Genomic DNA, 72,089 nt, shown 5'->3' on the forward strand with positions numbered 1-72,089 from the left:
GGTGCCCGGGATCTGAACCAGCAAACCCCAGGCCACTGGAGCAGAGCAGGCAAACTTAACCGCTACACCACCCGGCCAGCCCCTACACTTCAATTTTTAAAAAGTCAAGGGGATAGGATAATGGAAGTGAATAATTCATCTTCTGAACCATGACTGTTTCTTACACAGGCTGTCCTGACTGCAATTTCACCCCGTATTGCTGATATTGGTTTACATGCATATTTTCAATTCTTGATTATTCACCACATGAGAACAGAGCATCAGATCCCAAGATCCTATTTATTATTGCATCCTCAATATCTAACCCATTGCCTGACATGTAATACACACACAACAATAAACATAAAAGGTGATTGTGAGGAATAAATGTTACAACACTTATTATGAACATGGAACTTAGTTCAGTACCAGGAAATAGCATGTTTTAAAAAATACTATTTTCCTTCCCTTCCCAGCAACGTAGGCTAGTTTTATGCTTAACTTGCAGGATTTACAGCAAACTGCTTCTTTCATTCCATAGCAAAATTCTCTCTGTGAAATGCACTGTGGTGTGTACTACTCCCTTTTAATAATATGGATCTCTTACGAAGTATGATTCAAAGGATATAACCAAATTACTGTGTTAACAGTCAAAGAGCAAAAGCTTGAACAATGTTGAGCTTCCGTTAAAGGTGAACCAGGGTGATTTGTTTTAATCTCTGCAATGCTAACATCTTGGGTACAACACTTGATTTCTCACCTTGTTTTTAAGTAGATATGGTAAAACAACAAGAGCTGAAATATATAATAGAAAATATTTCCAAACAGCTCAGGAGTGATAGAAGTCTAATTCGATTAGACAACTCAATCATTGTAAGCGAATTTGTAAGAGACTGATCTTCTCAAGCTATTGCTAAGATTCTATCTGTTTCTATTGTAATTATTTCTAGGCTATGAAGCATAAACAACGTCTTCTTTGCATGGATCCGGGGCAAGGGAGGGTTACATCTAAAAAACACAGGCAATTAGCATTAAAAGTAGCTGAAACTAAGGAATATGAGAGGCCCTTGCATTTCCCGACCAGAAGTAAATGGTATGATTCCAATATGAGACTTAAATTGTAATTCACAGGGACAGACACAAAATTACTAGCATTGATTTGCGATTAATCTGCTGCTCACATGAGCAACTCTATGAAGTATATTCCTCGGTGAGTAGCATCAGGAATAGATTCATTTTATGGTGGGAAATTATTTTCCTCGGGAATGACTAGAGAGGTCAGCTTATCAAATGTAAATGCACGTGGCTGATAAAAGGACTGAGGGGCTTATAATTATGCTATAGGACAAATAACTATTCCCAAGGGTTTAACCATCTACAAACACAATACTGTGTTGTTGAGTCACTTTTTAATACTACACAATGACTGCTTTTTAAAAAAAAAAAATTTTAAGTAGACTTTAAAAAATATCTAGCAAAGAAATCTTATGACAACCACAATAACTTACCTAGACTATCCACATAATTTCACTAACTCTTCAGTTTACTTTGAGCAAATATCCTGTGTGTGTGTGTGATTCTGCGTGTGTGTGTATCTTCCAGTCAAAGACATTTACTTTATCTATGTCATAAAAGAATACAGAGGGGGTCCCCCTGTTTTGACGTATCTTCCCATATTTCCCTTCTATTGAGATTTTTTTACAAAAACATATTTTATTTATTTTACAAATAAAGCAAAGATAAACTTAGCCAAAAAATAACCTGGAAAAGTTCTTGCTACTGCAGAAAGAAAGAAAATAGTAATATATTTCCACAAGATAACAACTAATTGCTAAATTTTTTAAAAAGAATTTTCACGCTGTCATAAATAGATGTTTCCTCCGTTGGAATGGTCAGAAAATCCTACCTGTTGTAGAATCTCTGGGGACAGTAAATACCTTAAAAGCATTGTCAATAGGTATACAGCCTCTCTAGCCAGCTACAATTCAAAGGCAGAAGGAGTGGAACCTTTTCAGCAGATGGGATGGTGTAAGTGTCTGGGGCTGGGGATTTGCATGAATATGAATTACAAATAGCACAGATAACATGGTGTTCAAAAGCTGTTACGAATCTTGAATGTCAAAGTCATCTAGCTGACATTTGGAGGGACATAATTACCTTAAGAACATGAAAATGGGTTGGTCTAAATTGCATGGGCAGAGAATCACAGGACACACAATGGCATTGCTTTGGCAATAATTGTGACAAGTGGGCTTGGCCAAGGAAGCCAAGAATGGCACACATTAATGCAATGACATTTTTTCAATGTGTGCTGCCCTTTCAGAAATATGCATATGAGGCCTAAATAACCTCTGACCCATTATGAAATAACAGGAGACCAAAAAAAATCTACCATAAACCCTATCACTGGCAGTCGAAAGAAAAGAGTTCATTCACATTTCATACACAGTTTTACATATTTTAAATATTTAAAATGCATTTAACGTTACTAGACTTCAACGTTTCATCATTCGTAGTAGGTTTACTTGCAAGTCACTAATGATACCTAAGTTATTTGCATTGAAAAGACTGACAGTTCTTGATGATAGAATATGATGCTAGCTAAAATAATTTTCTATGTTAACATAAATTATCAGTCAAAAATTAAATACGCAATTCTAAAGGAAAAAAATGTTTTCCAACAGTTTCTCGTTTAGTCAGGTATATAAAAAAAGATTTTTGAAATGTGAGGCACTGTGAGATCCCAAGGAAGTGTACCAGACAGAGTATACACAATACCAGCTCAGTTCACGGTTCCCCGGAGCAGGTAATTTACCACCTGTGGTGGGGACCTACAAGAGGGCCTGTTTCACTTCCTTAATTTTTGTCATTGATGCTGGACCTTCAGTATCAACTATGATATTAGAGGACACCATAGGAGAGTAATGCTCCATTAACATTTCATCAGATAATTCTCATATCATTCCGAAATATTGATTAAAATTCAACATTAGTGATGCAATGAACACTTTAATATCTACCCACTAAAAGGAAATTTGTGAACCCTAATTAATATTTCATTTTCAAAAGTGAATGAGATACTTGATTTCTTTAGCAGATCAATATCCCAGGTTTTAGTAAGATTTGGAGCTCCAGGAAGCAGACTTCAATTTACACTTCTATTTGCCTCCATGCTGATGCCAGCCCTGCTGAATCTCAGCCTCATTGGTAATCATTTCCTCTTATGTTCACTGGCACTCGTGGTCTGTTCCACACTGTTTAACAGTTTAACAGTTACTCCTGTATTGTTTGCTAGTCTTTCATGTACATCAGTCTGTCCTCTTTTATAAATTTTTATTAAAATTAATAATTTTTATAAATTATTTATGGAATGATTAATATTATATTAAGGATATAATAGTTACTGATAGAATTTGTTGATAGACTAGAAAAACACCAATTTCTGTGTGCTGATGAAAATAACAAATATGGATTGCCTACTGTATGCTAGGAGCTGTGTTAAAATATGGAATAAAACTTTTGAAAGAATGTTGAAAAGAAACTTTTTCACAGGCTGTGGAAAAGTCGAAAGTAGATAGATACATACATACATACTCAGAAGTCAAAGTGATTGACAGACAGACAGGATGATAACTGCTACAATAGAAAAACATTGTTATAGCAGGCAATATAATGGACCTAAGGAGTTCCTGCTCTTGAAAGGAATAAAACTACTCAGCATAGAGAAGCTTATTTGTTAACTGTAAAATATTTCAAAGTCAAATTTCAAGAATAATTCAAGATCACGCAAAATTAAATTGACATAACATTGGAAAAGTAATGGAAATAAAATCAATGTTAAGTTATCTCTAATTTATCTGGAATTGAACGAAACAGTGAAGTCGCTATAAGATATTTGTAAAGGTATTCTGTCCTAAAGAACTTGACTCTGAAATACAGTCATCAGAATCAAAACTGGCTCATTCATTCAGTGGATGAATACTGAGCCCGTGCTTTGAGCCAAACAACATGATAAAGTGCTGAGAGAGAAAAGTGAGCAAGACAGACCCAGTGCTCTCCTTATAGCACTCACAGTATTTCCCTTTGAACAGAGGCATGTTTATTTTGTTTGGCTCAATGTGAATCTAAAATTTCAAAAGATTATGGTCACATTTTCCTTATAGTAATAATTAAATATGTGCATATTGCAGGAAAATTAAAAATAGAGAAAAGTGTAAAAAAACTGTAAAACCATTAATAAATTAAAAAAACTGTAAAACCATCACTTTAATACTTAATACTTTTATTTTTTCCAGATATCTTTTATTTAAATGTAAACAACATGTTTTAAAACTTGAGATCTCGTTGACATAATCTTTATCATGTTTTCGTATAGCTTTATGTTTTAATTATTCTCCCTATAAATCTTCACAGGCATGATTATTAATGTTTTCATATCACTCCAGTTCATTCATTCTGCAGATAATGACTCAGGGCATTGACACCTTCATGACATGCTCATGACACCATTCTAGATGGTGTCACAAAGGAACTAGGTAGATGAGGGACGTTCTCAGGGATCTTTCAGTAGTTCATATGACTTTACCATAATTAATTCTTTAATTCACTATTTTTGAACACCTATTTCTTATCACTAGAATAAGGAAGTGCAACGAAAGCCTTCTATAAATATGTCATCTTATATTTGATCATTACCTAATGATAGAGTCCTTGAAACAAGGCCTAAGCAGGCATAGGTAAAATTTTTGATACACACTGCAAATTTCTTTAAAGAATAATTTCATAAATATCCACATGCCTGTCTGTTGCGTATGAACGTGGGCAGCATTATACACTCAAAGCTATAAAGGTTTTTAAAATCTTTGCTGATTTAGTCGTCGAAAAACATCTGAAATTGTCTTTATTGATTATAAGATTGCATAGATTATCTTAAACTCATTAGTAATATGTATTTCTATTATTTATACTGCATGTGCAAAACATTTGCCCGTTAGTCAATTGATGGTATCTTTAATGGATTTGTAAGTGCAATTTGTGTGTTTTAGTCTGTAATTATTACATTTGGCTTTTAGTAAAATGGCTTTGTGCTGGAAAATTCCTTTCCTATTTATGTCAATTATTCACCTCTTTTTTATAGAGATTTATATTTTACATTAACTAATCTATTTAATCTATTTTTCTTATTGAGATAATGTATAAGATAAATATCTAACTTGATTTTCTCCCCTGTTGTCACTATCAGCACAACAGCAGCATCATGAGCTCATCTCTTTATTTTCAGCAGGTATATATTCTTTTCTATTTCATGTCTCATTCTATTAGGTAGAACTTCTAAAACAATATTCATAATAGTGGTGACATAACGAAAATATATGCAATCTGTTCCTATGATAGATATTAAACAATTGGGACTAGGATTATCCTAAATTTTCTTACAAGTTTCTAATAATCATGAAGGTTAGGTTTATCACGGTGCCTAAATCTCTCATCAAATATTGAGGAACACATTTGGACTCTAAAGAAATCCTCAGGGCCGGCCCAGTGGCGAAGTGGTTAAGTGCGCAGGTTCCGCTTCAGCGGCCGCCCGGGGTTCGCTGTTTCGGATCCCGGGTGCAGACACGGCACTGCTTGGCAAAGCCATGCTGTGGTAGGCATCCCACATATAAAGTAGAGGAAGATGGGCATAGATGTTAGCTCAGGGCCAGTCTTCCTCAGCAAAAAGAGGAGGATTGGCAGCAGTTAGCTCAGGGCTACTCTTCCTCAAAAAAAAAAAAAAAAAAAAAAGAAGAAAAGAAAAGAAATCCCATGCCTAGGAAAACAAGAATTGCTGTTATTTAAAAATACGTGAAATACTATTTTACACGATACAGATTAGTCTAAGGAAACCAACAACCATTAATACAGTCATATATTTATTAAAAAAATTTATTTACATTGAGTCAGAAGGTTTCTCTTTAATGTAGACCCAAACAGACATCAACTAAGACCTAGCTAACACACAACACAGATTTTGCACCTGCCTTTCCATACCAACATGATATTTGGTTTTGGTTTCTTTTGTGTGCGTGTGTGTGTGTGTGTATTAATCACTGTACTCACTAGTGTAACGCTTCCAGTCTAGAGTTAGACGAATTTATTTTTCAGCTTAAAAAGGAATCGTTTTACCATATTCCTTTTAAATAACTAATGTGATCTGCACATCTTACAGTTGTTCCTTGGCAGTAATTATTCCCCAGAAGGTAATTGCTGTGGATGTATAATTAATGAACTAATATGAAGGTGAGGTGTCACTTAAGGAGCTGGCAGATTGTCTTTAAAAATGTTAATGTGTTTCTCCAACTCTTTGCACTTAGTGCAAGGTGCTGCTTTCTTTTCAATGCCTTTAAATCTCAGGTACCCACACACAGAATAAGCCTTCAAATCTCAGATACCTACACATAGAATGGGTGCTTGACTTGGGCTTGAAAAAACTTAATTTGAAAGAAGAAACATGGTGCTGTTGAACTTATGAGAACACAAGATTTTCCAAGTTTAAACTGGTGACTTTCAAACTTGTGAGGGAAACACAATATTGCATTCTTTGTCTCGGGAGTCACGGGTTACTGGTACATATGCGTGCGTACACAACTGTCGTCACTTGGCTCAATGAACAATGCCAAGTTATCAAAGCACCCATGAGAACTGCATTTATGGAATTCATTCAGTTGTTTCCTTTCACACGTATTCCCTTGGCATTTCCTTCTATTTTAAAAAAGTAGAATGGTTTTAATTTTCTTTCTTTGGAATTTCTCCAATTTGACTTGGTCAATGTGATTAATTTCTTTCATGCCTTTTGAGTCTCAGTTTCCTCAGATTAAATAGGCTCCATAGGATTCAATGATTTCTAAAATCTGATTCCCGTGTAACACATACTGTCATTTGCAGTTGATAAAAAGCATTGGTATTGCAGATCACATTAATGACCTGAAGGTGCATGCAGGTTTCTTTTTACTTACTTGCACTTATTCATAGCTTATTTATTTAAATAACTCTGAGTATCTTGATATGAAAAATAATGATAGCAATAGACCCCACCTCATTGGATTGTGGGAAAATTTAAAAAGATACGTCTGTAAATGTTTTTATAGTACCTAGCATACGGTGGGTGCTCAATAACTGTCATTACAATGATTATTATTCTACCTTCTCATTGATGGGGATGTTTTAAATCAAGTACTAATGTCAATGAGGGCACCCTATCTTATAAAATAGCTTTTTAAAAAAAGAAGCTACAAACATAATCTGTATCATTATTTTTTAGTTAAATTTGATTCAACTGTCATAAAATTTCTCATGTGCACAATTTTTGGAAACATTTAACAATTTCTTATTTCAATCTCCACATCATTATTTTAAGATTACGAGAATGTTATAGGCATAGTGTGGTTGATTTTGAATAGGCCATTTTGATAGTCATTCTGATTTCACATTGCAAAAGCAAAAATAATGAGTGCTGAATTAATGTTAAGTGGCTTTTCAGTGGGATGAATGATTATTCATGTGGTCATTACTAACCAAGTAAAGTCTACATGGAAGGACAACTCTGTAAAATACTGGGTATAACTTTAGCTACTAAAATGTGCCAAGTTTTTAAATAAAGAGATAGTAAACGTGAGTCAAATTCACAAGTGATACAGAACTGGATATAAAAATCAGGAAGGGAATAGGTTAGAATTATAAAGGATCTTATCAGGCTATAAAAATTGGCAAAGTGAGCAAGTGAAATATAACAAACAATCAAACACCAAAAGCAGCAGTAGAAGGTAAAACAAATTTGAGAGAAGTGATTTCCCTATCAGCTGCGTATGTAAAAAGTTCAGGTTTCTATTGACTAGAAGCTCAATGGATGATGAGGCTGCCAAAAAATACAACACAATCTTAGGATTTATTTTTAATTAAAGAATAGGATATAGAAAACTGGTGTTGGAAGTCTCATATTATTCCATGGTAAGAAGAAAACATTAAAGACCTGGATACAATTCTGGGTACAGTAATTTAAGTGTTACATTGACCAGTAGGAGAATGTTGGATGGATACCAATAGAATAGGCATAGGCCTGGGAAACGAAATAGGTGAAAAATTATATATATCCATAAATCACAGAATAATCATGGAGAAGATAGAACAGCCGGATTAGTTCGGGAAAGGTGACAGCCACAATGTCATCCCAGTTCAAGCAGGTCTTATCTTTTGTGATGCTGTCCGTGATACAATGGAGCAGGAGTTACTGAGAGATTAAATCTGTTTATATGGCTGAACTTTAAACGCTGCACCTAGAATAAGGAAAAAAATCCCTTCTTCATTGTCTGTATTTGATGAGCTCAAGCACTGGGTGGATAACTATTTAAGAAACCAGTTTTTTAAGAATGCCTCCAGAATATTTTTGAGCACATTTTAAAAGACACTGTTTTTGTCCCAGTATGAAGTCCCATCAGAGAAATTTCTTCATTATTATTGATAGAAAAACTCTGATCCCTAATCAGGAGAACTTTTTTTTACTGGACAATGAAACATCTGGAACTGATCATTCTCCCCGTTTCCCTTCTACTGGTTGGAAACTCAGAATTCACTCACTTATTTATTCAATGTTTATCTATTATATATGTCCATTGTATTTCAGAAACTATTCTGTTCTAGATACTGAGAATATAACAGTGAAAATGACAGGCAAGGAACTTTCTCTCATAGAACATCCATTCTCGTAGGCTTGGAGGGTAGAAAGAAAGACATGAAACAAACAAGTAAAGAAATACCTGAGCAAAATAATTTCAATAGAGACAACTCTATGAAGGAAATTAAATAAGCTGATATGATTGTGAGAGTTTGGCTTTTAGATAAGGCATCAGAGTTGAGTCCTGACTAATTCAGGACAACTGCCAAAGCTCTGGGATTGAAGCATCTAAACAAAGGGAACAGGAAGAACAAAAGCCCCAAGGAAGTCAAAAACCTGGACTACTGACGGAAAACAGAGGAGGAGGAGGATGCAAAAGTGGCTGCACTCAGAGTGAGATCAGGGAGGTGAGAGAAAGGGGCAGGAATAGATAGTGCTGGTGCTGTAGTATTGAGAAGTAATTCAAATTTTATTCCACATGTGAGGGGAAGTCAGTCAAGGGTCTTAAATTTGGAGCAGCATGGTCTGTTTCTTGTTTTGAAGACAATCAACCAATCTATAAAGCTGTCAACTCTTTAGAAATCTATGATACACATATATGAGCATATGCATTCTTAGTTTCTCCCATCTTGATCTTCCATTCTGTTTTCTTTGCTCTCCAGTCTCGTCAATTTATTATTTAAATACCAGTATTTTATATATATACATATTCTCACAAGCTGATTCAAATCCCATGAAAAAAGGTGAAACATGTATTTAAAAATTAAATGAATTATGACTTGTTGGAGACATTTTTGAAAAGGATTAATTTCAAAGACATAAGTTTAGACTCTAAAAGCTCTATCAAGTCTGAGATTCTAAAAGCCTATTGTGTTTTTGTCAACAGGAGACATTGGGAGAAAAAGTGAATTTCAGGCCAGATAGGAAGGGGTGAGACATTGAGGAAAGAGGGCTAGGGAATGTGGCAAGAGCAAGCTTGGCCTAAGGACACCTGCATTCACTTTTTTCCTAATACTGTGCTAGTCAAACAAGACTGGTTTACCCCTCATAATTTGGTGCTTCCCGTGATGTCTGTTAAATATCTTGACCCACAAACTCAGGTGTGAGAGAAACAGTATTCTATTTTCTTTAAGTCAGCCCCTTCTACACATAGGTGTGAGAAAGTCCAATGAATAATGGGGATCTGTCTCACCCAGGCCTATGAGAATCTGAAACTTTAAATGATGCCAAGACATTGAAGAAGGAATGCTAATTTTCAGTATATCCTGGTCACTGCTGGCATCCTCATTTTCCAAGCTCAGAGTGACCACTCAAAATCCAGTGGCTCTTCACTTCTTGCCACACATTGGCTATAGGAGTGTTACTCTGGTTAGGATTCTGTGATTCAAGTCCTACCTCCCTAGATACACCATGCTACCAACCCCTGTGAGGACTGGCCACTTCCTAGTTTCTCTGCCAGGGAGAATTTCCTGGGTCCCCATTACTCCCTACATGCTCCCAATATATCCCCACTCACCCCCACCCTACCTCACTCCATTACCTAATACAGCTTTTCCATCAGCTTCTAAAAGATACCCTCCCTTTCCTCTCTTGCCAGTAAACCAAACAGAATCTCTTCAATTAGCTTTCACTTTCTGAAAGACAGCCTTTTTCAGATTATTCTTACTATTTAGGCAAAGATTCCCAAAACCTGGCTGACTTGGATGAGAGGGAAGAGAGAAATCAATAAAGAACAAATAAAAACTATTTTCTCCATAGCATATCATATCTTTTAAAAGCTATTTCTGTCTGAAAGTATGGTCTTATTCTTAAAATCATATGAAAATTCCGGCAGCAAGTCACTGACAAATCACAAATATTGCTTTCTGAATTTCTTAATATCAAATTCATTTTTATGATAAATCTGATTTAGTTAAGAAAAAATGTAAAACTATGTATTATGGCAAATTAATGAAGAATGTGAAAAGGATACAGACTGTTTTTAGGACCAAGCAGCAGAAGAAATAAAACAATTAATAGCTAAGGTAGTGAGTGTAAAATCCTAATGTTCATGAGCTTCAGAAGAAACTAATTGCAAATTGCAATTTCTGCCTTCAGTCTCTGATTATACGATTATATCGGTTAGATAACCAATATCTGTGGCTCTCTGAATGTTCTTCATCTTGGAACCTTCCAGGGCCTTCTATAAATGTGTCAAACACATATCCTATTATAGATCAATTATTTTTGGTAAGGATTAGATGAAACCAAGGGTAATGTCCAAAATATTTAACAACAGTAAGAAAGATGAACTGATCAGTCAGCCAGATACAAAGAGCAGGGTCCTGTGGCTCCCGGCTTTAACCCCATTGTTGGATCACAGGAGGTACAAGGGGTCCTGAGAAAGGAGCTTTAGTGGGACTGGGCTCTGGGAAGCTACTTGCCTATTGATGGCAAAATGTTTCAATGTTTTGGCCACTTATAACAACTCTACTGGTGTTTGGCAGCTGACTATCAGCCCTGCATGTAACCATACAAATACCACTCCGTGAGCTAGGGAAATTGGGTCAGGCAAATTCAAGTATTTCTTCTCCCTATAGTGGAAATAGAAAAATGAAAAGAAATTTATTACCTACTCTACAGATGACATATGGAGGATACAATTTTAAATTCAGTGTAAGCAGTATTTTCACACTTTTTATATTAAATGCCACCTCTTCATGGAAGCCTCCCTGATCTCCTCGTTAAAAATGAAATAGGTTTCCCAACCCTCCCATTAGCCTCTTCTCCATTCCTCTGTCTGTTTCCTTCATAACGCATACCACAACTTGCAATGTTTTTAATTTGTATATCTGTTTGTTTGTTTAACTGTCAGCGTTTGGGATTTAATTTTACTTTTCTGTGTGTGTGCGTGTGTGTGTATACTGGTTCTTTGATCTAGAATACAAGCTCCTTGAGATCAGGACCCCTTTTTCATTGCATGTATTTGTATCCCCTTTGTATTCACAGTGCCTGGCACATAGATCAGTAATTTGTTGAATAAAATAAAGATCCTACATCATTAACCAAAATTAATCACTCCATATTGTATATTTCCATTTCTTTAGTCATTTACCTCTGTTTTAGCAATTAATATTGTGTGCCATTTTTTAATGATTTGAGCTCCTTGAGGACAGAGGGGCACATCTCATTTTTTTGTGTGCCATTCCACTGCTCAGTGCCACGCCCATAGCCAGAGTTACTAAATAGTAGCTGAAACGAGAATGGAAAACAGAGAAAGCTGCTTCTATTACTTCTCCGCAACAAAGATGTGATTATTTGGCCAGACTCTGAGATGCTTATCCACGCAAAGGCTGGATCTCAGTCTCAAAACATAAGGTTTATGCCAGGATCATATGAGTTACACTGAAAAAAAAAGAAAGGAATGCAAACTATTTCTGCCTGAAAGCATGGTCTTATTCTAAAAGTCATATGAAAAATCCAGCAACAAGTCACTGACAAATCACAAGCATTGCTGTACGAGTTTTTCTAACTATATATCTCAAATACTCTGTATTAGGAAACAAAGAAATAATCATATGACCTAATTCTGAAGTCTCTTCCAACTTCCAGAAAGCTGGGTCATCAATTAGTCTGAGGAACTTACAGATAGCTTAAATCTTTCTCCACTTCAGAGAACCAAAAAGGAAACTTGAATTTCTCCTTTAAGCCTTTAGATTTGGGACACAGAGGAGGATTCATTTGTTTAACAATTTGACACAATACAGCATCCACAAGAATGAATGTGATAAATTGGTGCAAGTCCTACACTGAGGTGAATGCTGACAGGGTGAGGGGCCCTGTGGTTTGTCTACTGCTGTTGTCACACGCTGGCTTAGAGCAAGTGGTGGCAGCTGGTTCTTTGCACTTCAGTTGAGGAGCAATGAGTATATCAGTTTTATTCATATCAAATTATCCACATTCTTTGAGAATAATCAGGAAGGGTAACGAGCAATACTTTTTTTACCTTTTGATTTTAAAAAATTACGTTACTCTTCTGAATATAGAATATACTGTGATTATGGAATCGTGGACACAGTTTGTGCCTTGAAGACTGTAAATTAGGGTTGTCAGATTTAGGAAATAAGATTATAGGATTTCCAGGTAAATTTGAGTATCAATAAACAACAATTATTTTTAGTGTATGTCCCACGTAACATACTTATACTAAAAGAATTAATTGTTGTTTATCTAAAATTCAAATTTATCTGGAAGTTCTGTATTTCATCTGGCAACCCTACCTTAAGTTCAAATTCCAATTTTTCTACCAAATACCTTTTATTGGTTATTTAACCCGTCTGAGCCTTACTTTTCTATCTGGAAAATTAGAGGGAATATATCTATCCTCTGTGGTTTGTGAGATAATTAAATGAGACGTTGTGTTTCCTGGCATGTATGCCAGATCAGAAATACACTTAAGCATACATTTCAATGTAAAGGCATGCTATTAGTCAAGATAAAGTCAAGCATACATTGTGCTAACATGTTCAAATCTCACTCTCCTAACATAAAAAGAGTTCATTTCCCACACCTGCAGTATCCCTTTGGATTCCATGTTGCCTCTCAGCAGTCCAGACTGCCTGGGTCTTGTAGCCCCGCCATTTCAGCATGGGGCCTCCTTCATAAGTGTCAGGTACGAGAGAGAAAGACAAAAGAATTGTGCCAGCAATTAAAAGCTTCAGCCTGGAAGTGATACACTTCACTTTTGCACACAATCCACAGACAAAAATTCATCAACAGCCCCGCCTAGCTACAAGGGGGCAGCAAAGTAAATCCCCGTATGCCCGGAACAAGAACGGAACCAGCGTGGGTGAGCACTACAAGGCTTTACCACAATATTTATCATGGTGTTAGAAGCAATAATAGAACCTGCGAGTTAGAAAAGCACTCAGTGGTCCAAACTTCTTCCCAACGTGAAAAATCTCTTCCAGGATGTCACCAGCATTTCATCTACCCTTTGCTTGAATGCCTCCAGTGACGTGGGGCTCACGGCTCATTATTAAAAATTTTCTTCTTTGTTGAACTTGTTGAACTAAAATCTTCTTCCTTACTAAAATTTGCTCCATCCTGTAGCTGTCACCGCCAATGATTGTACTTTATTAAAAAAAGAAAAACAACTATAGGAAATAAGGTCAAAATTGAGAAGGCATAATTATTTTAAGAATGAAGAATAAACAAATCCTTTAAAAAAGAATAGATCACTTTTAAAAGCTAGGAATGCTTGCAGAAAATTACAATATATAATCAGTTAATTGGAGTTTACTTAGAAGTTACTCTTCAGAAGATGAAGATCAAGGTGGAGTGGACAAGGGGTGTTTATTGCTTATAGTTTTGCTATTTTTCTGGTTGCTGTGTGTATGTACCACTTTTATCCTGAAAGAATAATTCTTATGCAGAAAACTTATGATATTTAAAAAAGAAAGCTTAATAGCTTTGGCCAATTTTAGGCTAAATTTCTTAATCTATTAGCCAGGTAAAAGTATTTAGTGTACTACATTATGTTTTAAAAAAAAATAATAAACTGCAATGATGGCAATGCCTAATGTTTTAAGGATCTGACTTGTTTCTTTTTAAATTCAGGGGTTAAAATAATGATGGAAATACTTAATATATGCATTCTACAAACAGAGAACATAAATTATTTTGTAACTGGCTTACTAAGCTTCACCTTCTCAAAAGAAAAGTTTCATTTGCTTCCCACCTGATCTTTCCTACTAATTAGTATCTGGGCTTAATTTTCTTTCTCATCAGGTTTCTATTTTGTTTGTTTAAACTTTTCATGCATGTGGGAAGAAAATCATTGAGCATTTCAGAAAGAATATAGAGCTCTATTTTTACTGACCTACTTATAATTCCACCTAAGAAAATAACTTACTGGAAGAGCTCATTTCAAATTACGGGAGAAGATTTAATAATGACCACTGACTACAAGAACACTCAAATAGCACCTGGAACTTTACAGCAACGTTAGACGAGGAGTTCGATATTAAAAGGTTATAGCCTATAATTGTTAATACAACTTATTAATACAGCTTATAAATGAAGCATGTCTTCTATCAACCAATTTCTCAGTCCCTTAGACATCAGTGGACTGTTTTTTATAATTCCCTCTCTGCTCCCCATCCCCATACCTGTTACAATTATTCTGTTTATTTCAAACTACATAATAACACAACTACAATCAGCTGTAATGTTGTGGAAATATTGCTGGAAATGGGACTAAGAAAACTCATTCAACCTCAGTTTGCTTATTTACTGGTACACAAACTTGAGCAAATCATTTAAGTTTGATGAACCTCTGGGAGTAAGGATATGTACCGACCTCACGGAGGTGGTATGAGGATTAAACGTAAGATGTGCTGCAAATTTGCCCCCAGTACTGTAAGCACCCCTCCAGTGTGAATTCCCTTCTCTTACGGATGGCCACAGAGACAAAAGGGTTGATAATAGGCACATGTTTATTATCAACAGACTAGACAAAGAGTTCAGTTGTGAAACAAGTAAAAAGCAAATATAAAAATTGAAAAATAGAAATTAATGAGCCCTTGAAAGATATAAAATAAGCACTTCTAACAGGCCTTTCCCTAATAAACAAAAGGGAAAATATAGAATCCATATGAGCACTTTTCTTAAAATCAGACTTAGGAGTTTTTATAAAATTTTTAAAAAGGTAAGAAGCCACTGTTGACATTAACAAAACCTTTTCGAAGATATCAAGAATTTCTAGATACTGAGAGCAATAGATGTCAATAAATAGGCATGACACTTGTAAGCAGCAGTGTACCCTCAGGCTACTACCAATAGCCTCACTTTCTCAATGTGACTCATAAGAAAACCAATGCACTTTTTTCTTTCACTTTTCTCTATACGTGTGCATTTCTGCCTGAGGATTACTGTTCCTACCCGCCCCCTTCATATCAACATTCCAGGAGAACATCCAGCGCAGAAATTCTTTTGTATTACTGGTAGCATGCGTAACCCTCCGCTGTGACTCTAATGAGAAAGGGCAGGGTGGTAGAGCTCCCCTAAATAAAAGCCTTAGCTGATAAAACTCACTCAAAGACAGAACTTATTTTAATCAGCTGCTTAGTTTAAATTAATTTTTCTCAACCATGCAGAATCCAGGAGGCACCACTGATCGCGAGAACCTTCCCTAGTCTACCACATGCGCCTGAGTGCCATCACTGTACGTGAACACTCACCCTCCTGACTTACTCCTCCATGGTCACCTTAACAGGACCCTGCACACCCTCCCCCTGCTGGCCTCTGTCCCTCCCCCAGCACTTCAGTGCTGCCGACTTCTTCATTCTCTCCCCTTGTGGTGCAACTTCTGATGTCCAGTCTCCTAAGTGGATTATCAGATGGAGTAGAGAAGAAGGAGAGGCTAAATTTTGTTTCTGGAGAATAAGTGGAAAGGGCAGAGGGGTCTCCACCATTGCATGACTTCCGGAAGGTTATCTAAAAACTAAGGAGATTCTTTAATGTGAGGATTAACCAAATGTTAGTTGTCTCTTCAAACTTATTATGATTAAAAAAAATAAAATGAAAAAGATCTCTGTCTTTTTACCTAAATTTGATTTACATTACTCAAGTCCCCTCAGGCCTTACAGGTTTCAGGATAAGGAAGACAGGTGTGTATGTCTCTGTGTGTGTGTGTGTAGAGAAAGGGAGAAAATGGACAGTGACAATCCTTTTAAATATATCAACACTTCTTGTACAAAACAATAGCAGTAATCATACATATACACAAAATCCCTCAGTGTTGATAATGCTTTTCATTGATGTCTCTGGATCCCCTAATTTTAACTTTTTTTTTTAAAGATTATTTTTCCTTTTTCTCCCAAAGCCCCCTGGTACATAGTTGTATATTTTTAGTTGTGGGTCCTTCTAGTTGTGGCATATGAGATGCCGCCTCAGCATGGCCTGATGAGTGGTGCCATGTCCTTGCCCAGGATTTGAACTGTTGAAACCCTGGGCCAACTAAACGGAGTGCACGAACTTAACCACTCGGCCACGGGGCCAGCCCCTAATTTTAACTTCTTAAATGTCTCACTTTCCCACTCTGTAAATAGGGAAGTTATAATATTAATTCAATGAAGAAACTGACTAGAAATGCATATAAAGTAGTTTGATCTTCCTCAAACTCATTACTGCATATGGTTTTCATCCTATTTTATTAGTAAATTTGACACTGATTATGACAAATCTTTCCAGGGCCTCACTTCTCCATTTGCATATTTCAAGGTTTAAGTTTAATTTTTAAGGGAATAACTTTTTCAAAAATTTCAACCTGTTATACATTTTCAAAGAGTTTTCAAGATGTTTTAATATGAACATTCTTGTACATGAGATTTTCATATTTCTCTATCAGATGTAAACAATTAAATATAACTTGGCTGAAAAAAAGATTTAAGTTATTTAGCCTTTGAGTTATGTTTAGCCTTCTCTTATACATGATGCTACTCTTGTGACCAAATGACAAGTCACAGAGGTCCCTGGGGGGCTGTCTTCTGGATGACAGGCAGTAAATGCTCCTAAAGGCAGTGAATGGCCCCCTCTGAGCTTCTCTCATCATCTGCTCTTGAATATACTGTTTCTACTTGATCAGTAAGTTCGCTTGGTGGGCTCCCTCTCTGTCTGAATGTTTCTCTGATACTATCCAAAGCTAATAGCTTTTTCTGGTCTCAGAATTATCTGATATCTTTTGGTAGTGACAGCAGTTTTTACAAAAACCCAGTAAAAAAAATTGCCAATTGTCCTTCAAATGAGCCAATAAGGAGGAAGAGTTGAATCCAAAACTTGGAAGTCCTTCAATTAGCAGTATTTAATTTCTGGTAGATTCATTTTATCACATTTTACTGAAGACTCTTCTAAAAATCAATGGAGCAGTCTGGTCAATGGTCCCAATAGGACAGCCACACCTCTTGTAAATCTTTTAATGCTTGTCGCTGTATTATTTGTGAATAGGGACCAGAAGAGTTCCTAAATGAGAAGTGTGATTTTGCCAACACTGAGAATTCTCATCCATCTCTCAGCCTCCTGTTTGGTAGAGGGTTACTATGAGAAATCATTGATTTCTCGCAGTTAGAAATGTCCCTGGTTTCTCTAGCCCATGTAAAGCCCCAAAATCTTATAGACTAGGCCAGGGTCTGATTTTTCACGTGTGTTTCTCAGTCAACATCTATTTGTCTTATGGGTCACTGACGTCCTCACCTCCTCCTGTGCTTCCTCCTCAGTGGAGGGAGTTATCACAGTTTCATTAATGTAGTGCACCATCAAGCCCTCCGTGATATTACAGACTCTAACATCCATTCCAGTTAAGTGACAGCCATATAAGCACAGAATGTTACCTTGGCACCATAGCAGCACTACAATCTCTAACCATCAATACTATGTTTTCTTCATACTCTAGGCTGAAAAAGAACCCTGATCATGCACCAATCCATAATGATCTTACTATTTGTCAAACTGTCATTTCCTTTGTAGTAATTATGAAGCATTTCAGCAAACATATTTTGGGGATCATAAATCTCTCTCCCCAGCTAGCGGTAAGTTCACTGAAGAAGAGGGCCAGTTCCTACTCTTCCTTTATGGCTGAGACATTGATGGTAAGTGAAGAATTTTACCCATTAGCTATAGCCATTTATTTAGGAATCACACCAGACCACTTCTAATGAGTGGCTTGAACATAGGTCAAAGGAAAAAGGATCAGGTGAGACAATAGAATCACTAATGAGATCTACGTCTCAAAAACATGATGAATCCTCCATCTACAACATTAATAAATATGTATTTATAATTATTATGCTGGCTATTTTGAAGCCTTCAAAATAGCTAGTGGTTGGTCAGTGGAACAGAAACTACTAGCTGATCATCAAACCTATTTCCTTCTTTCCTTTGGGATATAGCTAGACTACATTTCCCAACCTTCCTTGTAGTAGGGTGGGGCCAAATGACTAATTTCTAGCCAATGACATTTTGTAGGAAGTGATGAAAGCTATTTTCAGATCTAGCCTATTAAAAAAAATCTTCCATTTAATAATACTCCATACTCCTTCCCTTTTCACTATATTGAAGCAAATATGCATGGTGATCTGTGAAGCCATGTGTTGAAAATGGAAGATTCGCAAAATGGAAGAAATATAAGTTCTCTCACTTAAAGGAGAGCCATCTGATTAAGAAGATTCGTTTCACACTTCACATGAGGAGGAAATTAACAATTATGGTAAGCTGCTAAGTGTCTGAGATTTGTCTACAACTGTAGCTAGAGTTAAAATAATATACAGTCAAGCACTCTTCCTTTTTATACGAGGTATCATGTTGAAGGAAGAGAAGAAAGAAATGTCACCACCTGACTTCCAAACCCACTTCATCCATGATGCCAGGTTGGTGTACCACAGAAGTTCTAGAGTTCTCTCATGTTTTTAAATAAAATGTATCTCAGAAATAAGCCTCAATGTCCATCTTACATGCACATCAAATGAGATACAGAGACTAAGTTCCAGAGCAGTCACATCCACAAATTGTATATATGCATATGTACAAAAATATTATGTTACATGACATATCTCTATATTTCTAAGATATAATTTATATAATATATAATACATGTCATATTATATATAACTATTATAAATTATATAATATATACTATTTATGTAACTATTATAAATGGTACATTATATATAAATTAAAATTACATAAATTAGGTTTTTGAAGTAGTTAATAAGAAAAAATGGCTTAGTATTCATTCTGTATACATTAACATCTTTTGTACTCTATGCCTTCTTAAATACTTCTTTTTGTAGTAAAATTTATCACTATCCCTATACCTTATATTATGAATATTGTAATAGAATTCAAAGCAGAAACAGTGTCAACATTATTGATCTAGATTATATAGGCTTGATATTTTGCTCTTTTCTACATAATTTCAAAATATGGTTAAAAAAGTAAGAAGTGAGCTAATCTGCTCATAACATATATATATATATATATATATATAAACATTGTATATTTAACTATTTTTTAAGCACTTGGAGCGTAATGGCTATACTACCCATCATTTTCAAAGCATCAGCCCTGGTTAAGCCCCTTGCACACAGTAGACGCTAAATAAAAGAATGATGAGGGGCTGGCCAAGTGGTGTAATGGTTAAGTTCGCCCACTCCACTTCGGCAGCCCAGGGTTTGCGGTTTCAAATCCTGGATGCAGCCCTACATACCACTCATCAAGCCATGTTGTGGTGCTATCCCACATACAAAATAGAGGAGGACTGGCATAGATGTTAGCTCAGTGACAATCTTCCTCAAGCAAAAAGAGGAAGATTGGAAACAGATGTTAGCTCAGGGCCAATCTTCCTCACCAAAATAAATAAATAAATAAAAATAAGAGGAGGATGATAACCATAGAGATAGGTTTAGAAATGTCAAAATAACAGAAACATTATCTTTTTCCAATATTATAGTGCAGACATAATCTTTGGAAATGAGCGCAATAATTTTAACTACACAGTAAATGCACAACTTAATTCCACTTCAAACACAAGTATCTTTGATTATTTTGACTTTGATGCCTAACACACACGTATCTTGAAATTTTTCTGTAGGGAAATCTTACAACGTCATTTGCTAAAAGAATAATACAAACCATCAGTAAAAGAAGTACTTTAAATGCTTTAATAACAACTTAGCAAGAAAGAATTTCACTAAACAGAAAGAAAATTGTTAACTGTCCTGACACCAGTATTTGCGATATTGTGTTGAGTTTTGAAAATTCAGTTAAGCAATTAATGGCACATTTTATCAGAGACCATGTTATCTGAGACTTCAACTTCAAATATTCTGTCCTAAAATATAAATGTTACGTTTGACTGAATCTCTGCTTAGTGACACAAAAACACAGGGCAAACATTCTTCCTGTTTGCTTTCACTGAATTTAAGCTTCTCCATGGGGTAAGAACACATGACTGGCCTAACAGACGACTTTGAGTTGCCTTAATGCCTTTGGAATTCTAGCCATTAATCTAAGCTTAGTACAACTAAGCACACAATTTAATAATATGTAATCCAATTGGATAATGAATATATTCAGTATCATTTGCCACACATGATCACCAAAGATATTAATATTTATTAACAATTTTTCTGGAAAAACAAAGGTGCTCCTGAAACTCTATTTCTCCTCAATTTAACTTAAATTCCTGGTCCTTATCACTTAGATTTTTGATTACTTCTTTTATAAATGACAATCATAAGATTTCAAAAGAAAACATAGGAAGGAAGGATCAGTCCTTATTCCTCAGATATGGTCTTCACATCAACTGTGAATGTACGGCACACACCAATGGTGGTTACTAATAAGTCTTATTCTGCTGCCAGTATGTGTATTTCTGAACAACTCAATTCCTTTTTTTGGTGAGGAAGATTGGACCTGAGCTAACATCTGTTGCCAATCTTCCTCTTTTTGCTTGAGGAAGATTATCACAGAGCTAACATCTGTACCAATCTTCCTGTATTTTGTATTAGGGATGCTGCCACAGCATGGCTTGATGAGTGGTGTGTAGGTCCACGCTCAGGATTTGAACTGGCAAAGCCTGGGTCACTGAAGCAGAGCATGCAAAACTAACCACTATGCCACTGGGCAGACCCTGAACAGCCCTATTCTTAATTCTCTGTCAAGTACTCTTCCTTGTGCTTATTTCTCCTTGTCTCCAAAACTATTTCTTTGGTTTAATAATGCTTTAATACTAAGAGACAATTTACATAATTAAGCAGAATCATTTATCTAAGGGTCATTGGGCATTTGCTATTATTAACTGGTAATAATAAGTAATTATTCATTTTTTAAAATATATTATTGTTTGGTTCATGCTGTAGGCAAATACATGTAGGCAAAGCTTCAGACTTAGCCCATTGTCCTATCACAAGGCAAAATTATTGTATAAAACTTAATTCCCACCAAAGAAATCTTAGAAATAACTCCTGTAGTAGGTCAAAGAGTGTTGCACATGTATGTTGACATTCATTTGTGAGTAACTTTGCTGGATTACAGCATTTTAACCACTTCACAATGTTTGGTCAAAGAGGAAAGACGTAAGTACATTTTTCTTTCTACACTTTGCATCAGCCTCCTGAATTAAAAAACACCAGCAAGCCGAGGAATGATGTCAGTATAGGGGGTAGAATACACAACTGGTGGTCTGCTTGCAGGTTTTCACAATTATTAGAGAGTGCCATTTCAGCTTTTCCTCTTTCTTCAATGTTTGAAATTCTCGTTTCACTGGACTTCCCATAACATTGATTGGATATGTAGTAATAGTGAAGGCATTGAATGAACTGCATTCTGGTCTACTAAGATGGTTATGAGTAAAGTATTAATTTCAGTATGTTTCCTCTACTTTAATATTTCTACGTTTGATTCATTTCTTACTAAGCTAGTATTGATTGATTGTCTGCACTTTGCCGGTTATGTTTATCTGAGCTTATTTGCCCCAACAATATATATTTTTATAGATGAAGGACGAAGACTCAGAGAGACAAAGGCACTTGTCCGCTGCAGCAAAGCTGCTATATTTTATGCCTCGAAATCCAGCATTCTGTCCGTTCCCCAGCCTTCTTGCCTAGAGCGTGAGCAGTACGTGCAAAGCACAAACATTTTGGAACCAAACTAAGCTGACTTCACAACCTTAAATGCCATTTACAAGTTACATGATTTTTAAAAAGTTTTTAACCTCCATAAGCCTCGGTTTCTTCACCTGCAAAACAGAGATAAAAGTAATATTTTAACAATATTTTGAAAGAATGAGAGATAATGTATGTACATATAGTATCTAATTATATAAATGTGTATTTAGGAAATAACAGATGCTCAATAAGAGTAGCTAATAAAAATATTGAAGGAAGGTTGTATCTATTCCATATAGTGGGAGTGCTGATTAATCACTAGGCTGGGAGTAAATCAGTCAGATGACTAGTCCTAATTCACCTAAAAAATGGCCATACAGCTCTCTAGAGATCCCTCAGGTCAACATTGACAAAAAAAGACAAAAACTTGCCTTCTGATGAGTGAGACAAATGATAAGTGAAATATGAGTAAGTATTAAAAATTTCAGGCAGCATTCGGTACTATGAAGACGAAGTCTTACAAAGGGAGTAATGAACGATGGGGTTTGGAATTGAGAGGTCTATTTTAGGTGGGGTTGTCAGGCAAGTCCTCTCTGAAGAGGTAACATTGGAACAGAGACTTGAATGAAGTGACAGAGCAAGTCATACAAAGATTCAGGAAAATGGCAGAGGGACTAGTAAGTGTGAGGCATGGAGAGAGGACTAAGCTTGCCACTGAAGAAGCGAGTAACGGGGCAGTGAGAGGATGGTAGGAGGTTGTCAGAGACAGGAGGGGCCAGACCATATACGCTTCTGTAAGCACCTGGATGTTATTTAGGTGGCTCAGGAGCCATTACAGGGTTTTGGTGACGGCAGTGGTAATCAGGTCAGCAATAAAAGGCTCTCTCAGGCTGCTGGCAGAGAATAAAATCTAGTGTGGAGAATAAACTCCTGTGTGGTTAAGCACGGAAGGTGAGGGGATAAATTAGGTTATTGCCACAGGCCAGCTGAGAGATAATGGTGGCTCCAAGTTAGACTCTGTTAGACCAGCTGATGAATGAAGTTTGCATGAAACAAAGAGGAAGAAACAATGACTTCTGTGTGCTGGTTTTTTTCCTAAGCAATGGGATGAACAGTGATTCCATTTTCTGAGAAGGGAAGGACTAAGGAACACGTTTTATAAATGTCTGATGAACCTCTTAGATGTCTAAGTGGACTTAGTGAGTGGGCAGTTAGACACGTAAGTCAGAACCTCTGGGGAGAGATTGTTATTAGAGTTATTAACTTGGGGTTCACCGGCTCACAGACGAATTCCATGTCACTGGATAAAGTCACCCTCAGTAATGATCTCCAAGGTGGGATTCTCACAATTTCCCAAAGGTTACACAAATCCATTAGGGTCCAGAAAGAAAATGTCACAACATCATTTTATATTTATTCTATATTTAGTTAATATTAATATTATGTGGTTTGACATGGTCCACATCAGTCATTTGTTTATCCTACTGCACTCGGGGTGTCCTGAGGTAACTGTGGGAATTGTACAACAAAGAGATGTAACAAGCAAAGTCTCATTTTTGCCTTGTTTTTTTTGCTTTCAACATAATGCGACATGCTGTAGTTTACTTATGTCTGCACACATGAATATATATGAGTAGATTATCTAGCTTTTAAAATAGCTTTTTAAAAAGAAATATCTTATTTTGGAATACTTTTAGATATACAGAAAAGTTGCACAGAAAACACAGTTTCCACGTGTCCTTCACACAGTTCCCCTAACGATAACATAGGTGACTTTAGTCCTTTGTCAAAACTAAGAAACCAACACTGGTACATTGCTACTAACTTTATTCAAGAGAGAATAATGATACTCTGCTTTGGGCCAGCAAGAAGTAAGACTAAAAAATCAAAAGAACCAAAAAGACTATCTAAATACCATCTTATATATTTTATTTTTCACAATTAACTTTGCCCTGAGCAGCTATGAAGCCATGAAACATTGGTTAATCACTGTATGAAGCCATTAAATTAGAAAGGCATTTAAAAGTAGTGTCATTGGCTTAAGATTGCTTGCAGAGAAAGTAGGAAACCAGAAACCATTTAGTGGTCATCTTCTAAACAACAGAAGTGGCAGTGACCCTGTGATGCTTCACCACAGGATGGACACCACTCCAATGGAGGTAAGGGAGGTGGGGTACCTAGCTGTCAACATCAGCAGGCACCATGGTAGCCAATGTCACGTGACTTGGTGTAATTATATCTGATGCCTTTTCTACTACAATTATTCTCTCTAGAAATTGTAAGAATGGAAGCATCTGTTTTTAAGCCCAAACACAATCAAAACCTACCATCAGGTATAAGCACCAGCCTCTATCACTAAGAAAAACTAAGTGATGCCGTTTCATCCTCTAAAGATATATTGCCGTAGGAAAAAATAAAATCTCTACAATGGAAACAAAAGTTCTCTTGTTTCTCTGACTTGTTGTATTCCAAATTAGTGCCTCTGACCTTTTCTTAAAATTTTAAGCATCACAAGGAAATCAGTGGGAAGGGAATCATGTGCTAACCAAGCACATACTTAGAGGGCAGAAAAACGCACTGAAGTGAAAGGGGATTAGTAAAGGCTGGAGAAGAGCACCGGCCCCTCCCAGTTTGGGTGAGCAGATTTGGGATTAGTTATCAGACAGAAATCCACATGTAATTAACAGCTCTGACATCAGGGGACAAGCAAATATAAGACACTCAGCTCTCAGAGAGGTTCCACAGACAATCCCCTCAGGAGTTCAAGGTACGGGAGAGAAGCTCTCTGGGGAGTGGGTGGTCTCCCGCCAAAACTCCACTGAGAAGGGGGGACTTTAAATCATGGAAATTAACTTCCTGGAAATCTGCTCCCAATTCTTTCAGCTCCTTGGTTAAGTGTAATTAATGCTGGTGACCTGCTAATGAGTGCTTTTGATAAATGACATCCAGGATAAGTTTTTTTTACATATAAATAGAAATTAAAAATGAAGAAAACTAAATGAATAGGACAGGGGATTTAATTATGTAGGTATTACATCTGTCGAATTTTTAAAGGTAAATTACTATTTTTATTATTTGCTGGAAATATCATTTTACAGAGATGAAAAGCATTTTGAAGGTGGGTTGAGAAGGGCTTATGCCATTTATAAAAGTACAAAAAAAACTTGCATTATTCTATTTTGTTTTCTCCTTTTCAGCTTGATTTTTATCTATGAGCCTCAGTCAGTCTCTTCACAAACGGCTGTGAACCAGAGCCTTGTCCTGCACGTTTGCTTCAAGCAGAATGAAAGCTCATAAACTCCTCTCTCTGGGATACCTCTTCTTGCCCCCGCTTTTTTTTCAGCAAGCCTGGGCTCAATTCCCGAGAGAGTGTGCCACCGTTGAAGCTTTGAAAAATGGTGTGTGTTGCCCAGACCTGAGTCCTCTGTCTGGGCCTGGGACCGACCGCTGTGGCTCCTCCTCAGGGAGAGGCCTGTGTGAGGCAGTGACTGTAGACTCCCGACCTCACAGCCACCATTATCCCCACGATGGCAGAGACGATCGTGAGGCCTGGCCCACACGCTTCTTCAATAGGACATGCCACTGCAATGGCAACTTCTCAGGGCACAACTGTGGGACTTGCCGTCCTGGATGGAGAGGAGCTGCCTGTGACCAGAGAGTTCTCACAGGTAAGTGAGGATATGAATGGACACACAGTCCTGCAAGAGACTCAAAGCATTTAATAGAATCCTAAATCATCTGAGTGGGACGAACACCTGGAAATCATATATTCCAATTCTCACTTTTCACGGTTGAGGAAACTGAGGCATAGAGAGGCTCAGAAATTCACTCAGTTTAAAGAGTTGAGGTTGAAGCTCAAGTCTTCTGGCTATTTCCTTCCAAAACATCTGTCGAGCAACCACTATGTGCTAGGAACTGTGCTGGGTGTTTGTGACTAGACCTTCAGTAACTTCTCAAGGTAGTTATGTACACCATTGTAAGTGAGGTTCAGAAAGGTCAAATCCACATCGCTGGTACCGGGAAAACCCGGAACTCACCCTGAGATCTGTCCAGCTCTACTCCATGAGCTTCTTCCGCTCCCCTTGCTGACTCACGAAGACATTTCCCAGGGTGAAGATCAAGTTCAGCCATTTTAGATGATGAGCCTGGCCTGCAGCCTAAATAGCAATAAATAACAAAGCCTTAAAGGGTAACAGCCCGCAATACTTGATTTTTTTAACGTGCCAAACACAAGACGAGGGTTGAAGGGAACTTTTCTCAGGTCTTTATTTATGAGCCAGGCTCTGGTCTAATTGCTTTTTATGTGTGTGCTCTTTAATCTTTACAACTCTGTAAAACAGATATTATTTTTACATGCACTTCATAGATGAAAACTTGAGACTTAGAGAAATGCGTGCAGAGTCATAGAATAGGTCTCTTAACCACTATGTTTACCACATACCATGTTTTTGCAAGATTTTTGATATTAAAAAGGTAGCAAATTCCAAGATATATGCCAAAAATGAGCAAAATAAAGCCAACAGGATCACAGGATCATAGAATCCACAGTAAGATTAAAGAAAGCTAATAGGAATCCTAAAGTAAGGTGGAGAGAGAAAGAGAGCAAGGGAGATGAAAAGGGAGAGAAAGCAGGCCTGAAGAGCGATTTTAGGAAGGGATGTTTTTTAAAGTACAGAATGAGTTGAGCATATATGCAAATTATTACTAGTGGGTAAATAGGACATGGTGTTACAAGATGATTATGCTCATTCTCTACTCATCCCCACAAGGCAGATGTTTTCATGTTTGAATTTTGTATCCCAAAGTCAGGAGAAACCTTCTGGACTTAAGTACAGAGGAAAAGAACTACTTTGTCCGGGCCCTGGATATGGCAAAGCGCACAACTCACCCTCAGTTTGTCATTGCCACCAGGAGGTCAGAAGAAATATTGGGGCCAGATGGCGACACGCCACAATTTGAGAATGTTTCCATTTATAACTACTTTGTTTGGACACACTATTACTCAGTGAAGAAGACCTTCCTTGGGGCAGGTCAGGAAAGCTTTGGTGAAGTGGATTTCTCTCATGAAGGACCAGCTTTTCTCACATGGCACAGGTACCACCTACTGCAGCTGGAGAGAGACATGCAGGTATGCAGGACATGGTTCAGTTTTCAGACCCTTTGCAGACAAGGTGCCTTGTTTGTAAGTCGCATTGATTCACTGTGTTCTAAATGATCAAAACATGTGATGAGAAAGCAATTTCATGTTATTAATCTGCCTTTAACATTCTAAGTTTCTCCCTGTACTAATTATTTATTTATTAATTAATCTTCATCTTTTATGAGGTGAAAAGAAAGTAACATTAATAATGAGGAAGCCAACTGAAACATTTGTAGGTGTGAATTAAAGTGTTGGACATATTCTAGAGCTCTGTAACTGAAAAAAATGACTCAAATAGTTTGCAGCAAAAGAATCTCTTTCTATATGTCTTCCTTCTCAAATGTAAACCAATGCCCCCTCTTGGTTTAGATGAAGCAAGTGTCTATCTACTTCTCAGTTTTCAAAGTCCCAAATATATACCTCATCCTTCCAGTTAATAATTCTTTCTAATATGGTAGAGGGTTTAAATGCTGAAGAAACTTCCTTTCCATTCATATTGTCATATTTTCACTGAACACCATTTTTTTCCACACCCTCTACCACTTTGAGGCTTTCAAAAGAACTTATTAAAAACATCACATCAGTCAGACATCATTTTTACTTAAGAAGCATTGGCCTTTATTGGTATAAAGTGGATAGCAACCCAAACACAGTTATTTCCTGTTTATTTTTAAGCAGATGAGCTCAAAGCACATTCAAGTATCCATTAGCATACTCTAGTATTGTTTCTTTTACCAATTGCTGTTTCTCAAGAAAAGTATTGTGATTTTAAAATGAAATTTTAAATTATTAGCTTTCAAATAGGGAATCCACAAATTAAACCTGTTTTCTATGTGAAATAACGGCAGAGAATTCCTCCCACCCAAGTTAAAATCTAAAGATTAACCTAAGGATATCTCAAGATAGAAGAAAACATGTTTGGCTTCATTTATTGATTAGCAGTATGCTTGAGCCCCGCATTATGCCAAGAAAATAAATGGTTAGAAGAGAGAAAATTAATGCACTAAAATACAGAATAAAATATTTGTATGAAAGTAGTCTAGTCGTATGCAGTTTGAGAGTGATTAAATGAATTCATCTGATACTCTGAACTTCATATTTTATAGCTCTGGTTACAAGTAAGACATTCAGTAGATTCTGAGTAGATAAATCTGTCACTTGTAATCGACTCCAGATCTTCAAGCCTTCGAGACATTTTCCCATGGGCACATCAAAATGAAAGGGCAGGTGGAAAGTATCTAAAAGCTTCAATTTTGCCTGTGTAAACTTCAACCTCTATGACTTACTTTTTAAAACCCAAGAGCACAAGGGATCCAACAAATTACAATCTAAATGTAATGCACCGTGGAAATGCCACATGAATATGCTCCAGCTCCCAAATGTCAGTTACTGAACCACAAACTGACTCTTAATGATCCCTTGGAAGCTGTCACTAATTTTTGTGAACCAGAACAATAGCTTCTAAATGAGGACTTCCGATCTCTGGAGATCAATAACGAGATGCCTTGGAAAGCTTTTGACCCTCCAACACACCCCGAGGACCAGGAAATGCTTCCTAGAAAGAGTTTAAAGTCAAAAAGCAGAAATGAACTAACTGCATGCGAGGTGCGATAAAACAATCGCAATCCCTCCATTTAAATCCCGCACTCTAAATATAACTCTCAAAAGACGGAAAGGAATGCGAAATAACAAGTACAATAAATATATGCTTTAAGGAACCCAATAAAATAAGCATGTGATCTTGAGTCCAGCATTTTTAAAATTGTTGAGGTCAGCTGTAAATGGAAACTAGGCCTCTGGTCTGAAGAACAGCGTGCACAAAGAAATATTCTGCTTCATTTTGCATTTCCTGTCTGTATGAGTTTTGGGCAGAAGCTTGAGTCTTAATAGTTTAGATTTTGAAGTAGGGGTCTCTAAGTAAAACACCTTTAGTGCCCAGGCAGATGAGGTCAATATGAAAGAGCCTGTGGCCAAACCAGAATCTAAATGCCTAAAGTCCTTCAAGTTAAATTCAAAAACAAAAAGGAGGGGCCAGTCTGGTAGTGTGCTAGTTAAGTTCCCTCACTTGGCTTCAGTGGCCCAGGGTTCACAGGTTCAGATCCCAGGCACAGACCTACACACCATTCATCAAGCCATGCTGTGGTGGCATCCCACATACAAAATAGAGGAAGATTGGCACAGATGGTAGTTCAGGGACAATCTTCCTCAAGCAAAAAGAGGACGATTGGAGCAACAGATATTAGCTCAGGGCCAGTATTTCTCAAAAAGAAAAAAAGCACCATCCATGTTACAAATTTCACATCTGGATCTGGTTCCAGACCAAGGGCTAGTGATGCCTGAATTAGAGATAGGAAAACAAAAGGAGGTAGAATTGTCATAGAGTAGAAGTTATTATTGATAATTTTTGGTATAATCAATAGAAATGTAATTACCTCCCTAACAAAGAAAAGGAAGGGGGCCAGCCTCGTGGCTCAGTGGTTAAGTTGGTTAAGTTTGCACATTCTGCTTCTGCGGCCCAGGGTTCGCCAGTTCAGATCCCAAGTATGGACATGGCACCGCTTGGCAAGCCATGCTGTGGTAGGCATCCCACATATAAAGTAGAGGACGATGGATACGAATGTTAGCTCAGAGCCAGTCTTCCTCAGCAAAAAGAGGAGGATTGGCAGCAGATGTTAACTCAAGGCTAATCTTCCTCAAGAAAAAAAAAAGAAAGAAAGAAAAGGAAGACCTTTTGTTCCCCACCCCCAAAATCATTTGGAGAAGCTTCCATATAATGAGTTGAATTTCATTCCCTCTAGTGTCTAAGTAACTCCTTGTAGTAAATTAGAAGCTTTGTTAAATAAGGTATTTAAGTCCTCCGACCCCTCAGACACCACCGATAAACTAACTGGTTCCAAAGTGGCTGAAGAAAGCTAATAGAAATAGACTGCCAGGGAGTAAACCAAGCAAAGAGGGAGAATTTTCAACAAAAGCAGAGAATGCTAACAGAGTTTCTGTGATCTAGGAAATGTTGCAGGATCCTTCTTTCTCCCTTCCTTACTGGAATTTTGCGACCGGGAGGAACATCTGTGACATTTGCACCGATGACTTGATGGGCTCGAGAAGCAACTTTGATTCCAGTCTTATCAGCCCGAACTCTGTGTTTTCTCAATGGCGAGTGGTCTGCGAATCTTTGGAAGATTATGATACCCTGGGAACCCTTTGTAACAGTAAGTTTCAAGTGACACCTAGGATTCAGAATTAGATAAAGAGATTAAAGGTGCTGCCTGAAGGCTCTTCATTCTACTGACTTCATACTAAAACCTACTTTTATTATAGAGAATCAATGTACAGATATTCACTGAACAACCAGGATACTCAAGGCAATCTCTAAGGTGTTGCACGGGAAACAGAAAGTGCCAATACATTTTTATGTTGCTTTTCTTGAGCAATTGGGTCAGTGCATTTCTCCCTTTCTTATTCAGAAATGTCTAGTTGTATAAATTAATCCTCTTAGTACACTTCACACTGCTTAGTAGTCATGTGCCTTGTGCTGGAATTTCACAGAAAACGTTTCCCTAGGAAATCTGAAATATGCAGAAAGAGTTGGAAGGGCCCTTAGAGTAAAAAATTATTATAATAGTAATAATTATTAATACGTTATAATTATTATTATATTATTATTCTGTTAATCTTGTCAGAGGGCTAAAAACCAAAAGGTGATATGGAGGATCCCTTTAAGAAAAGGAAGACACTGTAAGAAGACGTCTGCCAGCTGGCTGCTTTTCAGCTCTCTCAGTGTGAACACAGAGAATGCTTAACCAGTTGTCCTAGAATCTTTTCTCCAAAGATCGAAACACCACCTCAGCCATAGGTCAAGTTTCTGGTTGAAACTTGTGGATCTGTTCCAGAGTTTTTATTCTCTTCCTTGGATCATATTATTATCTGTCCTTGTGCTACTAACACAAGGTCTTAATTATCAGAATCTCACTCTCCCATCTTATTTTTCTTCCTCAGGCATGTCTGGCTACTTTGAACTTTTGTTCTTCCATATAAAAACTAGAATTATGGGCATTTAATCTACTATTATATTCACAGCATATTTATTCTGCATATACTCTTTTAAGCATCAAATATTAAATTATTTTGTAAACTTAAAAAGAGAATATTATAAATGGAACAAAGGAATTAGATAGATTTTTTTCACCGTTAGAAGATTATTTAGCTGTGTACAGGTATAAGAGAAGTGATAGTGTATGAAATTTTCTTCCATAGAGGTGTACAAATTAGAATAAATGTTTATTTGTTTGGCATGCTGAATGAGCAGTCCCACATTGTGGCAGGGAAATGAAATCGATGCTCAAGACATCTTTAGATGCCAAAACATTTCTCTCTTTCTGACCAGGCTATTGTATTTTGGCCTAGGAGTTTTCCAGACATTTTCCAATTACCCTGATGATTGGATACCAAAATACAGCACAATTTAAATGAGTAAGCTAAATTATAGCATAGAAGAGAAGAAGAAAGGGGAGGAGATTTTGTTTTCATCACAATTTTTCTTGTCAACTCACATAACACGTCTCATAACTCAGACACACAGTTTCTTGAAAAGTTGAAGTTACACATATTTTAGGTGAAACAAATTTCAAGATTATCCCTTGCCTTAGTTTGAGATATAAATGCCAAGCATTTTATTTATTAGGCCAATGAAAGAAAAAGGAAGCTAACATTTTATTGAACACATATTATATATCTGATACGGTGCCGAACACTTTAATATGATATCTTATTTAATCCTCATAGCAATTCCTCCCTCCCTCTACTGGTCTTCTTGGATGAAATTATCCATTCCTTTGGTTCCATTGATCATCTTTAACAGGACACCTTGTACATACATGTGCATCTTTAGACCAACCTTCCTTAGATATTCTATGCCTATGTTTTCATATGGTTCTTGCACAGGAGCTCTCCAATACTCCATTAATGCACCAAACTCAGTATATTGAAAGAGTGAATTATTGACGGCTAACATTCTGCCAGCCACTAAAATATCATCTTTGATTCATCATATAAAAAATATTGTTCTTTCTTTACAATATCTCTCAAATCTACTTTCGCTTCCAGATACTCAGAACTTTTCATTCTTTCCTGCATGGAAATTCCACAGGGCTCCAGTCCTTAGGATGTTAGGTGCAGTGACAGATGTTGTTCATGTGCAAACAAATTTAAAAATCACTGGGTTAAAATTAAGCTGGTTTATCTAGTTTCTTTACTATCAGAATTCTGTGCTATGAAACTCCATGAGGGAAAATTTGGATGTAGTGTTTTCAAAACTCATGTAATCAATACATTTTCTCCCTGAACAGTAATCCCCAAAACACCAGCTTGAATTGATAGTTTAGCCAATGCTGTCTGAAGGTTTTGATGACAATGTACACCTAAAAAGTGCATACACGCTTTGCAGTCTCAATATAGGAATCTGCTTTATTTTTATATTATAAAAATACAGTTAGCCATGCTAATCCATCAGGTATCAATCCTTATGTTAATTATAAAGCATAGACCATAGGAATTTTTATGAATGAGGTAAAGTGAATATGAGTAGATGTTGTAATATTCTCTCTCCCACCCCAGTGGATTATTCTGCATGTCCCCTCTAGGATGCAAACACTCACAAACACTCCTCACTGGACACCACTGAGGCAGACTAATTACTGCAAAGTGCTCCTAACCAATCTCCTCTCCTCCCACCTACTTAAGACTCCTCCCCACTTCCTAATGAATTAAATACAACTTTCTCCATGTTGCTTTTTGACTTCTTCACAATAAGGGTCTGGTTTAGCTTCCCACCTTTCACACCGTCCACCAGTCTCTTACACTGCCACACACCCCAGGCAAGCAGTGCCCCAAACGGGCCCTCTTTTACAGCCAACATGATCTATTCCATATAACAACATACACCAAACAACTATGTAGCATCTATCATATGCCAGGCACTGTACTAAGACTGGGGGATATACCGGTGAGCAAGAACAGATAGAGTTTTGCTCTCATGGGGCTTATATTATAAATAGAAGAAATTTTATCATCTCTTCTTATTACCTCTCTGCCTAAAACGTTTGACTTGTAAAATTCGTCCTATTTCACCTATGGAAATTCTCCTCAGTCCTCCAGGGCTCTTTCTGGAGCCACTCAACCGGGAAGGATTGATATCTTTCTCTCTCTCCTGACCTCCCTCCCTTAAGGCATCTATCATACTATCCCCAGTATCACAACCGTTTGTTTACCTGTTTGTCTTACTGCCCTTCAAAAATTTAATTATTTGTGACATTACTTGCTGAAAAATACGTGTTGATTGAGATATACACCGCTTCCCAAAGAGATTGCAGGTTGTTTTTCTTTATTTTTCTGAAGGCTTGAAACAGAGCATTTGAGTACAAAATTTCATATATGTGTGAAATATCGATTTCAGTGTGGAATTTAGGTTATGGAGGTTATTTTGGCAAAGTTCAATTTTCCATGGAATATACATTTTAATACATTCCTGTGAAAGAAGCATATGTTGATTTAGCAAATACCAAGCCCTCTGTTATTGTGATCACTTTTTTCTTCAGATGATTTTATGTATCACATATCTACTCTTCTCACAGAAGTTGGACATGATAACTTAGATTTTCTCACTTTAATGCCTCTAAATAAGCATTTTTAAATTTTCTCTTCTAGCAAGAAGAACCTGTCTTTCCGTTTTGATGCTATGTATAAAATTTTAAAGAGAAACGATAAGATCTTTAAACATTCTGTAAACGTATGCATACCCCATCTTTCTCCTAGGCACTGAAGGTGGGCCAATTAGGAGAAACCCAGCTGGAAATGTGGCTAGACCAATGGTGCAACGTCTTCCTGAACCACAGGATGTCGCTCAGTGCTTGGAAGTTGGGTTATTTGACACACCTCCTTTTTATTCCAATTCTACAAACAGTTTCCGAAACACAGTGGAAGGCAAGTAAATAAAATCTGTTCTTTGAATTGGCCTAGTTATAACAGAAAACTGAAGTAATATTCAAATTCAGATCTCCTTGAAAAATCTTTAAATGCCATATTGATCCTGTGAGTTTATGTGAATGGCACTGCCTGTTGTGATGTAGTGACAATTCTCTGCTCACAAGAAGAGATTTCTTAAAAGAAAGTGTCAGAATGAAACTCTTTTTAATTATCAGAGGAGAAGCCCTGGGAAATTACTCCCCAATCTCTTAAGTACCTAAATGTATTTAAACTCAAATTTCTGGTAGGTTGTTGTCTGATGTGTGTTTAATTATATCATATTCTAGTATAGGCAAATACTATTCAAGACTTTGAGAGCTTATTAAAATTTTTTCCTAAAAAAAAGAATAACAATAAAAAATTCTGAAAGATTTGTTGACAACCAATAAAGCCTGATTTGAGCAAATGTTTTATTTAGGTCTTTATTGTCCTATTATCTTTTTTAAGGTCTATAAAAATTCAAACTAGCATCTAGTGACATTTAATTTGGTTTTCGTTATTTAATTCAACGTGTTTTAAAGCTGAAACTGAGGTCCAAAGAAGCGAAATGAATTTCCCAAGATATTCAGCTGGTTAGTAACAGAGCACAGATTCAAATCCAAATTTTCTAAGTCCGGTGTCTTTATACAATAAATTGTGACACCTCTAAAACATGCTTCATACATATTTTAAAGTTTTAAAAGAAAAGAATCACATTTAACTTTATTATAAACTTCTTATTGTCAAAATTCACCTTAAATATAGCATTGTACATGTTAGACCCTCCTCTGGAAAAAAATGGGAAGAGATCTCTCTGTCCCCATGATCTGAGATACTTGATGTATAAGTATGATAATTATTTTCAATTTTCTCCCCTTTCATCATCCTTCTATTTTTGTTTGTGATCTTCATCTTCTCCCTAATATATGTATACATGATATATATAATATGGGAATATATATGGGAAATATATATTTTGTATGATCTATATGAGATATGTATAATATGTGTATTATATAATATGGGGATATATAATATATGTGAAATGTATAATATACAATATGGAAAATATACATATGAAAACACATATGGAATAGAGATCATTATCAGAAGTTCTATAAATGTTCTGACAGCAGGCTTTCCAGATGTTTAAAATTAGTACAGAGATGGTAAGAAAGCTCTGAGAAATCGTAATTTCTCCACAAAAATAGCTTTTCAAAAATAAACATGCTGACATTCGCTCAAAAGGAATAAGGTAAGAAACTAAAGTAACATCTGGCAATTTAAGTTCCAGGACAATGAGAGTGGTACTCTCCCAATTGCGTCAGCAGTTTCTAGTAGAAGCTGGAGATTTCCACTATCTCTAATTCCGTGTAAACTAATGTTTGCTGTGTCAAAATAGAGTGTTCTATATATTTTTACCTGTATCATTTGCAGGTCACTATTTTTAACCTGGAAGCTACATTTAGAATGTCACGCCACTAGCTTAAAACTAGCCTAGCTCTGGGTATAGCAAACAAATATCACCACATAGGTACAGAGGATCAGGGCTATTATATTAACGTAAAAATTGGCCTGACAAGCTCAGGAAAAATCGTTTCCCAATATAATCACTACTGTTGACTTGAAAAGTAAGATATTTGTAATGGTTTTTATTATTCTCATCCTTATTTTTATATCTAGGTTACAGTGATCCCAAGGGAAAGTATGACCCTGCTGTTCGAAGCCTTCACAATTTGGCTCATCTATTTCTGAATGGAACAGGGGGACAAACCCATTTATCTCCAAATGATCCTATTTTTGTCCTCCTGCATACTTTCACCGATGCAGTCTTTGATGAATGGCTGAGGAGGTACAATGCTGGTGAGATACTTTCATATGCTTTTTGCAGGCTCAGCAAAGGAGATTGTTCCAATGGCAGAGCTGTCACTGCAGACTAAGCACTTGACACACACAAACTACACTTCAAAATGAGGATAAAATAGCCATAATATCTAACCATTTCCAAATATTCCAAACCACTTTGAAAATGCAGACCGACGTCTCTCAGAATAGTTACTATAAGATGATATTTACTAGCATTTGCTAGGACTAAGCAGGTAATCCCTTCTGACTTTCACTATGTAAAGATAACTACTAAGTATCCCAAATTTCTCTTCCTTGTATCTTCCAATGAACATTCTCATTGTTTTTTAGTACGAATGGGAAAAACTTACAAGACCTCTTCTTTGATAGCCCAAAAGACAAGAAATTATACTCACAATCCACAGTTTCGATTTTTATTACTTTTGGCTTCTCACAAATGGAAATTTTATTCAACTCGCAAAGTTAATGTTGGTTTTTATATCACACCATAGAAAATCTCTTTCAAGTTCATTTTAATGCATTCTTTAAAATATTATTTAAAAGGCTACTTTCTCTTCACTTCTATTCAGCTGAGAGGCTCACATTACTTTTCAATGAATATTCTTCTACTGATTAAAACATCATAAATTTTCATATTTTAAAAATGTTCTAAATTTTGGCTTCTGTGCCCTTACTTCGTCATGCACATAAAATAATATTGGAGATTAACTATCTATTGATTTATCTAACCAATTCAGCCAGTTCCCCTATGTGTGTGTGTGTGTTTGTGTGTAGCAGAAGCCTCTAATCCAACCTGATTAGGACCATTAATTGATGAGTTGGTCAAAATAGTTTGTTCCATCAATCAGTTAATCAATTGATTAATTGATTAAAGAAAACCAATTAAAAAACAAATACCTTCCATATAAGTATTCACTTATCAATCTGTTATGAATTCACTGATGGGAATTCCACCTCATTTTCATGTGTACTTACATACATACATACAGCCATAATGAATTATCTACAATTTATAGTGTCCATTCCTTGAAAGCAAAACAAGAAATTTGCAGCCCTTGAGAGGAAATCTGAGTTCAGTATTATTCTTTATTTTCATAATGCTTCCCTAACCCTTTACAATCATATTGCCCCCTCCTAAGTCTATAGTAATATTTCAGCCATTCATTTTTAACAAATCTTTCCAAAGCATTCAATTTATTTCTTATAAAAATGACATGCCTCTCTTTTTACAATCATAGTTATCACTTTATGTTTAGCTGGATTACTTTTATTACCATAACAAATAAGCTAGAATTAACAGGTTTAGGAATGAACAAAACAAACTTTGTTAAATATACACTTCTTGGAACTAGACAGCAACGTACAAGTTGTAGTTGTTCCACCATAACAATGCCATGGATAATAGTTTTTCAGAGGAAATGGAGAATCTTGGGTAATCTGGCAAGTCTCTTAAGTGGAGATTTCTTTCAACTATGAAAATGTTTATTCCTTGCCCTTACATATCTTGATTGAAAATATCATTATTTCAAGTTCCTAATAATTTGTTCAAAGTTCTCCAGATCTTAATATAAAGGCCATTGATGAACCAGAAAAATACCTTTTTCATTGTTATTTCCCTCCTACTCCCTTTTTTGTATTATATGTAGCATAAGGTCTCTCAGTGACCTGGATAGGAGGGAAGGAGGGAGAAGTCCCATAAATTAAAAGTAGAGAACTAACCTGCAGCACATTTCTGATAAAATGTGGCCATAAATTTACAGGACAAGCCAATGTAAACACTTATCAATTGCATGAAAGCTAAACTCAGTTAGTCACCTTCTTAAATATTCCATGCACCTGGGAAAACAATGTCACAGAACAACTATGTTAGGAAGAAAAAGAAAAATTGGAAGAATTTCTAAAATTATCCATATAGCAGAAGTCTTTGTTGAAAATAAGTCTAGGAGTGGAGGATGGAATTATTTTTCAAAATGTATCAAAAGGTTTTTATAGATATAGAAGGCTCTTCAAAAATCATAGAATTATAGAATTGTTAGGATCGGCATGGAACGATTGTTACATTTTACAACTGAAGGAAATTACAGTCATTCACATGGCGATGTCCATTACAGAATCCTCTAATTAGACATAAGAGACAGTACAATGTAGAACATCCAAACTCTATGTAAAATGATGTTAACTCCCATTCACTAACATCTTGTGTCATGTACATATTTAATTCAACTCCCTTTTTTTTCCAACTGAAAATCACGTGAATTAAATTTTAAACATAGTAGCCTGGAAATTCAGTACATTTTTCAGAAGAAGCAGTTTATACTTTTCTCAGAGCAATCACAACTTTACGTCTTATGCCCTGATAGAAAGGAAGTAATCATACACTCACACTTAAATCCTTCGACAAATATTATTTGATCCTTTATCTTGGCTGCTGTGAATAATGCTTCAACGAAAATGGGAGTGCAGATATCTCTTCGACATACTGATTTCATTTCCTTTGGATATACATCCATAGGGATTGCTGGATCATATTCTAGTTCTATTTTTAATCCTCCATAATACTCTCCATAATGGCTGGAGCAATTCCCACCAACAGTGCACAAGGGTTTCCTTTTCTCCACACCCTCACCAACACTTGTTATCTCTTGTCTTTTTGATAATAGCCATCCAAACAGGTGTGAGGTGATATCCCACTGTGATTTTGATCTGCATTTTCTAATGATTAGTGATGTTGAGCACCTTTTCACATGCCTGTTGGCCATTTGTAAATCATCACATTGTACACTTTAAATATATACAATTTTTATTTGTCAATTATGCATCAATAAAGCTAAAAAAATATTATTTGGGCATTTACTATTTCCTAGGCAGTATTCTAGGTATCAGAAATACAGTAGCATACAAAACACACAAAAATATTTTCCCTCCTGGAACTTTTGTACCTGTTGGTAGGATTGACAATAAACATATGTAAATAAATATATAGTATGTTAGATGGGGGGAAGTGTTTGTAGATAAATAAAACAAGGAAAGGGGATAGGGAATACAGTGTATTCTCTCTCAAGACAAAGGAGCCCACTGTGGGGAGCAGAGTGGGGAGTGGGAAGAGAATGGAAGGAGATAACATGGTCAGAGAGATAACAGGTGGCAGATTCTGAAGAAGAGAGATGGAGGAGGCGCTTAAGGGTCTTACATAGAGCAGTTACATGACAAACCAATTGTGATTGTTATTTTTACTATTATTCCTTCATTCTTTTTAATGGACATAACTTTCTCTTTCACTCTGGGTTGAGGCTGATCAAGTTAGGATTCAGTAGAAAGGTGAAATGGGAAGTTTAAAAAATTATCTAAGCTATTAACTTTAACATCTAGTTTTAATAAATAATTAACACAATACACCAAAATGTGAGTTCCATGCGGGCAGAAATTTTGTCTGTTCTGTTCAGTGCTGTAGCCACCGTGCCTAGACCAGTGCCTGGCGCTAGTAGGGGCTCAACAGATTTTAATAGATAAATACTCAAATAGCATTAATACATAGTAAATTTAAAGTCACTAAATTTTAAAGTTACAAAAATATGAATACTACATGCCATTTCTATTATCAATTGTTCATCAAAGTAGATGTTCCAACACTCTTCTGTGCTTCACAACATCACAATGACTATGCAGGTAATACACTTCTTGCAAACAGAAAAAATAATACTTTGCTAGCTTTCTCACATATTCCAACTCTTCTAAATATATCCCCACTAATTCCTGCCCAAGCCCACTTCCAACTCTGGTTTTGTGACATTCCATTTGGCATTCAATTGAACCAACAAAAATATAGAACAACAACAAAAAAGAACAATCTTTTGCCACAAAAGGCGTTATCACTCCTTTTATCCCTGATGACAGAAACTTACTAATATAAATGCCTGTGACTTGTATTTAAGTAGAAAGAGAGGCGGCAAGAAGCAATAGGATTCTAGAACTTGATTCAAAATTTTAAGTGTTTTTTGCTAACCAAGTAAAACCTGGGAATAAATAAATATTTATTTCTCTAAAAGTAAACAGGAAAAATGAAAAATGCTAAACAAAAATATTCATAGTCAAGGACAAACCTCCATTAGACACATCTTCTCTCAAATTTAAATTATAGATGATGCTACAGCAAACTACAGGTTCATCTTTTCCTTATCTTTGAAAAATAAGCTTAATGAATTTTATTCAAATTAGTTTTGGTAATTTAAAAGTAAAACAATTAATGATCATCATAGATGATAAAATACTAAAACTTCCTTGCTTTTCAACTTCCTTTTCCGCTTAGATGATACCTTAGAGCTGTACTCAAAGCGTTTGAACTCCGTTTTATCAATTCCCTGTTCTGTTGTAGTGAAACTTTTTTTATGTCTTTATTCAGTGTAAAATATGAAAGATGATTTTAATATTATCCTTGAATATTTTGGGTCACCTTCAGAACATACTAATGTGTTAATACTAACTTTATTATGTCTCTTAACAAGGCATGTTTGACATATTTTAGATATATCCACATTTCCACTGGAAAATGCTCCCATTGGACATAATAGACAATACAATATGGTGCCATTCTGGCCTCCAATTACCAATGTGGAAATGTTTGTCACTGCTCCAGACAACCTGGGATATACTTACGAAGTTCAATGGCCAGGTGAGTATTGAAGATATTTTTACAGTGAAAATTTCCAAAAGCAAATTTGTTACCTTTAAAGAAAAGTAATCACAGCATTCCTGAGGTTTACATTTTCTGCTTGGATTTAGAAACTTTCACTCAGATTTTTATTTGGGGATAAAGAGAGTGAATTTAACATTTGTTGAGAGCCCATTCTGACCCAGTATTGAGCTAATTATATAGCACACCAGCTCATTTAATCCTTACAACCCTCTGAAGTGAGTATTATAATCCTCATTTTTATAAATAAGGAAGGTGAGGCTTAGAGAGGGTAATTATCAAAGATGACATTTCTAGTAAATAGAGAGAATGAGTTTTGAGCTTAAACCTGTTTAATATGTCCCAATTTTTCTACTACATAATGTTGCTTGCATTTATTTATCCTAAAAAAAATTAAAGATGTGGTGAGATTCTCTGAGCTGTTTTTCTTGAGATTTTGAAATTCAAAACTTTTTTGTTTAATTTGAAATCTCTTTTTCAACAAAGGCGGTAGGGTACAGTGGAAGAGCAGACGATTTAGATTCTGAAAGACCTAGGCCCCAAAACCAACGCTACTGCCTACTAACCAGTGACCTTGGGCAACTGACTCAAATTCTGAGCCATTATTTCCTTATTTTTAGAACGGAAATAATAATAACCATCCCAGAAGGGTCCACTCCTTATGAGGAATTAAAAAGTGCCCTTCATGATGACAGGTGCTATAACAGGCAATGTGGCCAATAAAATTAAATATGAGGATTTCTGTAAAGTGCCTGGAACAGTGCCTAAATTTAGGGTATCTAGTTTTTGGTGGAAACTCTTTTACTATTTATGTTTTGCTCTCATTTTATTTTTCTAACAGGTCGGAATTTCAGTATTTCTGAGATCGTTACCATAGCAGTAGTTGCTGCGTTATTAGTGGTTGCAGTCATTTTTGTGGGCGCTTCTTGTCTGATTCATGCCAGAAGCAACAGGGATGAAGCAAATCAGCCTCTCCTCACTGATCGTTATCAACACTACGCTGCAGAATATGAAAAACTCCCGGATCCTAATCAGTCTATGGTCTAACAATAAATGGTTTATTCTCTTAGGCATTAGTATCACAAAACCACTAGGTTGAAAAATAATAGAGTGAGTTACTAACTGTATTTTCTTTCACTCTCTTACTTTCTTCCTTATGCATGCACATGTTAAAATTTAAGCTCCAGGTATTATTTTCCAGAACTGAGAAGGGTCATAGTCTTTGCAAAAGGATCTATTTTTCAGCTCTTTTTAAACCAGTAGGTTGCACCAACTCCACAGTATTTAAGCAGATAGCATGAAGATTTTTGTCACGTTTTAAAGGTCAACTATATAACAAGGTACATAATCTGCTGTGCTTTGTCTATGTGTAAAGACAAATCATGATTGCTGGTAAATCCCTGATTAAAATACATGAGTAGGCACTTCTACAATGTTAAAATGTAAATACATTTCCATCCACTGACATTGACCAACAGACATAAAGTAAGCCACATCTATTAGTTAAAATAAATTATGTGGAGTTATAAATGGGATCCCAATTAACTTCTTCAAATTGGTCTTCCCCTTTGGTCATCAGCATATATTATTTTGTCTAAGGTTCAAGGTCACCACAAAAATCACAGTCTTTGTCACACTTTGGAGAGATAAAAGCTTCACTTTGTTTGAGAGACAGTTAGTATTGCCTACATTTGCCATTGTGTTCTCCTCTCTCTCAATTCACTGAGAAAGGAACTACCCTTGCATACATTTCACCTCTCAATTCTTCTTCTCACATCTTAGAGGTCCATAAAGGTGAGAATATGCAGCCCAGTACTCCACAAATAGCATTCAATTCATTGTGTTTAATTTGAATAGCATTCTCTTATCATTTAGCAGCCTTTTATGTAATTTCAAAATAAAATAATAAAATATTATTTCATTGGTCCCCTTTTTCTATGCAATTCTGCAAGAATGTCATTCTTTTTTTTCTCCCTATCTTCTAACATAAAGTATTTTTCTCTCTTTTTGACCTTATGGTATTGAAACAATATTTCCAATGAAGAATTCTATAGGCTAGTCACAGTGAACAAACATTTTAATTAATTGATGAAAATAAATAATAACAATAGTAATCATACACTATAGAAAATGGGTAGTCTGATATTCCCAACTCAATAAACAGAAACAAGATTAAAATTATATACACCCAATTGGTTACTGGGTTTCCTTACATTAAGCAATCTTAAAGCTATATACACAAGATAAACAGATAAAATGTGTTAGTGAAAGAGAATGCATCCAGCAATAGTATTTTTTTAGCTTTCGAAGAGCATTATTCAATTATCTTGGAATATGTTTTGATTTATTAAAATATTATATACTCACAGCTTTTCAGGTAAATTATTGTATACTGTAAGATTTCTTTTTATATAAACATCAATGAAACTAAGTTCCCCACTTCATATTTTTAGAGATTTACTCATCACTCATTTCATAAACATTTATTAAGCACATACTGGATTTCAGACATAGTTCAAGGTACTGTGGATTTGGGGAAGGGAAAGTCAGGAATGTAAAACTGAGAAGGTCACATTTGACGTGGGCTTCTAGGAATGCCAATGGATTTACCAAAATTAAGAGTACAGAAGGGCATTCCACACACAAGTGACAGCATGAGCAAAGTCACAGTAGTAGGTCCGTGTGGTTAGAGCATCGTTTTCGTGGAGGGAAGTAGAAAGATAAATTGGGAATAAAATCGGTGTCCTATGTGCAATCCTAAGAAATGTAGAATTTATTCCACAAATAAGAGGGAATACAGGAGAGTCACAAATAAAATGTGTTTTATAAAGATAACGGTGGTGATGATATTTGTAAATAATGTTAATTAAGAATGATTTGGAATGGTTAGAGTAGAAGAGCATAGTTAATATCAAATAATTCACAGGAGAAAGGAGGAGAGCCCGTCCCAAAACATAAGCATCAACTCTAAGAAATCCTAATTCTGAGAGAAAACTACACCCATTATCTTATCAATATAACTTTGATAATTTCTCCCGAAATGTGTTGCTTTATTTTTCTTTCATTCAAGGACTTCTTCCTAGTCATTTGACAGCTCTGTAAGATCTTATGAGTCATCTTAATTAGGTGACCATTACTCTCCCTATAATATGCCATATTAGTCACTGCTAATAAAACTCATTTGTAATCTTGGAGATTTTTCACTGTTCTCAGTCCTCTAGTTCTCTTATAAAACACAGTAAATGAAGTTTGTATGCACTCACTGGAAAGCACATTCCATACCACTTAAACCCATTCTTTCCCGCTACATAAGCACCCATTGCATGCCAATGCCACAAAGCGAGCTAAGCTGTATGGTCTAAAGAGAGTGATTAAAAATGCCCGATGGGACCTTCCTATACAATCAAAAATGAAAAGCTATTACTTTTGTGTCCCTCTGAAGTTATATCTTGTGTTCATTCCTAGAAACAGATTTCAGAGATAGTGCTCACTTACGGTTCCACGTAATCTTTAAAATTGAATGCAGGGAAAAAGATTTGGGCTATTAAAACAACTGTTCGAAGTTTGGTTATGAGACATTTGTTCTGAACTCAGTCTATGAATATTCAATAATGTTATGTATTTTGTCTTTTGCCATTTCCTAGTCAAAATTTTTATCAGCCAAGCAACCAATGGAATATAAAATTGGGCAGAGAGACCTAATATGTAACAGAAAAAAACCAAAAATTTTAAAAATATATTAATAAACCAAGAACAGAGCCTGAAATGAAAGAGAGGAGATTTAAAAGAAAAAATGCAAAATCTGGCACTTCAAAAGCATGACTGCAAAATTACAGGGTAGAGAAAGACAGGAACTAGCAAGATTCTTTACAAAATAACCAGGAGATTTTCGTGGATTTCAAGTTAAACATAAGCCCAGAGTGGAATGTGACCAGTAAAGGGAAAAAATGCTGTGTGATTGATAGAGGGGAAAAAAATACTGTGTGAATGCTAATGTATTGTGCTTCATTAATGCAGAAACAGAAATCTGTGGTGTTCGAGTCACATTCAGACTTTATTTTTCAACTTCAAGGTCACAGTTTAAGGGGAACGTTGACAAATAGGAACATGCCTCTTTATCTTTTAAGTGATACAATGATGCAATTACTATCCCAAGAAAGAAACTTGGAAGTCACTCTTGAATTCTACCATCTCTCTCAATCCTTGCAACCAGTTAATTAATAATTTTGCTAAAACAGTTAATATCTATTGACCACTATATCTTGAGCACTGAACCCATCATCTAAGCCAGTCGTTCTCAGTTGGAGGGCAATTTACCCCCAGGAGACATCTGCTACTGGCATCTAGCAGCTAGAGGCAGGGGTGCCGCTATATATCCTGCTATGCACAAAACAGCCCCACACATTGAAAACTTATCCAGCCCAAAATGTCAATAGTGCTGAGGTTAAGAAAACCTAATCTAAGGCTACAAGGATAAACAAGTTTCATAGTGCACATTAGTATCTAATAGGAGAGAACAACAAAAACCAATGGACTCTATTAAGAATGCATTATTTTCTCACAGAATAGGAAGTTTGAAAGGTAGAGAGCCCAGGGCAGCTAAGGCAGCCCGATGATACCTTCAAAGACTCAGGCTTTTTCTAACTTTTCTCCACCACCTTTAATGTGTGGTTTTTATCCTTTTATTTATACTGTCAGGGCTGCAAAATGGCTGCTATATCTCCAGAACTTGTATCCATCCCACACCAAAATTTCTCTTTTATTCAGAAACGGATATCCTCCCCAAATTTTCCCTATATCTCATGAGAAGCTTATCACAAGGCAAGGGAGCATAGAAAATTGAAGATGTTTTTGTTGGTGGTGGGTGCTTGGTTGGTTACTATCCTGAAGGATATCAGAATAGTAAGGGATAAGAGAGAATGAATTTGGGATTGTGGCAACTTGGAGTATTGCCATAACAATTAAACAAGCAAACAATCAAGATACTTCATAATTATAACAGGATGAAAGAAACACACAGTGTGCTTTCCTTAAAAAAAATCTGGGGGGGGTTATTTAATTTAGAAGAGTGAATAGAGAAGTTAAGCCAAAGAAGTGAAAATACCTGAAACCTAGAGGATGAGAAAATTGCTGAAAAAGTTAACTGAACAGGGCTATGATAAAAGCCAAGTCCTCATTATTCACAGCAGAATGTTTGAACATGCTACCTCTAAATTGTTTTAAAAGATAAGAAATAGAAGTTTAAATATACTATTTAAAAATAAGAAGGCAAAATCAGAAGAAGCAACTTGAAAAGCTGAAAATTATGGTATCCGGGAAGTGTGATTTGTGTGTGGGGAGGATGGAGGCAGAGGATCTTTTGAATTCTTCACGAACCTTGAGATTTTGAAAGGAAATTTCAAAGAAGAGAGTGACTCTTCTGGAAATCTCAGGAAATAATGATTGATTTCAAAATTTGTATCACTAAGCAGAAGTTTATTCTTAATTTTTCCCCTGTGAAACAGGAAATTTTAGACTTTTAATTTGGGGGAGATGGAAAAAAAGGACAATGAATAAAATCTGTCATAGCTTTCAAATAGAAACTGTTAGCAAAATGAGTGAGACCAGTTATTAATCAATTAGATTAAGTAAATTACCATGGAAATATACTTCTGTATTTTTTTATGTAGGCTTCAAACTACAGGCTTCTGACATGTCCTAAAATTTTCTTTCCTTCCAGTCTTCAGATTTAAACCAGAGTTTTATCAATATATCTGCTAAGAATTGAATAGAATATTACCACAAGATGGCAGCTTTGAACATATTTCAAAAAATGATTATGAACATCCAACGGCTCCAACTGAAATGAACAGTGAAGACATCTGCTATTCCTCTTCTGGTTAAAAAAATGTTTATGTGATATCTGAAGGCAATTTTTCATTTTGGTTAAAAATGGCTTGTGAGATTAGTAATCTCCACATGGGTGAAATTCCCAACCAAATAATAGTGACACAAATGTGTCTTCTTATTGACTAGAACTCTCTTGTATACATTACCCTCCTCCATCATGCTCGCTTATCATCAGGCCCTTCCGGGCCACAAAATGAAGAGTGAGTGGCACATCACCCAAATGGTTTCACGAACAATAGATGATTATGCCAGCATCAAAGACACTGATAATTTGTGACAAGGGTGAAAAGGGCTAGCCAGCTATGGGAATCCGCTCCATTGAGCCACTGAGACTACACATAATGAAATTCATTGTTAACTTTGTAAATATACACCAAAACTTTCAAAGAAAAACTGGCCTAATAGAAAGCTAAAAAAGTAATAATTCATTTTTAACTTACTTTGAAAAAATCCAACTTATAGAATAGTTGTAATAATACAATGAACTCCCACATACATTGCACCTAAATTTACCAGTTGTCAATATTTTGCAAATTTGCTTTGTCTTTCTATTTCCACATATACCTATGCACATATTATTAGTAATATTTTTCCCAAACAAGATTGAAAGTAAGTAGTGGATATCATGACCCTTTGTTGCTATTTCCATGTGTCTCCTAAGAAGAATGACATTCTCCTACATAACCACAATGCAGCTGTAAATTCAGGAAATTTAACATGGATACAATACTGTTTTCTAATATACAGTCCATACAAATTGTTCCAATTGTCCCAACAGAGTTCTTTGAGAAGTCTTTTTAAAAAAATAACCAATTTGAAAATAAACACTTTGAAGAAGAAATAAAAATAGTATGACATAAAAATATCAAAAACATAAGAAAAACTTATTTAACTCAAGTTGAGTAAAGCCAAGTAAACCCAAAGAGTAGAAAAGGGAGGGGGGACCTTCTATCAAATTTCCTAAAAAGAAAAAAAAAGAGGTCAACATCTGCTTGTGATAGGACCAACTTTGTATCCAAAAAGCCCTTGATTGACTTCACATTTCTTCCATTTATTAGCAATGCGCCATTGGGCAAGTTGCATTACTTCTCAAAGCCTCAGTTTTCTTATTTGTAAAATAAGGGTAGTTCTTAAAAAATAGGGATTTTTAGACCATTAAAAATGACATTGTACGGCAAGTACATCTCCCAATGCCTGGAATGTAGTAAGTGCTTAATAAATTTTAACTTTCATTCCTGGAATCGTGAAAACTCCAACAACCTCCTTAAAAAATGGTTTGGCAAAAAAGAATTTATGCTCCAAAGTTAAATCTCATGGTTCATGATGCCATGTTGCACACTGGTTTCCAACTGAACGCTCTCATCCCACCGCCATCGAGGGGCATGTCACAGCTAATTATCTGTCATCACGCCCTGTTGCATAGGCAGTACCTTGCCTGCTGCTGCTGGGACCTCGGTGCTGTCTGTTGATTCATTTGCATTGCCTCCTGAGTGTCTCTGCTGTGTATGGATCACACACAATGAAGCCCAGGGGCCAACTGGCAGGCCCATCTGAATTGTGGAACATATCTAAGGCCCCTCCTCATTACTTAGCGAGTAATGTGGGGGATGTTCGCTGGTTCACACACCCTGGCAATGTAAATGGTCATCTGCTGCCTCATCTGCTTTTCCGCGTCTGGGGTGCAGGACCAGATCGGCTGAGGAACTTTGCTAGCACTTATGCAAATAGCTATGGGAGCTCCTGGGTTTGGCAACATTTCCTTCAGAAGCCTCATTTGTGGCGGCACCGTCTGCCTCTTTTGTGCTTTCAGAGCTTTGTAAGGCGACCTCAAAACAGATCTCTCCCGTAGTCGTGTTGTGTTTATACGCCTTTACCATGGAAAGACTGAAACTCTTCCTAGTACATTTAATATGCCCTGTTCAGTGACTGTGACGTTTGTGCTTAAACTCTGAAAGAATATATATTCAAGAAAGAATCAGACTATGCATATCTCGTTTTCCAAATTAAGGGGAAATGCATTTTCTTAACTGACTACATAATTTAGATTTAAAATACATAAATAAATTCTCAAAGCATGTGTAGACATAGAACTTCGAAACCTAAACTGTTAGGCATATATGTATAATATTGTAATTTTGTTCCAATACAAACTTTAATCTTCCAAATACACCACAAAATGCATACTTTAAAAAATAAAATAAATTCAACCAATTTTTTTTTAATTATCCTCAAATTACTAACTCCACAAAGCAACCATGGAATCATTACTAAGTCACAAGGAGAGTTGAATCTTGGCATGAATTTTTATTCCATTAATGGATGGAGTTTCTTAATTCTTCCTTCTGTCTATATTATGCTATACTTTTTACTATCAGATTCTTCTATAGAAACTAAATTCAAAGTTTGCTTAGAAAAGAAGGAAAAAGATAAAGCCTTATAAATAAGCCCCAACCATGGGAAACTTATCTACAAAAGACTGAAAACTACCGGAAATAGGTGATGCTTAAAAATGATTTCCTCTAGGTGTCAGTATAGTCCCAGAACTTAGAAACCTTAGCGTTAATGAAAAAATAAGAACACCGTAAAATAAATATGTTTATTGCCAGTCCACACTATTTATACATTTGAAAGATTTTTCTTTTGAAAACTGAGCTAAATTTGCAACTGTGAATGTTCATCTGCAGATGACAGAATGGATTTTGTACTAGAAAGAACAAAATGTGGCCATGATATATTTCTGCAAACACATATTGTTTTCCTTATCTTTGTTGGCATTGTAAGGCTCTATCATTCATTCTTGGATATCATAACTTACTCTCTCCTTTATAGAGATATTAACGTTTTAAAAACTCAATAAACTTTATGTTAGATAATGATTGATACTCATTACGATAATAGGGACTCACTTCAACAGCCTAGTGGCATGAAGTCTTGAATTATACCTTTATCCCCAATGGTGTAGGTTTGCTAAATTAGACTAACATAGAATTTAGAAGTAATACAACAACAAAGATTTGAATGAGTGTGTAGTTGATAAGTATTACAACATGTACTCTATTAAATAAACACTGGAGGGCCGCACGGTGGCACAGCGGTTAAGTTCGCGCATTCTGCTTCTCAGCAGCCCAGGGTTTGCCGGTTCAGATCCCAGATGCAGACATGGCACCACTTGGCAAAAGCCATGCTGTGGTAGGGGTCCCACATATAAAGCAGAGGAAGATGGGCATGGATGTTAGCTCAGGGCCAGTCTTCCTCAGCAAAAAGAGGAGGATTGGCAGTAGTTAGCTCAGGGCTAATCTTCCTCAAAAATAAATAAATAAATAAATAAACACTGGAATCCTCATTCCTTCAGCCATAGAGAATTCTTCTCTTTCTTTTCTCCAAATTAAGTTCCCTGAATAGGCTATATACCACCTGGATGCTTCCCAATGATCAGACCAGACACGTAATAGTGACATTTCTATACCTATAGATTTAGTGTATTTCAGAAATTCATTACACCCTACCTCTCCATTTTTCTCCAAACTTTATTTTGAAAAACGTCAAACCCTAGAAAATTGAAAAAGCAAAACAATGAATATTGACATACACTTCATCTATTTCATTAATAGTTAACATTCTGTAACATGTTTTATATCTCTAAACAAAAACCTTGACATTCAATTTTAAGTGGAACATATTTCTGAGGCATAGAAGATTGTTGTTAATCAGAAACTTCAGTAGTGTAAATTACCATGACAGTCTTCCATCCAATTCTTATACAATATGAAGGGTTGGTGTATGTATGTATGTGTTTAATTGTCTACTAGTATGATTTGTAGTCCCCAAAAAGGCTGGAGAGCTGGATCAGGCAGATAATCGCACAGCAATCAGGAAACAGCAAGATAATAGGATCTTTGCCATCCCTTCCAGGGTTCCTACTACAGAACCAGGACAACCTCTATCTCCTCTGAACACCCAAGCCACTTTCTGTCTTACCTCACCAACGTTACTCTGTCATCTGAAGAGTGAGAAAATTACGGAGAAGGATAGACGGCCTAGGTTACCAATCTATAGGATCTGGAAGAAATCACTGGAAAATTCAGAAATATGCTTCTATTGACCTCACAGACAACTTTTTCCATTTATGGAAAAATATAAAGTAGTCCCTGTCTGATCAAAGAAGACAGACACTTAAGAAAAAAGAAAGAAAGAAACTAAACTAACCTCCATGACAGAAGTGGCCCTGCCACGGTTGAAAAATTATTAGCCTGTCCTGGGCACCAAATCTTAGTCTAAGTACTCAATTTGCTCCCGTAGCCCTATGGCCAACTCTGATGATGATGTCACTCTCACAGTTGAAGGTTAAAGTCTATTTATCAAAGTTCTCCAGAAAATAAGATTAGAACACCCACCTTTTTTTGAAGCTTTATTTTGCACTTTGTCAAAACAAAAAAAAAATATTTCTATCTTTGCTTAAGTAAAAGATGTTTTCTTTTTAAGAATATTTTGGGAAATCTCTAGAGCAATTATTTTATAAGTTTAAAATACTGTTTTAGTTTCCTACTTGCCTCTGTAACAAATTACTACTAATTTGATAGCTTAAAATAACACAAATTTGTTCTCCTACAGTTCTGGGACAAGATGTCCAAAATCAGTTTTAATGGGCTAAAATCAAGGTCTAGGCGGGACTGTGCTCCCTGAGGAGGCTCTGGAGGAGAATTCTTTTCTCTACCTTCTCCAGTTTCTAGGCTTCATTCCTTGGCTCACGGTCCCTTCTTCCATCACCAAAGCCAGCAGGTTACATCTTTTCTCTCTGATTCCGCTCTGTCACAAGGCCATCTTCTCTTCTGTTTGTCAAATCTCTCTCTGCTCTCTCTTAGAAGGATATTTGTGATTGCATTTAGGGTCCACTCAGATAATCCAGGATAATCTCCCCATCTCAAGATGCTTAACTTCATCATGACTGCAAAATCCATTTTGTCATATAAGGTAACATACACAGGTCTCAGAGATTAGGACCTGGATATCTTTGGGTACCATTTTTCAGCCTACCACAAATACTTTCTTTGTGTGCCCATTTTGAGAAATTGGCTCAGTTATTACCAACAGAGAAAAATGAAGCCAGTTCCAAATTCTTCATTTTTCTTCATTAAACTGCCACAAAAAGTTTATCCTCAGCCTCTCTTCTGGCAATGCGAGAATTTGCTGAATCAAGACTGTAAAACTGACTGAGAGACTCTGCTATATCCTCATAAATCTTCCATGAAATTTCCTGCTCTCCATTTATTTTCTCTCCTTTCCACTTGGAATTCTTATTTTCTGCTATGTTTCTACCCAAACTACTTCTATGAGAAACATTTCGGTTTAACCATTTAGCAGAGAATTTCAAATTCTTCCTTTTAATCCTAGTTTTGTTTTGTTTTTCCTTTTCTTTAAACTTTCATGTAATCAGGATGGCGTTACGCGTCACAGCTTTCACAAAAAAGGTAATAATGCACTTGCCCCTGTAAAACTATCTTTAAGACTTGAGAAAGAGTCTCAAGGAGGCATCCTTAGTCCATCGCTCTTTGAAGACTACAAACTCCCCTTAGGTAATCTCAACCATTCCCATCACTTCAGTTACTCTGTTTATGCTAATAACTTCCAAATTTCTATATTTGTCCTTAATCACCACCATGAGCTTCAGTTTCACATATTTAACCGCAGGCTAAACAAATCCATTTGACTTGCTCTCAAGAACTTCAAATTCTATATATCCAAAATGGAACTATTTATTTTTCCTACATAAAAATGCCACATCCTCGTTTACCCTGTGCCTCAGTTAAAAGTGCCATCATCCATGAGTCTCTTAAGCAGAAACCTGGGAGTCGTTTTGGATTCCTCCCTTCTCCTTCATCTGCCAGTTGGCTACCCATCTTTATAATTAATCCACACCATCTCTCCTCATTTGTCCTCCAAAATATTTTTCAGTTCTCTTTTCTTTCTCTAATCCTTTTACCACTGCCTAGTTGGATTTTTCCAGAACTTAACAAAGGCTTTAGATATTTTCATTTTGTGACACTTTCAGTATATTAACAAGTGAAAAAAAGGGCCAAATCAGCTATAAAACATAAAGTACATATGAAATATTTAAATTGAATAAGGCTTTCAGTACACGGAAAACCATACTATCCATGAGACAATTATAGCACTTATAAAAAATTCAGACTGCATTACAAGAAATATGGTTAATATTGGAACACAAGTTTAAAATCATTTGATAACATATTCTTTCAAACCTGCCAGTGTTTATCTGAGTCTGAATACACAACCTCATTTGGAGATGATATCAAAAATCTGTATTTGGAGTTCTTTGTGAATGTGAGTCCAATACCACATGGCCTTCCGGTTAACCTCCCTGTCATTGCCTCTCCCTCATTGATAGGACCTGAAGCTTCATCAACCACAGTCTCCTTCCCCGTCTCAAATCTATTCTCCGGCCAACAGACTGACCTACTAAATCTTTATCCTCCTGTCGCCGCTAAAACAGCCAGTAAAGTGCAGTCTCCCTGGCAAGGCACCCAATGCCTCTGTGACCAGCCTGGGATAGCTTTGAAGGCTCATCTTTTGTCTCTTCCTCCTCCCAAATTTTAAGTTCTAGGACTACAAACTGCTTGCTTTTCTGAAAAATCAACGCTTTTTCTTCTGTGCTATTTTTTCATGTTCCGTCTGGTCCACCACTTCCGCACCTGACTGCTTCTCGGGAGTCCACTCAGGGAAGCGTCATGCACTCCAGGCAGCCTCCCTCGGAAGCAGGACGGGAGGACGCGCCTCCTCCGGGGCGCAGTTTGCCCAAGGCGTGTCCTTGGCTGTTTCCATGCCTGCTGCCTCGCGATGCTGCGTGTTCTTTGAGGGCGGGACCCATGTCTTACTTATTTTTATGACCAGATACCCTGGAGATTACCTAGCTCAGGGTAAAAGCAAATAGATTGTTTATCAAACTGAACAAAACGGAGTAGAGAGAACTTGAAGGTGCTGCTTTCATATCGTCTTACCTCCACCAGGTGGCACTATTTTATTTTCAAAAGAGACCAAATCTCAAAAATAGGAAGTGCAAGGAGGGTGTATTGGCATACACCCATGCACGTGTGTGTGCGTGTGCAGAGTGGAACTCTTCTCACTGCTACCCATTTATACTAACGCAAGATACAGACAGTCGGTTTTGATTTTCCTTTGCTGGGTTTTGTTTGTTTGGTCTTTACAAAAGCAGAGTTGAAAAAAACTAAATTACTGGGCAGTTATGATCAATGTTCCTAAACAAAAAGGACCCAGTGTCTTTTCCGTTCTTAACGTTATCACGCAAAATTGTTGGAGAGTAGAGATGACAAGAGTGAATGTCCACTCTTGAGATGATTTCAAGTTATTCCCAACTAGAGAGATGAGAATGGAAAGATTGGGGAATTTATAAGCAAAGAGCCCTTGCTGGGTACAATTTACCCTCCGAGGTTCACAGTCTCAAGTATAAAAACTGGATAATAATGCTTATCTTTAAATTCTGATGTAAAAGACTAAACATTAAGCAACCTATAACACATTTAACGTAGCCAGCACAGTGAAGAAACTGAGGATGTGATGATGATGATTAGAAAAAACGAGATGGATCAGGAAACTTATAAATTTCATCCGGGCGTAAAGTTTCTTAAAAGACAAACTGAGGCATATTAAAAAATTTAAGAGTTTATCTGAGCAAAAATCAACTGGAATTGGGCCGGCCAAACCACCAAACCTGAAGTGGTAGGGGGAGCCAGAGAGGAGCCAGGGGAAAGATATAGAGAAAGTGCAGAGGCAAAGCAAGGAAAATACTTGGGGCTATAGCATAAAGCCTGGCTGGCTGTGTGTGATTGGTTGTCCTCACTGTTTTGATTTCACAACCTTGAGGCATTTACAGGCTTAGGTTTTGGTTTCTTTACCCAGGCCGCCATGGCATTAGAGCCCTCAGTCTAACAGCCTCCTTGTTTAATTAATTTAAAAAGTTCAAAAAATTCAAACTGCTTTTTGATTCAACAGACTCCCTGGGCTGGAATCTGTTTCAACCACTTTTTTGATATTTAACAAGTCACCTAAGCCTCATTTTTCTTGGCTGTGAAATGGGCCTTGCAGTAATCCCTGCCTCATTTGATTGCTAGGGGTGATGCGGGGTCGGTGAGCCGAGGAGTCGAAAGAAAGATTTCTTAGACTCTCAAGATCTGGCAGTAGTGCTCTTTTATTTAGAGAATAGTGTGGAATAGCATGGGGACAGGACCCATGGGCAGTCAGAGCTTCTGCTGCTGCCACTTCTGCTGCCCCCGCTGGCATGGGGACAGGACCCATGGGCAGGCAGAGCTAGTGCGTGGGGACAGGACCCACGGGCAGTCAGAGCTCCTGCTGCTGCCCCGAGTTGAGGGTTAGGGCTAATTTTATAAGGCATAGGTATATGATTCATCTCTTTACAAGACAAAGGAAAGAACATGAAAAAAAGTTAAAATGGTATCAGTGCGGGTGGGGTCTGGTCATTGGGTGATCCCATGACTTTTAGACAAGAATCAAATCGGATTAAGTGAAGGTCAGAAGCCACCACCCTAAACCAGTTACATGAGATTGCCAGACAGCAACCAACTTAAGTTCTTGCCTTCCCCATTAAGAGCTTCTAGAGATAAGACCATTCCCCCTTCTTCCTGGCACAGAGAGGGAGGCATCTTCACAGATAGAGGTTTCCCTTAGAAATGTAAATGTTTCCCAACAAAGGGGCAAAACAAATTCCACTCCTTGGAGCCTGAATCTCATCTGTAGTTTTAAAACTAACCAGCCTAAAAATCCTCATCAGGGGGACTGACTGAAAAATTAGCTGTTAGTCTAATGGTCATCGAAGAGTAAGAGTGGCAGAAGTCTAAGATGTAGCAAATTGTTTGCCCAAGGCTTTGTCCATTAGTCCCAAACATGGTCCAAACCTGACATTTCAGTTCAAAATGCAGATCCCACCAATGTGCTGGGTTAGAGAAATTATGTTTAGATCTTTCAATGGGGTTCAGAAACTGAACTTAGTATTTTGTGACCTCTCTCTCCCGTAAGAAGGTGCTCTTTCTTTTTAAGGAAGCAAAACCTTTTTACCTGATCTGTATAGTTACATGGCAAATGCAACCTTACAGGCGCTGCCTTAAATCCTATGCTGGTGCTTCCCCTAGTTGAGAGAAAAATGTTTGATAACAACATCATTGTTAGCAATAACATTCTATTTGGGAGTTCTGCCCTTCCTAAGTAGACATTAGGTACTTCTTTCTTAAATATCAGGCAGCTATAAAAGGCACAGAAGAAAACTGGCGTGTTTTTTACACAAAAACATAACCACCCAGAAAATTATCCTTGTTTAATATTCCTTATTAATCGCCAGCGCCCACTTGGGTGTTGGCTAGTCTAAATATGCAGACTGCCTACGGCTTCCATGGTGGAAAACAGAAGCATGGGGAAGTGAACAGCTGAGCAATGAATAACTCTCTCAATAAGTAGTTAATTCCTAAAATTCCACAGTTAAAGTTTCATTCTTTTGACTTAAAACCTTTGACCCCTGATAAACACGTAGAAGGGCAGGTGACTCTTGAAACCTTATCAGTTATTTGCATCTAAATATGAGTGATCTTATCGGAACTGCCCCCTTAGGCAGGTGTTGAAAAGGTAAGGATGGAGGAAGCATAAACTTACCAAAACCTGGAGGTCCTGGGAGGCTCTGGGGGAACGCTAATTCCATAACTTTAAATACTCCTGACCATTTTGTGAAGTTCATATTTTTAAGATATTTATTCACATTTCATAGATAATATGAATTCAGCTCAGGAAGCCATGTAACATCAAGTGGCAGAGCTTGTATTCAGATGAAAATCTGTATCTCCCACTTATATATATCCAAAGGTCAGACCATGAGACCAAAAGTAGACCAACTTTATCAACGCCACAGTTCTGCATCGGATGCTGTGCCTCTCATTTCATTTTGCCACAAGACTGCCAGGTTATGGACAGGTAAAGGAAAAAGAACTCTCTAAATAAGGAGCCCTTAGTAAAATGGCAACTCCAACTTTACAGCTCTTATCCAAACATCTAGATTTTTCTCCCTTGTCATTCCACACATGTTAATAAGTTTAAGTTAATATACGTAAGAAATGTGAAGAATGTATTTCAAATTCTGAGTTATCTTCCGGCAGCTACAAGTGTTCACAGAAAATAGCATAACTAGAAGTTAATTATTTTATGAACTGTTCTCCACAACCAAAAATTATTTCATTTGCTATCCAGCTTTTTATCCCCCTACCCCACCCAAAGCAACTACAATTATAAGAGATGTTTTAAGGGAACCTACAATCATACTATACTGCCTTCTTTCAACAAAATTAAATATAGAAGTCGCAAATGACCCCTGTTAAGATTCCTTCTGAAATTTCACCGTCACAGCTTGACATAACTAATAGCATTTTGCAAAAGTGATGGCTCTATCGTGAAGTTTTTAGCATTTCTGTCACTGTCTTGTCTGACAGGTGGTAAAACACATTTCTACCAGTAAAAGGACAAAAGTGAATTCATCCTTATTTGTAAGTAAATGTTGGTTAGTGCAGCGCTAGGCCAGATCTCATATATCACCCTTAAAAACAAACCACTTTGTTGAAATTCAGCAATGACACAGAGCCTGTTCAGTAATCATGATCCATGGTGCGATTTTCTTATTTGTTTACAAATGTGGCTTTCTAAAGTGCTTTCTTCAGTTGACTAATCAAAGTGATTATACAAAACTTTTTCAAGTAATCTTCTTTTTTTTTTCCTTCTTCTCCCCAAAGCCCCCCCAGTACATAATTGTATATTCTAGTTGTAGGTCCTTCTAGTTGACCTATGTGGGATGCCACCTCAGCATGGCTTGATGAGTGGTGCCATGTCCGTGCCCAGGATCCGAACCGGCGAAACCCTGGGCTGCCGAAGCGGAGTGCACGAACTTAACTACTCGGCCACGGGGCCGGCTCCCTACCCAGTTCCTTTTAAAACTTGCTCTGATGTAAAGACTTGATAAAGTGATTCCTATAAAAATGTAAATAATTAATAACTCAAAAACTGTTCCCTTGAGGTATTTACCAGGTTACATAGGCTTCACGGCGAAAGAAGAAGGAGAAGGAGGAGGAGGAGGAGGAGGAGGAGGGGGAGGAGGGGCAGGAGGGAAGGAGACGGAGGAGGAAAGGAAAAATCTATAACTGTGAAATTTAAGCATCAAGTGTTCTCTTGGGCAGGGACTCTTTCCCAGTGTTGCTTACACGCTCTCCACCAACTCCAGCCCCACTCCTCCTCCTCCCAAAGTCCCCGCCAATCAGCGAATTCTTCCTTAATACCACCAAGCTTTCAAGCTTTCCTCTCCCTGTGCTCTCCCTGCCCTGCGTGCATAGCAGAGATCAGATTGCACTGCTGTTGTTTGTAAATATTTCTTTCCCACCAGCCTGTGAACCACCTGACAGAAGCAACTTTATTTTCTAAATCTGCAACCTAGGGCCTTGCAGGGAAAACAGAAAGCTGCAGATAATGAATCAATATTTATTGAATGAATGCTATAAAAATCATAGATAGCAAAACAGCAGCAACTTTATTAATTTAGTGCAAGAGAATTCTGACTCCTTCTTTTCTGACAGCCATGTCTGTGAACGTAAATATCGGGGGACTACATCGGAATTGTTATGGATATGTTCTGAATTCTTTCGTGGCTGTTTTCAAGAGGAGGCATGGTCTTCTTTCTTTCCCCACCCATGTTATACTCGCACTTTGACCGTGATCTTCAAACATGAAGGTGAAGGGTGGTACAGCTTGAAGAGTACTGAGCAACACCTAACTTTCCCTTTTATTTCCCTGACGAACCATTACGGCAGAGGCAGGCCTCCTTCCGCGAAATGAGCTTTGTTGTAAACTCACATGCATAGTGTGGGGAGCTGATAATGACTCCAAAAGACATGTCTATATCCTAATCCCAGAATATGTGAATGTTACCTTATTTGGAAAAAAGCTTTTTCAGATGTATTAAGTTAAAGATCTTGAGATGAGGAGACTATCCCGGATTACCTGGGTGGGCTCTAAATGCCATGACAAGTGTTCCTATAAGAGAGTGGCAGAGGGAGATTAGACACACAGAGAAGAGAAGGCCATGTGAAGAGGGACGCAGCAATCGGAGTGAATTGGGCACAAGCCACCAGAAGGTGAGAGAGGCATGGAAAGGATTCTCCCCAGAGCCTCCAGAGGGAGGATGGCCTTGCTGACACCTAGATTTCTGACTTCTGGCCTCCTTATTTGTGAGAAAATAAGCCACCAAGTTGGTGGTAATTTGTTACAGCAGCCACAGGAAACTAATACAAATAGGAATGAAAATGAAGCAGGTAAGCCATCAACATCTGGGCAGCTTCAGAAATGGCCAGCTTCCCCAGATTTCTCTGACTTCAAGTGCCCTGCTTTTTCTCTGTCCTGTTCTCCTCTTTTTTTCAAAGGGACTTTTTTTTTTTCTTCTGCTCCCTGTAGTTTTCTGTCTCATAGTTTCCACTTACTCTTAGTTTGTGTTACCTCGTAACTTTAGCTTGCCATTATCCCTCATGTAATTGATTCTACATCATGGAATCACTCTTTTCATCTTTTCTGTGTTAATTCCTATCTCCAGCTGCTAACTCATTTCATTTTTTTCCAGTTCAAAATCCTAAAAGGGTGAAAACAATTGGCCCAGCATGTCATAGATTACTTTGGATTTGTTTACCTTCGGTCAGATCTATAGCTCCAGTCCTATCAGCTACAGCTTGGATCTCACGGTACTAACATGGCTGCCTATGGCTGGTCCTTCAACAGGAATCCCATAAATATGTAATTCACCTTAAATAAGGCTGTGAGTGTGACACTCTGTGACAGACACCCACTATGCTTATGTTCAGATAGTTAAAACAGCCTGAAGGAAAACTAATCCAGCCATCGTCATGAACACAGTGACTTTACATGACCCTTCCCTTATGACTGCAAAAGTCAAATGGAAATTTTATGACCTCATGCTATCATAACGAGTTTCTTTTCCTAGACCTTTGGGCAAGAATTTTGCATGTGTATCACTGCCGTAGTTTTGACAATAAAATAACATTACTTTGGCTAATCTATTCTGAGCACATTTGAGTTTCCTTAAAAATGAGATGGGCGTGTCTGGTTGGTTTACGAATAGACTCAGGTGTATCTACGTGGAAGGCTCAAAGTTACTGTGAAAATGGAATTGCTGAACACCTATTACCAGCTACATATTTAATCACGGCTTTACATTGTTAGGCTTTCATGAGGTCATTTTATAAAGTGAACAAGCACCAAGCCTGTCTGGGTCAGGATAGGACAAGAGGGAATAACATTTTCCTTTCTCATGATATCCTAAGTAAAATTACACTCAGGATGCAGGAAGTTACAAAAATACTTTTGCGGGATTTCCTGAAGGTGGTTATGGGGAACCAATTTTAATTTGAAAAGCAGCAGTATTTGGCACGGGAGGACAGTAGCCACAGGATATAATGCTATACACAAAAACACGTGCACATCCAACAGCAGTAAAGAAGGGGAATGGGACAAAGACCATTGTTCCACCTTCCCAATTCCATCCAATTGCACTCAAAAGGTCATCTGAAATCCTTTACATATGGTACGTGTCGGCATCAAAGACAATGAAATAAGGATGGAAAATTTAAGATTATTTAAAGTTTAATTGCCCCAATATTTTGGTTATATTTCCAAACTAGCACACTTAATCACCAATTTTTTAATATTTAATCACATCTTTCCCTGGGCCATTTTATTTATTGCTATTTAACTTTTTAATAAATTGTGTTTCAAAAAAACTATAAGCACCACAGTGAATTACATCTTTCCCCCTGTCAGTATAAGAATGAATGGTCAGAAATTAGGTACAAATGATCAGGTTATTTTGATGAAATATTAATGGATTGCTTTCAGGAAAACGTTAATTTTTCCTTTCTATATTCTGCTAAACTAAAAGGAAATAATTCAAACTGCTTTTTGTCTTTTTCTCCTGATGTGAGTATGAGTCCTCTCTGGATCTGTGTTTACCTGTAAGTAGGTGGTCTGGTTAGGTGGTTGAACTTTGATTTGATGTAAGCACGTCAGCCGCTCCAAGTGTAGAGACGTGCTCTGTGCAGCCCTGGAACTTCAGAATCACAGCAGCTGATCTGAGCTCCCAGCCTCCTCCTTAAGGGAATAAAATTAGATGCTCAAGTCCCAAGGAGCTCCCTTGGAGATATCTTGGAACCTCCAAGGTTAAGACTAAGAATTGGAGATTCCCCTGGGACTCCTACTAGAGCTTTCCATCGCATCTGTTTTTGCATCTGAATAAACCATTCCTACCACATGATTGGCTCTGCAATGACCTCATTTTGAAGGTTAGCCCCGAACTTGTTCATCTAGAGGCATTGTCTTATGATTCAGGCTCATCCTTATAATTACAGCTTAACTCAGCATACCTGTGGTTTCACTCGTGCGCATGGCAGAACACCTGAAAGTGATGGATGTTTTAACAATACTCCATAGAACAGTTATATATGATTAAAATAAACAAACGTATTGTTTTATTCTAAATGAGTTACAACCTCATACTGCATGTGAGGTGGCAGGTGTTAAGGGATTCAAAAAACTTATGGGAGAAAAGTTCAAAGTTATCTACACATTAATTAAATATATTATTTCCCTGAGTATGAGAAAAGGCTCCTGTGGTGGAATTTTATTTCAGACTTGGAAGGCAAGTATTGCATCCAAGCATAGTTTGAGAATGACCACAACCCAATAAACGCAGTGTAACACAGGTAGCAACGTAGGCAGAAGGTGTGGCATCTGTGAGATCAACTGAGAAATTACAGAAGGGAGAGCTGTCCTTTGTCCATAATGACACTGACTTTAGGGCTATGAGCTATTTTACAAAACAGTTTCCCGCCTCAAAGTTAGGCCAAAGATCCACTACTCAACAGAGTCTAATTCTGTTTAGCTTTAGTTGAATGAGGCTGTGTCACCCTGCTTACAGCCATTACACAATGGTACCAATGCAGAAAATGTGTGGTACTTTAGGCTGATAGGAACTTTTAATTATAAAGACAAAAAGCGTCTTCAGTTGAGCTCATCTTAAGCCATAGAGCTTGGCTGGGTTTTGAAGGAAACCTTTTTTTTTTAATTATTTTTTTTTTCCTGCTTTGTCTTCCCAACCCCCCCGTACATAGTTGTATATCTTAGTTGCAGGTCTTTCTAGTTGTGGGATGTGGGACGCCGCCTCAACGTGGCCTGACGAGTGGTGCCATGTCCAGGCCCAGGATCCAAACCCTGGGCCACCGCAGCAGAGCCCGCGAACTTAACCACTCAGCCACGGAGCCAGCCCCTGAAGGAAACTTGTCCACAGCGTGAATCAGTTTAATAGTTCTGACAATGTTTTTCTAGAACTGGTTTTACATTATTTTTATTATTATTAATGGGAGGAAGTGCATTCCTCTCCATTAATGAACTCATTTTTAAGTGAATCTAGCCTGTCTTTCCCTCAGAGATCCTTTCAGAATCTTAGCCATGTGGTTAAGCAGCAATATCCTCAGCTCATTTTTAGACCTTCTTAATGGGGCTTTTCCAGCTCTTAACAATAGAAGCAGATCATTTCACGTGTAGCCTCAGTCTTCAAAAAGACTCTTTAAAAAGGATGCTTAGAAGTACTCGAACTATTTATTTCATTGTAAAAAGACTGTAGCTCTTCCTCATGTTTAGGTATGGGCTGAATGAGGAATGTCGTGAACCAAATTTGGGATAATGTTATCTTCTCATCAGGTTATAGCTTCATGGTTCATATTCTCACAAAATCTGGGAAGAAAGAGCAGAGCCCTTCTACTTCAGGACTGACATAGGTCTGTCTTTAATTATGGCTATCACAGGGAGAATTTCCTCAACCAAGCCCGACTTTTTGGAAGGCTGTGCTTCCCCCAGATCACTGCCCTGTCTCTGGCCACCCTGGCCTCACACACACCTGGATGAGGAAAGGCCGTGTGCCACATGATCATTATTGCTGGGCTTGCAATGTTTCCTCCGAGTGTGGTCCACAGACACCCGCAGCAGAATCACTTGCGGGTGCTTGCTGAAAATATAAAGTATTGGATCTCGACCCAGCTCTACTGAATCGGTCTCCAAGGGTGGTGCCCAGTAATCTACTTTTTGCAAGGTTACCAAGTGACTCTTATAAGCATTCATTTGAGAATAAAGAGAAAAAAGTAGAATGATAGTATTACAGCCCAGAGGTACGCTAGTTATCTAAATATGGTGTCAAGTTGTCCTCAGAAGACTAACTTGATCTGAAAATAAAATTAAGTGAAGAGGGTTTTATATTTCTTTCTGTGGATTTAGAAACTCTCTAACTCAATGAAACCCCTGGCTTTGTAGTAGATTTAAGTCTAGCAGATTGAATTCTGTTCCATCTGAGTTTTAGAACTTTTATCCTCCTATTTAAAATTGACTTCAGTTTGACTGCAGCAGAAATATATGAAAGAACTTAATGTCCAACTAGATCATTAAATCTGCTATGTAACAGCATAGCCAACAGGAACATCTGGGACCCAAGCTTCATTACAAGTCAAGTTTTAAGTTTGTTGCCATTGGCATCAAGGAACTAGTTTTATGCTGCTCTAGGAGGCTACAAGAAAAATGTGAGCTGAAAGGATGCTTTAGTGGTGATACTTGATTCTGTGCATGTTTTATAGCTCTCAGTACAATTACTTGATTATTTATGGGAAGTTACACTACCTTTGCTTAGCAACCATTTTTCTTGTGTGGTCATTTTCATGTTAATATGCAGCTGGTTAAATATTTCTTTAACTACCAGGAAAAAATAAACACTTGATACAGTGAGATTATAGCCCTGATAAATTAGAGGAGAGGGAAAGGGAATGAGAAAGAATAAATGGACTGGACCTCTCATTTGACATTTGGCTCCGGAATCTGGTCTCTGACCCCATTTTTGAAAGGGCAGTGTCAAAAGGAAGCTGAGGGAGATGGAAAGAGCACTGGGCTACAAGACAAAACGTCAGTCTGTTAATTCTTCCCTCCTACTATTTGTGTGATTGGATAAATATTTTAAATCTCTGAACTACCATTTCCTTTTCTATAATAAAAAGGAATTAAACGGAAGTATCTCAAGGATTCCTTTAATTTCTAACATTCTAGTACTAAGTATAGAAAATTTTATCAAACTTAGTAAAAAGTAAAATACATCATAAGAATGAATCAATTGAATTTTTTATCTGCAATAACATGGAGCAGTGGTTCAGAATTTTTTATGGATGGGAAGCACTTTTGTTAAAGAAAACACTATGAATCTCATGTGATGGTATTTTTTATTTTGGTTATAGATTGATTAAAAAACAACATCAAATTCAACTAGAAATCCAGGAATACACTTACTAAATTTTTATTTTATTAATCATAGCAGCAGCTACATACTCTTATAAACTAGTATCTATGGATATAAAATAAAACTGATTCAACGTAAAAACAACTCTTAGTTTATATAAAGATTCTTGGATCCCTTGCAATAACTCCAAAAATAACTCCAAAATTATTTGGGGAACTATCAAAATAGAGCATGAAGAGATAAACTTGAGCATTCCTAAATAGAAGCTAGATCTTATTCATCTAAAGGAGATATCAAAAAGTGGGGGGACCGCTTAAACATAATGGTCAGGGAAGTCGTTCTGAGGAAGTAATATTTTATGCTAAGAATTAAAAGAACAGAAAGAGCTAGGCTCACAGAGCTGGGGGAAGAGTATTTCAGAGAGAAGACATGGGCTATGAAGGTCCTGCAAGGTAGAGCCTGCTGTGCTTGCAATGGTACGAGTGGAATGGCATGACTTTAGAGAGATTAGATGAGTCCTGTAGGGCAGATTCTTACAGTTTATCACGAAGAGTGTGGATTCAGACCAAGCACAGGGAGAAAACGATGAAAGATTTTAAGCAAGGTAGTAACAGAATGCAGCTACATTTTGAGAAAAATCACTTCTGCTGCTATAATGGGCAATGGATTGGAAGGAGGAGAGAGGAAACGAAAAGACCAGTAAAGAGACTCATGCAGTAGTCCAAGTAAAAGACGATGATGGTGCAGAATAAAGGCGAAGACAGTAAAGACAGAAAGAAATGGAAGACTGTGAGAACATATGAAATTAACAGACGATGATGGGCTGAATACTTGGGGTGAAGGAAATTGGGCAACCAGAAATTAGACCTCATTTTCTGGCTTGTATTACTGGGTGGTTGGTAATTCTTTGGAGATCTGGAAGACTGTGTATGAGGGAATAAGAGGAGTGGGGGAAAATACATGAATTATACTTAAGAATTTTCTAATAAATTGTCTATGCAACTTATTACTTGGGAAATAAGTAAGAGAACAAGTAGGAAACACAAGATGCTAAAGGAGAATTTAACTGCCTGCAGTTGTTTGATTTTTTCCTGGTGAAAAGCTTTCTAATAGATCTGTAAGATTTCTATTAACTTGGACACGTCAGTCTTCAGTGAAAATCCTCTTCCCACGGTTTGTTAGCCGAACCCTCAACCTTCACCGTCCATGCTGGTCTGATCCTTATCCTTCTACTTATAGCCTATGTTCCCAGTGGGGACTTGTGTTTTGGTTTCTGTTAGCCCTGAGCCCTGAGGCAGCCTGCTGGAATGGGGAGTGGCAAGAGGCTGCTTATTAACTAGTTATGACAATATCCACCCACCCTGTGACTTCATTTCTGCTTCAATGGAAGGGAGGGTAAGTGGGTGGATGTGGCTCTACTGTTGTCTGCCTAAGAAATATGAGACAATCATTATTCTAAACTAGCATATGTTGGGAAAATGCAAGAAGTAACATTTTCCATTTTTATTATGAAAATTTTCAATATACAGCAAAATTGAAAAACATTTACAGTGAACACCTGTATAGCCACCACCTAAATTCTATCAGTAATATTTTAGCAAAGATGCTTTATAATGTATCTATCATTTATCCCTCCCTCTAGCCATCCATTAATTCATCTTAATTTTTGATGCATTTCAAAGTAAATTATGAACAGTATACTTTCCACCATGCATACTTTGGCATGTGTATCAGTAAATAGAATCAATATTTATTTAATTTTTTATTTTGTTGAAAAAATTATATATGTAATACACAATTCTGAAGTGTACACTCACATTTGACAAAGCTATATATCTGTGAAATCCAGACTCATGTCGAAATATAGAATATTACCATCATCCCAGAAATATTTCTCATACTCTTTCCCATTCAATCTCTACTTCAGGGGCTGGCCCAGTGGCGCAGTGGTTAAGTTTGCACGTTCTGCTTCTTGGTGGCCCGGGCTTTGCTGGTTCTGATTCCAGGTGTGGACATGGCACCGCTTGGCAAAAGCCATGCTGTGCTAGGCATCCCACATGTAAAGTAGAGGAAGATGGGCATGGATGTTAGCTCAGGGCCAGTCTTCCTCAGCAAAAAGAGAGGAGGAGTGGCAGTCATTAGCTCAGGGCTAATCTTCCTCAAAAAACAAACAAATACACAATCTCTACTTCCCCCTCCCTAATCTTATTTTTTCCATTCTAGAACTTAGTAGAAATGAATTCACACAGTATGTTCTTTTTTGTGTCTGTTTTTTTTTAACTCAGTATAGTATTTTTGAAATTTATCCATGTTGTTATTCATATCAGCGTTTCATTCCTTTTTATAGATGAACAGTATTCTAACGTATGGATATACCATAGTTTTTTTATCCATTCTCTTATTGATGGATACCTGAACTGTCCCAGTTTTCACTATTATAAATAGAACTGCTATGAACATTCTTAAACAAGTCTTTTTGTGGACATGTATATTCATTCTCTTGGGTAATTACCTAAGATTAGAATTGCAGAGTCACAATGTAGGGGCATGTTTAGATTTATAAGTAACTTCCAGAACTTTTCCCAAATTAGTTGTACCATTTTACACTCTAACCAGTAAGAGCTCCAATTGCTCCACACTCTTACCAACATTTGGTTTACCTATTTTTAAAATTCCAGACATCTCAGTGAGTGTATAATGGTATTTCATGGCAGTTTCACTTTGAATTTCCCTGATGACTAATGATGTTGACCATTTTTTCTTGTGTTTGTTACCATTCCTGTGACTTCTTTTTATGAATTACTTTTTCAAATCTTTTGCCTATTTTTAATTGGGTTGTTTGTGTTTTTATTGTTGAGTTGTAAGAATTCTTTACACATCTTTAATATCAGTGCTTTGTCAGATATATGTCTTGTAAATATTTTTCCTCGCCTGTGACTATTTATTTTCCTAATGATGTCTGCTAATAATCAGAGGTTTTAAATTTCAATGAAGTCTAATTTATCATTTTTTTCTTTTATGGTTATTGCTTTCCATGACACAAGTAACCTTTGTTTACCACTGAACTCAAAAGATTCCTCCATGTTTTCCTCCAAAAGCTTTATAGTTTTAGCTATAGGATCATAAGTATGTGATCCATTTTGAATTTATTTTGGGGTAAGGGGTAAGACAAAGATCAAGGTTCTTTTTTTTTTTTTTTTTTTTAATATGGATACCCAAGGCTTGCCTGTGGTGTAGTGGTTAAGTTTGGCACACTCCCTCCAGCGGCCCAGGTTCATGGGCTCGGATTCCAGGTGCAGACCTACACCATTTGTGAGCCATGCTGTGGCAGTGACCCACATACAAAATAGAGGAAGACTAGAACAGATGTTAGCTCAGGGCTAATCTTCCTGAGCAAAAAAAAAGAAAAGGGATATCTAGTTGCTTGATACCATTTGTTGGAAAGGCTTTTCATTTCCCAAGCAAGCAATTACCTTCCCACTATGCATTGCTTGCCTTGAATTGTACTTCTGTAAAATATTTTTTTTTGCAAATTTTTATGTGCTTACTTATTTAAGAGAAACGTAAACAGGCAGTTTTTACTTTGTGTCAGTACTATAAAATCTGCCTCATCCTCCTCAGCAAAAGTAATAGACCAGTTGAATGTGGCCCATGTTGTCATTTCTCTCCATAAACAAAGGCTGTTCATTACACAGAATAGGGCAACAACTCTATATAATCTGATGATTCAGAGATCCAGGAAAATGATGAGCTATCTGATTCACACGGCACTTCCTTTAGTGCTGCTTACTAGCTATGGTTTGTGGCTCATCTCCTACCACTCCCTAACAGACACCTTGCCCTCAACAATTCTGAAATACTTATTTCCAGAAAGGTCCAGGCTTTTTCACTTCCAGGAATCTGCATGTACTATTATCTTTGCCCATAATGCCCGTATCCTGATGTCAAAAGAACTCTATTAATATCAGAGGGAGCTTTCCCCCATCTCCTCGTCAATATTAAATATTCTGTCCTAGATGCTCCCATGGCATGTTGGTCATAAACGTATTATATCTCTTATCCATATTCCTCTAATTATTCATCCTATATTTCTCTCTCCTCCTCATATACAGCCTTCTTAACACGAGCCTCTGGAAAGCATAAATCTAGTCTATCTTCCTTTGCACCCCAGTAAATTAAGACAGCAAACACAGCAATAGTAGATTTGCTGAATGAAAGAATTTGAATTTTCTGATGTAGTTTAATTTTCAAATCTCTTCTCCCTCACTCATAAGTATATTTATATTTATATTTACAAGATACCACAGCCTGATCATTTGGTTTGGAAACTTTAATCATCTTCCTATATCGTGGGCTGGAGAGAAACAACTCCCTTGAAAGAATAACAAACAACGTTTGTACTTTCACCTAGAATATATTCTGAAGTTTTCTAATACATGGAGATTGAAAAAATGAATGTAATACAACATTTGAGGTAAATCTTCTCAAAGAAGCATATTACATGTAGCCTACTGTTTTCCAAATTAAATTTATTCTAGCACAGTATTTAAGATTCTGAAAAGAAAGTAAACTAATAAGTAGGTAGAGTCCCAACTCTGCTATTTACTAGCTGTGTGAAGGTATCAGTGAGGATAGGCTGTGTTTTACTGCATTAACAGTGATCTTGAAAATCACAGTGATCTTACTCACATTACAAGACTCATCATGGAACAGCCACAACCCTACTTCCCATTGCCATCACTCTAGGGATCACCCGGCTGGAGAAGCCTGTTTTGAATATTGCCGGTCACTGAGCCAAAGAGAGAAGAGATGTGGTAAATCATACCCGGATTCTTGAAGCTTCTTTCTGGGAATATGACTCACATGACTAATGGCCACTTCTGAGTTCATCAGAGCATGATGCGCAATCTTCAATTAGGGAAGAAATTTGGAATACAGTGTTTGGCAAAAGTAGTTCAATCGACCAAATAAATAATCTTGGGGAAAACATATATCCCATCTGTATTTCAGTTTCCTCATCTATAAAATGATAATGCAATGATAATAGTAACTACTTCATAGTTATATGGAATAATGGAGATGATACGAAATACAGCTCAGTACCTGGCATGTAATTACTACTCAGTAAATATTTGTTTAAAAGATTAAAAAGAAAGAACCTCAGTTTCTATATCTGTCAAATAAGAAATAGACTAAAAGAGCTCCACAATCTGCGGTGTTAGCAGGGTGGTTGGAACAGCTAGAGATGACTGGGATGGCTCAATTGTGGACATATGGCTAAGGTCTTGTTTCTTTTTCATTGGGCTGAAATATGCAGGATGATGCCATCACTCATGGGTTCCATGCCTGGGCTAGGATAGCTGTAATTTCTGGGGGCTGGCCAACATCACTCTCTAGCCACACACGGTGGACTCCAGGTAACCTTATAACTTACATGGCAACTGGCTTCCCCCAGAACAAAGATTACAAGAGGCCCAGAAAAGAAGATGCAAGACTTCCACTGTAGCTTCAGAGGTCCAGAATACCACTTTCAGCATATTTTCTTAGTCAAGCAGATCACTGAGGCCACCAGTCTTCTTATACCTTTACTAAAATGTTAGTTGAAGACCTAGGGTGGGCATTGCTACAGGAAAAATACTGTAATAAGTGTGTAGTGGTTTATTTCTTTATTTTGCATTTCCCTAATGGCCAATGAGGTTAAATGTCTTTTCATGTGCTTATTTGCCATCTATAAATCTTCTTTAGCAAAGTGTCTATTCAGATTGTTGACTCATTTATAAATTGGATTGGTTGTTTTCTTATTATTTTAAGTTTTGAGAAGGTTTTAAATATATATCCTAAATATAAGTCCTTTGTCAAATATGTGATTTATAACTATTTTTTCCCAGTCTATAGTTGTCTTTCTATTCTCTTTACAAGGCTTTTGTCTTTCTATTCTCTTTACAAGGCTTTTGTAGAACAAAGTTTTTTTAAGAAGTCCAATTTACCAAGACTTTTTTTTTTGGGGGGGAAGATTAGCCCTGAGCTAACATCTGCCACCAACCCTCCTCTTTTTGCTGAAGAAGACTGGCCCTGAGCTAACATTTGTGTCCATCTTCCTCTACTTTTTATATGTGGGATGCTTGACACAGCATGGCGTGACAGGCAGTGCATAGGTCTTCACCTAGGATTCAAACCGGGGAATCCCAGGCCACCAAAGTGGAACGTGCAAACTTAACTGCTGTGCCACCAGGCTGGCCCGAGATTTTTTTTTTTATAGATTGTGCTTTTGGTGTCAGATCTAAGAAAACTTTGCTTAATTCAAGGTCACAAAGATTTTTTCCTGTTTTCTTCTAAAAGTTTTGAAGTTCTATATTTTAAAGTCAAATTTATAAACTATTTTAGGTTAATTTTGTATAGGGTAATAGTCTCATAATTTAGTAGAGAGGCATAGGTCATAGTTGTGTTTTGTTTTTGTTTTTGTGTTTTTTCCAGATGGATGCTCAGTTGTCCCAATACCATTTACTGAAAAGACTATCCTTTTTCCATTGGAGTACCTTTGCACCTTTGTCAAAAACAAATTGAGTATGTTTTTGGACTCTATTCCATTAATCTATGTGTCTATCCCTTTCCTAATATCACACTCTTTTGATTAGTGTGATTAATATTACATTATCTTGATAGCATTTTAACATAACATAGTTTGAATCCTCTAACTTTTGGTCATTCTAGTTCTTTTTGCTTTACCACATATATTTTAGGATCAGTTTATCTAAATAAGCAAAAAATCATGTTGCTATTTTGATTTGTATTGCATTAAATCTATAAATTAGTCCTGGAAGAATTGTTACCTTGATTATGTTGAGTATTCCAATCCATGAGCCTGTACGTCTCTCCACTTATTGAGGTGTTCTTTTTTTCTTCTTTTCTTAAAATCAGTGTTTTGTAGTTTTTGGCATACAAATCCTGCACATTCGTTAGATTTATACTTAAGCTATTTCCCTACTTGGAGATAGCATCAAAGGTATTTTTATTGCCATTGTTAATTATTCTTTGGCAGTATAAAGGAATATTATTGATTTTTGTATGTTGACATTGGATACTGAGAATTTGTTAAACTCATTTATTAGTTCCAGGACCTTTATTGGGGATTCTTTGGGATTTTCTATGTAGACCATCACGTCAGCTGAAAATAGGGACAATTTCAATTTTCATTTCCTATGTGTATATGTTTTTAATTTTTTTTCTTGCCCTAAAGTACTAGCTATGACTTCTGGTACAACGCTAAATAAGCACAGAGAGAGTGGACATCTCGCCTTGTTCGAAATCTTAGGAATAAATAGCTTGGCATTTCCTCACTAAGTATGATGTTAACTAAAGGCTTTTTTGTAGATGTTCTTTACTAGCTTAAGGAAGTTCCTTTCTTTTCGTAGTTTCCTCAGAGTTTTTTTTTTTCATGAATATATGTTAAATTTTGTCAAATGCCGTTTCTACATGAATAGTGATAAACATGTGGTTTATCTTTCTGGTCTATTAATACGGTGGATTACATAAACTGTTTTTCAAACTTTAAACTAGCCTTGCATTCCAGGATAAATCTCACTTGGCTTTATATATTATTCTTTTTATATGTGGCTAGATTTGAATTGCTAATATTTTGTTGGGGACTTTTGTGGTTATGTTCATGAGGGAAATTGGTCTCTAGTGTTCTTTTCTTGAACTGTCTTTTAGCATCAGGGTAATTCTGCCCTCATAAAATGAGTTTGGAAATATTCTCTTTTCTTTAATTTCCTAGAAGATATTGTATAGAATTGTGCTATTCCTTCTTCAAAAGTTTGGTA

General features: G+C 36.8%; 1 protein-coding gene across 2 annotated transcripts; it reads left to right on the forward strand.

Moving 5' to 3' along the window:
• Positions 1-24,897: 24,897 nt before the first annotated feature.
• On the forward strand, positions 24,898-46,868 carry TYRP1 (tyrosinase related protein 1). Of its 2 annotated transcripts, none has more exons than XM_070495702.1 (8): positions 24,898-25,039; positions 25,470-25,940; positions 27,078-27,400; positions 30,417-30,621; positions 34,223-34,390; positions 36,095-36,274; positions 40,800-40,946; positions 46,687-46,868. In XM_070495702.1, exons 2-8 carry the CDS (start codon positions 25,556-25,558, stop codon positions 46,725-46,727), a joined length of 1,449 nt encoding a protein of 482 aa, XP_070351803.1. In that variant the 5' UTR covers positions 24,898-25,039; positions 25,470-25,555; the 3' UTR covers positions 46,728-46,868. The 2 variants fall into 2 exon arrangements, with proteins under 2 accessions (XP_070351803.1, XP_014699015.3); XM_014843529.3 differs by lacking the exon at positions 46,687-46,868 and adding an exon at positions 41,809-42,910.
• The last annotated feature ends 25,221 nt before the right edge of the window (positions 46,869-72,089 follow it).

The sequence above is a fragment of the Equus asinus genome, chromosome 23, assembly GCF_041296235.1.
Source record: "Equus asinus isolate D_3611 breed Donkey chromosome 23, EquAss-T2T_v2, whole genome shotgun sequence".
Classification (NCBI taxonomy): Eukaryota; Metazoa; Chordata; class Mammalia; order Perissodactyla; family Equidae; genus Equus; species Equus asinus.

What these genes read in the sequence shown, in the direction of transcription:
- TYRP1 (XM_014843529.3), top strand. Translation starts at nt 25,556, where the DNA reads ATGAAAGCTCATAAACTCCTCTCTCTGGGATACCTCTTCTTGCCCCCG. An exon ending in TGACCAGAGAGTTCTCACAG is followed by an intron (nt 25,941 to 27,077) that starts GTAAGTGAGGAT and finishes TGTATCCCAAAG; the next exon opens with TCAGGAGAAACCTTCTGGAC. An exon ending in TTTCCGAAACACAGTGGAAG is followed by an intron (nt 34,391 to 36,094) that starts GCAAGTAAATAA and finishes TTTTATATCTAG; the next exon opens with GTTACAGTGATCCCAAGGGA.